The sequence below is a fragment of the Castanea sativa genome, chromosome 11 (genome assembly GCF_040712315.1).
Source record: "Castanea sativa cultivar Marrone di Chiusa Pesio chromosome 11, ASM4071231v1".
In the NCBI taxonomy this organism is placed as follows: domain Eukaryota; kingdom Viridiplantae; phylum Streptophyta; class Magnoliopsida; order Fagales; family Fagaceae; genus Castanea; species Castanea sativa.
In genome coordinates, this window is record NC_134023.1 from 22,208,791 (window position 1) to 22,280,879 (window position 72,089).

At 36.3% G+C, this 72,089-nt stretch overlaps 4 protein-coding genes across 4 annotated transcripts; 2 read left to right on the forward strand and 2 right to left on the reverse strand.

Annotated features, from left to right (window-relative positions):
• The first annotated feature begins 7,148 nt into the window (after nt 1–7,148).
• Nucleotides 7,149–10,250, forward strand: LOC142616230 (putative glycosyltransferase At3g07620). Its single transcript, XM_075789113.1, has 5 exons — nt 7,149–7,158; nt 7,254–7,333; nt 7,523–7,698; nt 8,706–9,054; nt 9,588–10,250. Exons 1-5 carry the CDS (start codon nt 7,149–7,151, stop codon nt 10,248–10,250), a joined length of 1,278 nt encoding a protein of 425 aa, XP_075645228.1.
• Nucleotides 10,251–19,278: 9,028 nt separating this feature from the next.
• On the reverse strand, nt 19,279–20,136 carry LOC142616232 (uncharacterized). The gene has a single exon (XM_075789114.1). The coding sequence runs from the start codon at nt 20,134–20,136 to the stop codon at nt 19,279–19,281; it is 858 nt and encodes a 285-aa protein (XP_075645229.1).
• A 6-nt stretch (nt 20,137–20,142) lies between these two features.
• On the reverse strand, nt 20,143–21,140 carry LOC142616233 (uncharacterized). Its single transcript, XM_075789115.1, has 2 exons — nt 20,688–21,140; nt 20,143–20,412 (listed from the first exon to the last, which is right to left on the reverse strand). Exons 1-2 carry the CDS (start codon nt 21,138–21,140, stop codon nt 20,143–20,145), a joined length of 723 nt encoding a protein of 240 aa, XP_075645230.1.
• A 39,136-nt stretch (nt 21,141–60,276) lies between these two features.
• On the forward strand, nt 60,277–61,133 carry LOC142617899 (heavy metal-associated isoprenylated plant protein 47-like). The gene is made up of 3 exons (XM_075790873.1): nt 60,277–60,394; nt 60,496–60,604; nt 60,716–61,133. The coding sequence occupies exons 1-3, from the start codon at nt 60,389–60,391 to the stop codon at nt 60,988–60,990; spliced, it is 390 nt and encodes a 129-aa protein (XP_075646988.1). The 5' UTR covers nt 60,277–60,388; the 3' UTR covers nt 60,991–61,133.
• The last annotated feature ends 10,956 nt before the right edge of the window (nt 61,134–72,089 follow it).

A 72,089-nucleotide genomic window follows, 5' to 3' on the forward strand; every position in this document is an offset into this window, starting at 1 on the left:
CCCTTTTTGATTAGCGCAGCCCCATCCACATAAACTCTCCAAACCGAGGGCGATACGTACGTGATCACACCAACTCGATTTTTCACCCATGTGTGCTTCTTTTGAAGTTTCTTCTAACAATAGTTCGGATGAAACTCGCCACCAATCGCGAGGACTCCGTCCCTTTACCGATGTGCGAGGCTGTATTTAACATCAAAGGCTCCCAAAATGGTTCCCCATTTTGCCACCCCCGAATAATCGGAAGACTACGCAACACAGCCTTAAGAGGCAACTGGGTCAAAACAACCACAGTATGAGATTGGAAATAATGAGGAAGTTTGCGCGTGGCGTGGACTACAGCCAGAAGTGCTTTTTCCAAGGGCAGATAGCGCACCTCGGCCTCATTTAAGGACTTACTAACGTAGTAGATCGGTCTCTGTACTCCGCTTTCGTTCCTTATAAGGACTAAGCTCACCGCATGAATAGCCACGGCCAGATAAGCGAATAAAACCTCGTCCACCTCAGGGCGAGATAAAATAGGTGGCCGAGAAAGATATTGCTTAAGCTGTTAGAAAGCTAACTCGCAGGCCTCGGTCCATTGAAACCCTTTCCACTTGTGCAACAACTGAAAGAAAGGACGACACCGTCACGATCGAGAAATAAATCTATTCAACGCAAATAATCATTCCAGTCAAATCGAATCTCTTTTGGGTTCCTAGGCGGCTGCAAATTCGAATAGCCTTAACTTGCACTGGGTTTACCTCTATGCCCCTATGAGTAATCATAAATCCCAAGAACTTCCCAGGATCCACGCCAAAAGAACACTTGGAGGCGTTAAGGCGCAATTTATACTTCCTTAGCATCCGGAAGGTGTCGGCCGGATCTGTCATGTGTGAAGGTACCGTCTTACTCTTCACCACCATATCATCCACGTACACTTCGATGGTTTTCCCCGCTTTGCTTTCAAACATTCGGGTCATCATTCTTTGATAAGTAGCCCCGCATTTTTTAATCCAAATGGCATGACCTTATAATGATAGTTCCCGGTTGGAGTAATGAAAGCGATCTTCTCCGATCCTCTAACGCCAAGGGAATTTGGTGGTAACCCCTTGGAAGGCGTCCAAGAAACTCATCCGAGGATGTCCAACAAGAGCATCTACCGGATCAATCCGTGGCATTGGGAACGAATCTTTAGGACAGGCCTTGTTCGATCAGTAAAGTCCACACATACTCTCCACTTGCCGTTCTTCTTCTTAACAACAACAGTATGAGCCAACCATTCAGGGTAGAAAACCTCTTTGATAGCCCCCGCCCTTTTGAGTTTAAGAACCTCTTCCTTCACGGCCTCAGAATGTTCTCGGGAAGATCGCCGAGGTGGCTACCTCCTCGGAACAATGGTAGGATTGACGTTTAAGCGATGACAAATAAAGTTCGGATCTACGCCTGGAGCCTCATAGGGGTCCCACGCAAAGACATCCAAATTATCCTTCAGAAACTTCAACAACTCCATCTTCTCTTGGTGTGGCAAAAGTATGCCAACTTGGAAGAACCTCTCTGGATCGTCTGTTATTATAAACTTCTCTAACTCCTCACAAACAGCCTCGTCTCTTGTCATCGTTCCAGATGCCTCCGGAGTTGTTAATTGCTATAACTCCTGGTTGGGCAAGGTTGACGACTCAATTTCCGACTGACGAAGCACCGCAGCCGATATGCATTGCCTAGCCACTACCTGGCTGCCGAGGATTTCCTCAACATGCTCCCCCGAGGGGAATTTCACCTTAACATGTAAGGTAGAGGAGACCGCTCCCAAAGCGTGCAGCTATGGCCTGGCGAGGATGGCTGTATATGGAGAGTACGCGTCAACCACAATGAAATCTACCTCAACCGTTTCTGTGCCGGATTGAACGGGTAAACGGATCTGTCCCTTCGGCACAACGGCCCTTCCTTCGAAGCTTATAAGTGGGGAGTCGTAAGGGGTTAAATCTTCCAACTCCAATCTTAGCCCTTTAAATAGATCAGGGTACATGATATCTGCACCGCTGCCCTGATCTATCATCACCCTCCTCACATCATAGTTCCCTATCCTGAGGGTAACCACAAGAGCATCGTCATGGGGTTGGATAGTCCCTACTTTATCCTCCTCAGAGAAACCCAAGACAGGTAAAGTACACTTTAATCTCTTCGGCCTGCTACCTACATCCTCGGCCTGCGGATGGGAAACCGCCATCACCCTAGTGGGACCTCGAGCCGGTCCTACAGTGCAGCAAAGATAACATTAATTGTTCCCAATGATGGCCGAGATGAACTGTTCCTCGGTTGTTTGAACCACCGACCGACCCGCCCAAAATGGGTGACACAAGTGCTTTTTAACTTTCCCTCACCGACGAGTTGCTCTAGATGGTTCCACGGGTCCGACAGTTCTCGGTGGTGTGACCCACATCCTAATGATGCGACGGAAAAGGTTTTGATTTCTTCTCGCAGGGTCCCCTGCCATCTTGCCGGGCCATCTGAAGAAGGGCTCCTTACGAACCTTTTCTAATAACTGATGCACTGGTTCTCGGAACACAGTATTTACAGCCTGAGGTGCTGCCGAGCCGGATTGTCCGAAGTAATCCCTCCTCGGCTTGTTGTTGTGATATCTGTCCGACCTGAAATCCCTTCTCTCCTGTGGGATAACCTTCTCCTTTCCTTTTCCCTGCTGCTGGTCTTCCTCTACCCTTTTATATTCATCAATACGATCCATAAGACGGTGTACGCTGCGGACAGGCTTTTTCGTCAAGGACTTTCTTAGGTCGTGATCATTAGGGAGACCTACCTTAAAGGTATTAAGCGCCACCTCATCAAAGTCGCCGTCTATTTCATTAAACATCTCCCAGTATCGGTCAGAGTATGCTTTCAGTGTCTCCCCTTCCTTCATGGCCATGGATAGCAACGAGTCCAATGGCCGAGGGACTCTGCTACACGTAATGAACCGCGAAGCAAATGCCCTAGTTAGCTCCCCAAATGAGCCTACAGATCCTGATTTGAGACCGTTAAACCATCTCATAACCACAGGTCCCAAGCTAGAGGGGAAGACTTTACACATCAAAGTCTCGTTGTGAGAGTGCACTGCCATCCTCTGGTTGAAGTGACTCATGTGCTCCACCGGATCAGTCCGGCCATTGTATATGGTAAAGGTGGGCTGGGTGAACCTCCTGGGAAGCCTCCCCCTCTCAATCCTCCGTGAAAACGGAGATCTAGAGAGCTGGTGCAACGCCCTACTCATGGTATCGTTGCCTAAGCCCCTAGAACGAAGCTTCTTACGTCCTCGCGGGTTCCGGCGTCCTCCTCACGGAGGATGCTGCGCCTGGTGGGGGAACATGACCTTGAACCGTAGCCGTGTCCCCTATCCTTCTCTGAAGAAGAACTTGGACGAGGACGGGGAAACCTTACGTTTCGCGCGGCGTAACTTCCTCTTCAAACGATTGATTTCCCTCTGCATGGATTTAGAACCCTCATCATGGGTAGTGCTACCCCCTCCATGAGTATGGCTAGCCCCTGGGTATTTTGTATGGACGCTTCCCTCACGATCCCTACGATGTTCAAGACGTTGGAAATGATCTTCCGGTTGTGATCCTTGTGACTCTGCATGGTGAGAGCCTAAGCCTGCCATAATATCCCTACCTCTTCTAGACTAGATTTCTCACAGACGGCGCCAATTGTAAGTGCACAAGTGCACCTGGCCCCAAGAACAGTTACGGGCCCAGGCCCAATGAGCCTTAAACAATATGAATTTGTAGAGTGTGGGCTTGAAACCCAGGTTAGAAGTATGTGGGGATTAAATGACAAGCTAAGGATTGCGAATACTTGGAAACAATAAGGAATATTGTAAATTGGCCTCCTCGAACGTAAGCCGAGAGCTGTTCTTATATTATATCCCTTTCTTAGTCTTTTCTTTCTTTTTAGATTACAAAAAGCCCTTTCTTTATCTATTCCAGGTTCCTCCTTAAATACTCCTCTTTTGAACACTTTGTACACGTGTTGCCCCACCTCCCCCTTAGCCTAAATATTTCCCTTCTCAGTGCCTTTGAATAGTAACCAGAAGTTTCTCTTCTACTGTTCAGGTGTCACTTCCCCATAAATGCGGCCAGAGTGGTAGGTGCAGGGTCTTTAATGTGGAGGTAACAGCCTTTATCTTTGACATTTCTTCAACATCGGTACTTCTGGGGCGTTCTAGGGTTCCCCCCTTTTAACCATTGGCCTTAACCATGTCATCCCCTAATCTTTACTATGAAATCCCGAGTTCTTCAGTGTTCATCCGAGGATAAGGTCACCCTCGGCTGGATCCTCGGCGTATGGGCCGACCCACAGTACTAACAATTTCTAAACCCAGGATCAGGTCGGCCTTCCTTAACACGGCCCAAAAGGCCCACATTCCCATCAGGATCTTTTTGCCCCCCACAGAAAGCATAACCCAAAATAATTAACATAATTTGATATTGATAGGCACATAAATTATAAAAGTTAAAAAAAAAATTCTACATAAAAAAAAAATCATAATAACAATATAACATCAACTAAAATAATAGTATCATACAATTTGAAAGTTTTTGTTTCAATCCAATAAAGCTCTACCCAAATTTAAAAATACACTATATAAAAAAAAAATGAGATGTTTTTTTTCTTTAATTTTGGCTGAAAGGATTAGGACCCTAGTTTGGGAATTCTAGCATTTTGCCATTTAAAAAAAAAAAAAAAAGCAATATATCCTTGTTTTGAAACTATTTAGGTCCATGCCTCTGTTTTAAAACTCGATTTTAAGAAAATCAAGTTTCAATGTAAAACTCGATTTGTAGAAAATCGAGTATGAGACGATCAAACTTAAAAATATATATATATATATATATATATATATATATTGGAACTTGAGTTCATGGAGCTTGAGTTCCATTCAAAAAACTCGATTTCCTTGAAAGGAACTCGGGTTCCCCTCACTCAAGTTCCTTGAATGGAACTCGAGTTCATTGAACTAGAGGTTTTTTATTTTTTTTTATTTTTTTTTATTTTAAGTTTCATTTGGCATATATAACTCGATTTTAAACCAATCGAGTTTTACATTGAAACTCGATTTTCTTAAAATCGAGTTTCAAAATAAGGGCATGAACCTAAATAGTTTTAAAACATGGACATATTGCTAAATTTTTAAAAAAATAAGGGCAAAATGCTAGAATCTCCACCAATAATTTTGTAATTTAATGGTATTGTTTGGTGTTTTCGGACTTGGTTTAACAAACACGAGAGCGTTATATTTGGGATGAACCAAAATTTAGACATAGACTTCTGTGAGTTACATTTAACTAAACATAGATACTCTTCTACGTATTGATTACAAATCACCGACAAGCTTGGGCAACTTCTAGATTTGTATTTATATTCTCATTTACAGAGAAAATTAAATATACGTAAACCACAAGTTATAACACGAATATAGAATGAAGAATGACTACGTACAATTGAAAGTCCTTTCACCAAAACCTACCTGAAAAATATTTACAAATATGGTGTTTTCTGGTCAAAATGGGGTTTTGCCCCTTTCAGTAAAAAATAAGACAAAATGTTCCTGTTTGAAAACTATTTAGCTATATGCTCTTGTTTTAAACTAGATCTTCTAAAAATCTAGTTTCAATGAAAAACTCGATTTTTAGAAAATCGATTTATAGGCAAAAAACCTAAAAAAATATTTACATGGAACTCGAGTTCTATGTAATATTTTGCAACTCAATTTTCATTAAATTGAGTTTTTCATTGAATATTATTGAATATTACATACCGATAGACATTCGTGATGAGATATCTTACCTAGATTTTTTTGAAAACCAATATCTAAAGCGACCCATTTAAATACTTTAAGCTTGAGAGCTCTTTTCTTTTTAAGACGTTTCATAAAAAAAATCCCTAATGACTCACGTGACGCTTAATTCTAATACCGTAATACGTATGGCAAATTCTTCATCGGCTATTCTAATTTTGTTTATTTAATTAGCTACTTCAACCATTTTTTTTTTATTATAAAAAAATAAGCTATTTCAACCAAGTTGCTTGACTCCAGACTTCATGAATCTTAACAACAATATTATTAGTAACTTTATAAGCTATTTTTTTTTTAATAGTAACTTTTTCTTGCAAGGTGTCCTCTTTTTTATTAGTATTATTTTTAAATTATTAATTTAGGAAAAACAATTTCCAGTTCAACAGCTATGCTTGGGTTGTTTCAAAACCCCATCTATTGAGAGGTGGATAATCTTGTAATGTCATTCCTTTATTATCAGGTGATGGTGCATTTTTTTTTTAATAACAAAAACCATAGGAGAACAATGTTACACTTTCTTTTTTTTGAAATCTTGCTTGAATTGATATTGCAAGGAGAACAATGGAATTATAAATTTTAAAAAAATAATGAAAAAAAAAGAGTAGTACAGTAGCTACGAATTATATTCCTCAAAAAATGGGTCTTCATTCTTTAGGTAACTCCATTCTTTTCGCATTTGTCAAGCAGCTTGTTTGAATTGTTATTATTTTAATGAGAATTTTTTTTTAGAGATAATTACAATATGCTGCTAACCTCACGACTCAAACCATTTTCCTCCTAGACCTCCAAGCACTTTGTGCATGTGAATATTTCAATTCAGCTATAGGACCTTTAGCTTAATTTAATTGGAAATTCTAATTGTTTAGGTAATTATTATTTTTAGTTATTGGCATCTCGAACCTATATTCAAATTATAATTCAAAGTTAACCCTTTTAGTTTTTTTTTTTTTTGATTTTTTTTGGTACTTTATTTATTCATTGCAAAGAAGTGATCAATTAAGTGAATTTTTCGAATTCCTTTTGCACTTTTATATCTACCTTATTCTCAATTTGAAATTTCTGCAACATTTAATGCAGTTTTACTGCTTATTTAATGTTAATTGAACCTCCTTAAGAATTCAGCAAAGCAAATACAAAACTATCTTCCATTATAAAGAGTACACTTGTTAGCAGACCCATATAAGGTGTTGCCAAATGCCAATGAAGACGGTTTTCTCATATAACCGTAGACTCTTTGCAACAGCCACAATATGTGTGTGTGTAAGTAAGCAAGAGAGAGAGAGAGAGAGAGAGAGAGAGAGAGAGATGAGGAGAAATACAAATGTTATTGGGTTTGCAGTGGCTTCCTTTGCTGTAGTTTCTGTGGTGGTAATAACAAAGTTTTCTTCCAAAGGACTGTATTGGTCTTATTTCTCATCATATGCAGGGACATGGACTACTTTTCTTGGGGTTACTTCTGATCCTTCTTCCTCGCAGACAAATTCAGCATTCCCATCATTCATTGCTGTAATCTTCATTTTGCCTATAATTATTCGTCGGTTTCTATATTTTCATTATTCATTATTCTACTGTAAGAGAAATGATGTATATATCCAATCCATTAGATAATTATTACTTCTACACGTATATGTGCGTGCTTAAATGTAAACTGTGTTCATGTTAGAGGATGTGCCTTATGTTACAAGTACTGTGTAGGACAACAGAGCTAAGAATAGGAGAGATGAAAAGCTGGAGAGGCTAGAAGCACGTCTTGATAAGGCTCGGGCTTTGATTTGGGAGGCTGGAAGGACAGATAACAGTACATTAGCTCTTGAAGATGCAGATTATGTTCCACATGGTGACATTTACAGGAACGCAATCGCCTTTCATCGGTACTGAATTCTATACATTTTAATATCCTTGATTTCTATATTGCAATTGTGGTGTTTTTCTTTTTTGGTAGAAAGTTTGAATGTTTGATTAGAAAATGGATTTGGCTTTAGGGCACACAATAATTATTCATTTTTTTTAAAAAAATTTTTTAGGAATTGAAAAAGTATTAATAGCTTTTTCAATTCTCGAGAAAATTTTATCATAAATAGATGGTTTAAGGCACACATTAACCGGACTCTTAGAAAATACCAAGTTGTTTGAAAAAGCCATCAAGAGATAATCAGATTGATATATCCTATTTAAAGTAATGATGACAAAGAGATGATGAGGCATTCTAGGGATTATAGCCATACTTTGATTTAGAAGAACTTCAAAATTTTAGATCTTGAGATTGCCGGAAAGAGTTGAATGTGTCAGATCTATTCTCTCTCTCCCACACTCCTAAATTTAGCATTAGGAGCTGACCATTCCCATACATCTTTTTTTTGTAGTTGTCTTTCTTTAGAAAATGATGAACCAATCTCTTTTTTTTTTTTTTCCCTAAAAAAATTAAATTAAATAGTGGAAAAGGAAATGTGAAGTTTGAACCACAAAAAATGCAAGTACCACTAGACTATCACTCAAATCCCACCTGTTTCTTTAAATGGGTATATTATCATAAACATTGGAATTGGTTTGGGCAAGTTAAAAGAATGGGAAACTAGTGGCCAAACCTAACAACTATCATGGGTTAGGCACAAAGAACTCCTCATTAATTGTAATTACTCGGTGTATACGAGAAGGAGGATTCACATATGGAGGATTAGTCTAGTATTCAAGATGTATTGGACACTCGTATTAACACTTCCAAAAAAAAAAAAAAAAATTTGGCCAGAAAACCTCATGGTTGAAATGTGCGATTCTTTTTTGGTTACAATGAAACTCAAAAAATAAATTATATTTTTTTTAAAAAGGTACAAAAACATTTTGTGTCAACTATTACAACCAACTTGTTTCAACTGCGCAGGAGTTACCTCCTAATGGAACGCCTGTTTAAGATCTTCATTTACAAAGAGGGAGAACCGCCCATATTTCACAATGGTCATTGCAAGAACATATACTCTTTGGAAGGAATCTTCCTTAGCTTAATGGAAACAGATACCAAATTCCAAACTTGGGATCCCGATGAAGCTCATGTCTTCTTTCTTCCATTTAGCGTTGTTATGATCATTGCATTACTCTTTGATCCAATTATTCGTGACAAAGCTGTACTAGAGCGTACTATTGTTGGTTATGTCAATCTCATAGCTCACAGGTATCCATACTGGAACAGAAGCCTTGGAGCCGATCATTTCATGCTTTCTTGCCATGATTGGGTAATTAATTTTCAACCATTTCACTCAGTATTGTGTTGATTTCCTTAGTCAATAGATATTGCTAGAATTATAGTTCGTGTTGATTTCCTTAGTCAAGATATATTGTTAAAATTATAGTTAAATGTCTTGAGTTCATAATTTCTTATTACTCTTGCTTAAATTTTTAAGATAATCAATAATTTATCATTATATCAAAATAAGTGGTCTAAGTTTGAACCTTGCTAAGACACTTGTAGTTCAATTGGTTGATATCTCTTAATGTTTTCAAAGTAGATATCCAGGGTTCGATTCTCTTCTCTCCTGTTGTAACTATCAAATTAAAAAAATAAAAATAAAAAGTTCAAATCCTTAAAAAATTTCATATGTTGACTCCATTTATTAAAGAGTAACCTAGGCTTATATAAGTGTTGGAATAATATTTAAACGATTAAATTCACAATTTACTAATTGCATAAGCTTTAGGATCTATTGAAATTTATCATATTTAACATCAATTTGCTTTTTTGTTGTATGAAAAATGGTGTTTGATATAGGGTCCGCGAGCAACATGGTATGTTCCGCAGCTTTATTTCACTTCCATCCGAGTACTATGTAACGCGAATACCTCAGAACACTTTAATCCAAAGAAAGATGCATCATTTCCTGAAATCAACCTGGTTACTGGGAAGATTACTGGTCTCACTGGTGGCTTGCCCCAGTCTAATCGTACAATCCTAGCATTCTTTGCTGGTGCCATGCATGGCCGAATTAGACCAGCACTTTTCCAGCATTGGAAAGAGAAAGACAAAGACGTACTAGTTTATGAGAGACTCCCTGAAGGACTTTCATACGATGAAATGATGAAGAAGAGCAAGTATTGCATTTGTCCAAGTGGGCATGAAGTTGCAAGCCCAAGAATTGCTGAGGCAATCTATTCAGAGTGTGTTCCAGTGTTAATATCGCAGCATTATGTTCTTCCATTTAGCGATGTTCTTAATTGGGACTCTTTCACAATTCAAGTTTCAGTGAGTGAAATACCAAACCTCAAGAAAATCTTGTTAGGGATACCTGATGATCAGTATGTTAGAATGCAGGAGAGAGTGAAGCAGGTCCAACGACATTTTGTAGTCAATGATCCTCCCAAGAAATATGATGTTTTCCATATGATAATACATTCAATTTGGCTCAGGAGATTGAATTTTAACATTAATAGATGATTCAAGTTCATAATATAATCATATCCAATTTCAATTTCTTCGGCCTTTTAATACACTTTTCCTCTTCCTTTGCATCATAGATGTAGTGCAAATTAGTTTTGTTGCAAGAACATTGCTATGTGCTAAAACGAATACAAACTACACAAGCTTTATATACATCTAGCATGTAACTCCATGTAAGCGCATGGATACATTTAAAATTAAACAAAATTTTTATACTCCATGTAAACGCATGGATACATTTAAAATTAAACAAAATTTTTATTATAAAAATATAAATAATTAGTCAAATTAATTTTTTTTTAAAGTATGTAACACATACATTCATGCATACATATAGATACATTTAAAATTAAACACATCTTTTTGTCATAAAATATAGATAATTAGTCAAATTAGTTTTTTAAAGTAAATGTAATTATTTATATATTAAAATTCTTACCTAAATTCTATTCTACTTATGATCATTTTTTTTTCTAATTTTTAATAAGATAGAATGTGTGATGATTTTTGTTATGTGGTGAGATTTTTATTTTATTTATTTATTGAGAAACATGTGGTAATTTTTATTGAGTATATGTGATTTTTTTTTTTAAAATTTTATAGTTCATTAATATTAGCTTCTAAGTATTTTGCATTTATTAACTCACTTGACATAAAGATTAAAAAACTTAAGTAGACACATGGTATAAGCTTAAGTGGATAATTATGGTGTAGTTCCCACATAAATTTAGACTCATAAAGCAAAATTGGACTATAATTTCAAATTCTAATTCAATTTTCTCTAAGTTTTACCTATAATATATATATATATATATATGACTTATATATTTGAATTTTTTTTTAGTTATATGATTATGTTTTTTATGGTTTATTATAATGGATTCCTCGTTTTCTATACTAAATTAACAAATTTGGCACAAAATTTTTAAAAATTAGATTAAATAGGACACATAGCGCAAAATTAAACTCTAATTAAAATTCAATTTTTTACACTAAATTAACTCACTTGGCACAAAATTCTAAAATTTAAATTATATGAGACACATGGTGCAATATTAGACTCTAATTGAATTCCAAATTGAAATTTAATTGGATTTTCTCTCTACTTTACCTATTATTATATTTACAGACTAGTTGCAAACGAAATCTTAATTAAATTTTTTATGCATATAAAAGGATTTTTTAAATGTAAAAATTGAAAATATTTAATTGTAACAATTTTGTTAATTTTTAAAACTAATATAAGATAATGAATATGACAATGTATTAGTTTCTTTTTGAGAAGAACAATGTATTAGTTTCTAAATATGCTCAATAAAATAATTTGATAAGATACTTGTGTATCGCATTTACGTTTTAAAAATTGATAATATTATTTATTGTATTGTATTAGACAACCTTACAACCAAAAAAATAATATCAATTTCCTTTTTCTTTTTTGGAGAAAAAAAAATCTGTAAGGACTCAAATTGTTTCTCAGCCCATAGAAAAGGAGTGATGGCCCAATAAACCCAAAACAATATATTTGTTAGAGAATGGATCTTACAGGTGAGGACTTAATGGATCAAGTATATGCCACAGTAGGTTAGATTGGTGTTAGAAAGATTGAGAAGTAAATTTGAAGAGAAGAATATTCCTCGGTCAACTCTGAGGAAGGTTTGTTCTTATAGATGTTCCCACTTTCTTTAAATATACAGATGTTCTAAAAATATACAGTTCTTCCTTTTTTCTCTCTTTTTTCTCCGCCCCCCTTTCTGTCAAGGAATCCTCCCCCTTAAATACTCTTTCCCCTTACTTCCATCCTTGCCTTCCATTTGTTGATCAAATAGGTGATCTATTGGATGCTTGTCCCATCATAACCTTTCTGAAACTTCTGTGTGTGGCTGCAAGGCTGAATATCACTATTTAGGCATCAGTTCCACATAAATGCGGCCAGTTTAGGTATAGAGCATTCAATGTGGTGGTAGTAGCCTTCTTCTCAGATATTTCTTTGTTCACTATTGACTTCTCTCTTTGAAGCTTATGCTTCCAAGCATGGTTGCCTCTTGCATGATATTCGTTGGGTGATCGGGCTCCAGACCCTCACAATGTTTTTCGAGGAAGTCTGGCTCCTCAAGAGACATCACTTGTTCATTGTTATCGGCCCTTGTCCTCAACCCATTAACCCACTTACCCTTCTTATTGCTTGACTGTCTTGGGGCTCTTTGGCGTCCTCGAGTATGGCCACAACCCAGTACCCTTACTCGGTTCTCTTATCCCCACAATAGCCTTTCAAAACTCTAGCCTTTCTCTCTTTTGAGGAAAATGGGGTCTTGATTTTAAGTTGTTGAGTTTCCCACACTCACAGAACCATCCCATGTGGAAACGTCTTTTCACCTGTAATAAGCACATTCTTGACGCTTCGGCATTTGTGACACCCCATTAATTACTTCACATGGCACCCTATCCCACAAGTTCTACGGTGTGATATGAATCCTACGATAGAAGTTTTTCATACGGACTCGAGCGGGAACTTTCACGTTCACTCCCTCTCCCTATATAAAACATGCGCAAAACCCAAATCGTCCATTTTCTGAATCTTCAAACTCTCAAGAAGTGGCCTGAGGTGCTCCTTCCCCACACTTTTGTAAGTACCCTTTAACTTGCATACTGACTCTTAGGACCCCTTCCTCCTCGGCCCCCTGTTTTTTGCCTCATACTTTTAATAGTCCTTTCTTACTTATTAAATGGTAGATACTCCCGAAGGTATAGAAAACTTTAAGGCCCGAAACAATATATCACCTAGGGTCTCTATACAACACTACCTTCAAGGAGAATGACACGCTCTTAGGTCAGAAGGGGAAGTGGTGATCCTTATGATCACCTTCATAGAGTGAGGGATGAGATTCCTATGGGGAGGATGACTAGGGATTTCTTGATTTCCCATAGGCTCTACCCAACCCAATGTTCCCCAAATGTATTTAGGATACTAGGTAGTGTAGACGCCCTCAGTGAAAACATAGGAGTAAATCTCACCCATAACGATGTTAATTGGGTACATAATTGCCAGCACCTTAAAAGTATGGGATATTACCTTAAAACTAGGGTCCTCGAAGTCAGGCTCATCTCGTGTCTCCTCGAATCTAACAAGGGCATGGACCAAGATTTTTTGATTGTCTTAGGTGAATGACACGATGGTCTTCATTGCCCAACAAGGAAGGGGAAACCAGGTGGGGTACTTTAGGCTTAGGCTCCCTGTATTAACACTGAACACTTTAGCTTCATAGTCTCTTACTCCTCTTCTTTTAATTCAAAAATTTATTTCTTTCTATTTAACGAGCTTCTTTTCTAATGACTCTTTTGTTTCTGGGATTTTTGCAGACAAGAACTTCACAGCCCCCAATTTCAATTTTGTCAATGAGCCCGATCTGACTAGGATACTCAAGTTCGAGATCTTTCTCCACATGGACGGACAGCTACGGGCCGCCCACGTCATCCTTGGGTACAAGCCGATATCCACAAGTTTCCAATCCGCCAAGTACATCATAAAGAAGAAAGATCCTCGATTGCACCAAATCAATATTGCGGTACCCAGCTCCCTTGGCGGTCCTCCCCCTGTGGGTAAACAGTCAGTTGAACTACGTACTCAACAAGTTTCCAAGGAAGAAGCAACCTCTTTTTATCCAACTCTCGAGGAAGAAGTGACCAAAGTAATCAAGGTTGTAGATTCCGAAGAGGACTTCGAGGCTTTCGACTAGTTGTCCCCCATCGAGTCTCCTTACACTTCCCTCTCCTGCCTACCTCCTGCTCTAGTAAGCAGTAACCAAGAGCCCTCCAATGTACCTGAAGCTATGGTGCTCCAAAGAAAACAGAACACAGCCTCTTAGAGCTTTTGGAATCACATGCTGGAGGGTCCACTCTTGAGGTGGCTGTTCAACCTCGTCCTCCTACACCCTTCCCTACTCATTCCTCTCCCTCATAGCAACTAAAGAAGAAAAGGAAAGGAGAGAAAAAAGGGAAAGAGGCATATGAGGAGGGTGAAATTCCCTCCAAAGACCTTGAGCCCCAAAAAGGAGACAAAATTGCTAAAAAGGCACAAAAAGGAATACATTTGAAGGCTTGGGCATAGATGTGGTCGTTGGTCGCCACCCAAGGATTCCAATCTGGAATCCTGCACTCGAGCTAGATGGAGCCCCACTCCCCTTGGACTCCTCCATCAGAGATTTTCAAAAGGGAAAGGCAGGTTACGTGGCCGATGCTCTGGAGTAGCCCTTACTCCTACCTCACGACATGGCCGACTTGAGGACCTTTAAGAAACAAGAGGTCTTCTTAACCCTGAAAAGGGATTTGGCCATGGTATGCCCTCCCATTTGTCCATGTATCTACTATTATTTATTTATTATTTCTGTTTTACATGTACTTTTTCATATTCTTATTTTATTTCTCATATCATTTCTACCTTCTAGGCCATCCAGATGGCTAATATTGCTGAGGAATGGGTAGATCGGGCACATTCCTAGTGTAAAGACGAGGAAGCTCGCCGCATATCCGCAGTGAAGACTTTAGCGGTGGCCGAAAAGAGGATTAAAGAGCTTAATACCAAGTTGACAAAAGCAGACAGAGAGACGAAAACTGCAGAAGCTGTTCTGGCTGGCGCCGAGAAAAAAGCTAATGACTAGCGTCAATAGCTGCATAAAGCCGATGAGCAGCTTGCAATTGCTATAGAGCAAAAAGAGGCTTAGAAAAAAAAGTTGGAGAAGGTTGAGGAAGCTGCAGCTCAGGCCGAACAAAATGGTTATGACGTTAGGGTAAAAAAGACTGAAGACACCTTCAAAGCCCAAGTCACAGGAGTTTGTTGTAGTTACTGCCTCCATGTATGGATCGAGGCATTTAACCTGGCCGGGGTGGGCGCTTTTTCAAATTTGAGAAAGACGAAAAATGTCTTCTACCCCCCGACCCTGCGTGTAGTGGTTTAGTCTACCGCCTAAGTGGTCACTGCTCCATGCTGGTACCCTTCCGGCCACTTCAAAGACCTCTAAGGATCCTAGTAGGGTAAGCACAAAGAGCAAGGAGAAAGAGGTGACTAAAGAGAAAGTATCTGAACAAACTAAGCCTCCCCCAACACCTAAAGAAGCTCCCAAGGAGAAAGAGATAGCTCAAGGCAAAGTACTTGAGAAAACCTAACCTCCATCAACAACCAAGGAGGTTCCCAAGGAGAAAGAGGCAACATAGAACAAAGCACCTGAACCCTCTCCACAATCAGTAGCCAAAGCCGACCCCCCCTCCATCCTCCAATTAGTTAGGACATTGCCATTTTGGCTTGCACTGGTTTTGTCGTTTTTTTTTTACTATGTATTTCCTTTGCCTTGGCAAGGCACTAGTTAATGAAAAATGTCAGTTCTTTATGTTTCTACTGCTCGTACATAATTTGCAGTATTAACTATCTACTACTAAATATGGTTAAGTTTTTTAGCCATGAACCAAAATTTTGAACTATACCAACTAAACCTAAGCACAACATTGCTCCCCATACTCATATACATCAATGTAATTAGTAATCTAACAACTTCATGCACAGATAACGTTAGCGTACCTTATATGTACAATCCAAGAAGCCATGTATAAATAGGATTATACTCATCATTTCAAACACATAAGATAGGATTGGCTTACCCAAAGCATGTGGTGCGGGGAACTAGGCATGGCCAGGGTTTTGTTTAAGACTTAGATAAACAAGAACCATTAATTTACCCAAGGTATGTGGTCCAAGGAACCAAGCATGACAGAGATTCTATTTAACACTTAAACAAATAAGAAGTATTAATTTACCTAAGGTATGTGGTCCGAAGAACCAGGCATGACTGAGGTTCTATTTAATACTTAGATAAATAAAAAGCATTAATTTACTCAAGGTATGTGGTCCGAACACTTAGATAAATAAGAAGCATTAATTTACCCAAGGTATGTGGTTTAAGGAACTAGACATGATCGAGGTTCTGTTTAACACTTGGATAAATAAAAAACATTAATTTACCCAAGGTATGTGGTCTGAGGAACTAGGCATGACTGAAGTTCTGTTTAACACTTAGATAAATAAAAAGTATTAATTTACCCAAGGTATGTGGTCCGAGGAATGAGGCATGACCAAATTTTTGTTTAACACTTAGACCAATAGAATTAAAGCACATAATAGTAGAAATAGAATATGGCAGAATTTCCTTTCATTAATAGTAGTACATTCGAAGATTATTTACATTCCATGGACGTAGTACAACATTTTCATCTAAATCCTCCAAAAAATAAGCTCCTACCCCAGCTACTGAAGTGATGTGGTACGGCCCTACCCAATTAGGGCCTAATTTTCCCCAAGATGGGTTCTTTGTAGTCCCCACCACCTTTCTTAACACCAAATCACCTAGTGCCAATGGTCTAGTCTTCACACTTGTATCATACCCCTACTTAAGCTTCTGCTGATAATGTGCTAATTGGACCATGGCCGCTTCTCTTCGTTCATCAACTAAGTCCAAACTCCTTTCTAACAACTGATCATTACTGTCGGAGGTAAACAAGTTTGTCCTTAATGTCGAAAACCTAGTCTCCAGAGGGATCACAGCCTCAGATCCATACGTCATAGAAAAAGGTGTTTCCCCAATTGACCGACAAGGAGTTGTTCAATATGTCCAAAGAACATGTGGGAACTCTTCGACCCATCTACCCTTTGCTTTGTCCAATCTCTTCTTGAGCCCACTGACTATAACTTTTTTGACTGCTCCGCCTGTTCATTCCCTTGCAGATAGGCCGGGGTTGAATATTTGTTCCTAATGCCCAGTTCACTGCAATATCTTCTGAAGGCCTTACTATCAAACTGAAGCCCATTGTCTAAGATGAGGAATCCCAAATTAAGTGATAGCATTCTTCCAAACAAACTGCTTTGCATCAACATCCCTAATGTTAGACAATGGCTCAGCTTCGACCCACTTTGTGAAGTAGTCAGTTCTCACAAGAAGCCACCTTCGGTTTCCCACAGCCATGGGAAATGGTCCTACAATATCCATGCCCCACTGTGCAAATGGCCATTGACTAGACAAAGGGTTGAGCACGCCTCTAGTTGGTGAATGTTTGGAGAAAATCTCTGGCATTGATCACACTTTTTAACATATTCTTGCGCTTCTTTTTATATGCTAGGCCACTAGTAACCCTAAGTGAGAGCCCTGTGTGCCAATGATCTACCCCCTGTATGACTTCCACGTATCCCTTCATGCAATTCCTCTAGAAGTGGCCCCACTGCCTCGGGATGGACGTAAAGCAAGTACGGCCCTGATAAATATTGTTTATATAACTTTCCTCTGTATCTTTTCGGGCTCCCCACTCTCGAGAGGTAATACTCCCTCCTTCAAAAATAGAACTATGGGATCCATCTAGCTGGGTCCAACCCTGGTCTAGAATACCCCGACCTTCGTCACTCCCTCCGAGGAAGGTCTTGTTCGGAAGAGGTTGCCAACGTTGCCAAAGAGTCTGCATAAGCATGCTTACTCCTTAAGACCTGTTATATGGAAAAAAGACTCAAAACGATATTGTAGTTGAGCTTTATCCATATATCCCTGTATTCTCGAATCCCTAGCCTCTAATTCTCCTTTAACTTGACCAACAACCAGCCTCAAGTTTGAGACGACCTCAACGACCTTGCCGCCCAGTTTCTTAACCATAGCTACCCAACCAGTAAGGCTTCATATTCAGCCTCATTGTTAGTGGTTGAGAAGCCCAACCTCAACGACTTTTCAGTAGGGATTTTATCTAGAAACACTTTCACTACTCCCACTCCAGATCCCTTTTGATTAGCTGCTCCATCAACATATAGCTTCCAAGGTGAATATCCATGGGGAGAAACTGTTAAAATTTGATCTCTTCCAAACCCTTGCTTCTCGGCCCCAACTACTATTGGAGACTCAGTGAACCTTGCCACCAAATCTGCAAGAACTTGCCCTTTAATTGCGATAGGAGGCATATACTTGATATCAAATGCTCCCAAAATTGTCCCCCATTTGGTAATTCTCCCTGTATAATCAGATTTCTGATGCAATGATTGCAAAGGGAGTTGAGTGAGAATTACAACTGTATGTGCTTAGAAATAATGGGAGAGTTTCCGCGTAGTATGCACAACAGCCAAAATGGCTTTTTCCAAAGGTAAGTAACGAACTTTTGCCTCGTGCAATGACTTACTCACATAACAAACTGGCCTTTGTATCCCATTTTCCACCTTTACTAAAACCAAGCTGACTACATGAGAGGCCACAACAATGTAGGCAAAAAAGACTTCTTCCTTCTCAAGTCTAGACATAATGGGTGGCTGAGAAAGATACTCCTTCAACTGTTGGAAGGCAAGGGCACACTCTTCATTCCATTTGAACCCTTTCCACTTGTGCAATAGTTGGAAAAATGGTCTACATCTGTTAGTTGATTGAGAGATAAATCTATTCAAGGCTGCGGTCATTCCAATCAACTTTTGTACCTCCTTGGGATTCCAAGGAGGTTGTAAATCATTGATCGCTTTAATCTGATCAGGATTAACTTTGATTTCATGATGGATGACCATGTAGCCCAAAAACATACCAGAACCAACACCAAAAGAACACTTGGAAGCATTAAGACATAACTTATGTGTCCTCAGCACCTCAAATACACATCTGAGGTCATTTAAGTGCTCAGCCACCATTTTGCTCTTCACAACCATATCGTCAATGTAGACTTTGACATTTTTACCAAGCTGAGATTCAAACATTCTAGTCATCATTCGTTGGTAGGTAGACCCAGCATTCTTCAATCCAAAAGGCATTACTCAGTAGTGGTAATTCCTAGTGGGCGTCACGAAAGTTGTCTTCTCTTGGTCAACCAAGACTAAAGGTATTTGATGATACCCCTAGAAGGCATCCAAAAAACTCATTTGAGGATGACCAACCGTAGCATCCACCAATTGGTTTATCTGAGGAATTAGGAAAGGATCCTTAGGGCAAGCCTTATTCAAATCAGTGAAATCTACGCAAACTTTCTACTTCCCTGATTTCTTCTTCACCACAACAGTATTGGCCAAACACTCTGGATAAAAAACTTCCTCGATTGCCCCTACGCACTTAAGCTTCATCACTTCCTCCTTGACAGCCTCGACATGCTCTTTAGAGGAGCGTCGAGGTGGTTGCTTCTTCGGGATGATGGTCGGGTTGACATTTAAATGATGACAAATGAAATTCAGATCCACCCTAGGTGCTTTATAGGCACTCCAATCAAAAACATCTATATTCCTTCTAAGGAAAGCTAGAAATTCCTCCTTCTCCTGAAAAGGCAATTGGACTCCAATTTGGAAGTACCTTTCCAAGTCAGTATCAATTGGACTCCAATTGCTACAAGGGCTTTTCAGGAAATCCCAAGGATCCATCCTCGGACTAGTGTTTAATAGCAGTAACCAAGCATTGCCTTGCCATGGCTTGACATGATCCTTAAAGGAGAACTTTACCTTTAAATGTAGAGTTGAAGACATGGCTTTAATGGCATGAAGCCACGGTCTTGCCAAGATAGCAGTATAAAGGGAATAAGCCTTCACCAAAATGAAGTTTACTTCTACTACTCTTGATCCAGCTTGAATAGGCAGTTTAATCATGCCCTTTGGGATAATAGTCTTCCCATTGAACCCCACCAGAGGGGAATCATAGCTAACTAGATGCTCAAGCTTCAACTTAAGTCCCTTGTATAGGTCAGGATACACAATCTCTGCACCACAACCTTGGTCTACCAGGACCCTCCTCACATCATAACCTCCTATCTGAAGTGTAACCACTAAAGCATCATCATGTGCCTGATAAGTTCCTATTTTATTTTCATCAGAGAAGCTCAAAGTAGGTCGGATCTGCATCTTCCCTCACTCTAGTTCAGGGCAAGGATCCTCGGCATGAGAACTTGATACAAACATGACTTTGGACAAGTATGTGCCAATCCTACTTTGGGCTGCTAGGATTACATTGATTGTCCCCAGAGATGGTCTTAAGGGATTCTCCCGTTGATGTACTAACCTAGCTTGAGCTCCCTGCACCAATGGCTGGTACATAAACTGCTTCAGCTTCCCGACCTTGACCAACTGCTCGAGATAATCTTGCAGAGTTCTGCAATCTTCTGTAGTATGCCCAAGGTCCTGATGATACGGGCAGTAAAGACCTTGGTTTCACTTAGTAGGGTCTCTTCCCATCTTATTTGGCCACTTAAAGTATGATTCATTCTTTATTTTATCAAGGATTTGGTGTATAGGTTCCCTAAAAACTGTGTTAACTGTTTGAGCAGTAGAATGTCCCACAGGCCCTGGAAAGTCCCTCTTGGGTCTGTTGCTATTATACCTCTCCAACTTGAAATCCCTTCGATTAGGGGGGTCGCCTTAGCTTTCCCCTTCCTCTGCTATTGATCTTCCTTTACCCACTTGTATTCGTCAATTCGGTCCACTAATTGACACATGCTCCATGTAGGCTTCCTAGTTAAGGATTTCCTCAAATCATACTCAGTAGGGAGTCCAACCTTAAATGTCCTTATAGCCACATCTTCAAAATCTCCATCTATCTCATTAAACATTTTCCAATACATGTCAAAGTAAGTCTTCAAAGTTTCACCCTCCTTCATTGCCAATGACAGCAGGGAATCTAAGGAATGAGGAACCCTACTACATGTGAAAAATTGAGCCCCAAAGGCCTTGGTAAGTTCTTGAAAGGAGCTGACAAAGCCTTCCTCTAACCTATCAAACCATCTTATTGCTACAGGTCCCAAACTAGACGGAAATACTTTGCACATCAGGGTCTCATTCCTCAAATGAACAGCCATCCTTTGATTAAAGTGGTTGGCATGCTCCACCAAGTCTGTCCTACCATTATACATGGTAAAGGTTCGTTGTGCGAATTGATGAGGTAGTTTTGTCCTTTCAATCCTCCGTGTAAACGGTGACTTCAAGATTTGCGCAAGGCTTTAATCATGGCATTATTTCCCAAGCCCCAATGGGCCGGACTTCTACTCCTTTGCTTATGTACACGTTTCTCCCTATAGGAGAAAGATTTACTAGGAGGGGTTCTTGATTTTGGTCTATAACTATCATCATCGTCAGAATCAGATCCTAAGCTTAAAGGGGACTCCCTCCTTTGCTTGCGACATAACTTCCTACGTAAATGATCAATCTCCAATTGCAAGTTTCTAGTCTCTTCCCCATGTGAGACATGACTCCCAATTCTAGAGTGATTGTTGTTGGTGTGAGTCGTCTGCACACTTACTTCACGATCTCTCCTTCGTTCTAGGTTAAGAAAGTGGTCCTGGTGTTGAGATCCCACAAACTCTTCTCGATTTGGCCCTAAACCCACCATGACTGAGCGGGATCATAGATGCTTACCTGTTCCCACAGATGACACCAATTGTAAGGACTCAAATTGTTCCTCAGCCCACAGAGAGGGAGTGATGGCCCAATAAGCTCAAAACAATAGATTTGTTAGAGAATGAATCTTACAGGTGAAGACTTAATGGATCAAGTATATGCCACAGTAGGTTAGATTGGTGTTAGAAAGATTGAGAAGTAAATTTGAAGAGAAGAATAATCCTCGGTCAACTCTGAGGAAGGTTTGTTCTTATAGATGTTCCCATTTTCTTTAAATACACAGATGTTCTAAAAATATAGAATTCTTCCTTTTTTTCTCTTTTTTCTCCACCTCCCCTTTCTGTCAAGGAACCCTCCCCCTTATATACTATTTCCCCTTACTTCCATCCTAGCCTTCCATTTGTTGATCAAATTGGTGATCTCTTGGATGCTTGTCCCAAATTATATATTTCCAAATTATAATAGATGCAAATTATTAATCTTTACCAAAAAAAAAAAAAACAAAAACCTCTGAGCATGCGCAATGCGTATGCTTAGAAGCTAGTATCATATAAGGATACGGTTTACATGTACAAGGGTCTGCTATTACTGGGGGAAAAAAATGTGTCTGGATCTATAGCCAAGGTATCTGAATGTGGTCACTACCACGCTGGAATTCTTTTTCAAACAATTCCTATTTGAATAAGAAGTCCATTTGGTTGCACAAGCTTTGAAGAGGCCGCCGAGTGATGATACTATCATTACACTAAAACTCCTTGAAGTATGGGCTATCAAGTCACTCTCCTAGGACTCCACCATGGTTACACGATTCCATGGAAGAAGCATGGTCCCGGACATTCCGAAATAATGTTATACGAGGAACTTCCTATCATATTAGAAATTATATGGGTTCTAAATCAAGTAAGTTTCCTTGCAAATTTTCAAGATTTAAAAAGAATAATAATAAAAGTTTTTTAAAATAATAAGATCAAATCACATATGAAGTTGACGAGACTTGACCCTTTTCTTCACTCAAAAAAATTGTGGACATGCCCAAGACTAGAGGGGGCATTTGAAGTAGACAAAAATTTGGTAGGCCAATAACAAAATGCCATGTCAAAATTTAGTGAAAAATTCCAAATTATGTGACATTAAATTAATTAAATTAAATGATGACATGTGTCATCGAAGATGATATGACTTTGGTAGATTAAAAATTTGCCACAATTTTCTATTCATAATTGATGGATAATTATCTTTATCAAAATAAATAAATAAAAAAGAGATAATTATTTTCATGTAACAAATTATAGTAGGAATATTTGTTGATTATTATCTTTGTAAGGTTGACTATATTTAACCATGTGTTGGCTTTATTCCATGCCAAATTTTCTTATAATTCAGCGATTAGATACCTTGTATTTAGGTGGGAATTAATGTAAGGGTTTTGTGTGAGAAAGTGTGAAGAATTGATCAAGAGTGTGCATCAAAGAGGCAACTCGCGACTGGCCTCCCGCTAGAAATGCCACACGTGTGAAACATTTAGGAAGCCGAAAGGTCATGACAGCTGGAGCACTACAAGACAAAAAGTACAATCCGGCCAATCAGTTATTTTGCAACTTGTCCCAGTTGTGAATCAAGTCGCCAGAACACCCTGTTCTGCTGAAAAACGACTTTTCACATTCCATCTCATACCCTACTATAAATACCCTTATACCCACAAAATGTAAAGGCGGCTATTGAGAGAAAAATCCTAAAAGCGGTTTCTACCACACACCACTTCATTAGAGAGAGAGCTACTCATCCTTAGAGAGAAATCTTTGTAGTTTCTTCTCCTTCCCTCTCCCATTGTTATACCCATTGATAACCCACACCTATTCAGAGTGTACAGAGTGTTTTGGAGCTTGGAAAACTTTAGGAATTTGCCAAAAGAAGCCAATGAGGCTTGGCGGATGCAATCGGGCGTATTGTGGGATTTGAAAAGTTAGAGAAGACATGACTCCATGAAGTCCGTTGGTAGTAGGAGCTTCGAGGGCTCAAGTACATTGGGTAGACAAGGCTTGGAGGGTCTTTTGTTATTCGTGTACTCTAGCTTTATTCTCTAGTGGATCATTTTACCGCTTGGAGGGCGATGGAGAGGTTCTTTGCCGAGTTCTTTGGTTTGCTCTTCGATAACACGTGCCGGTGTTATTTTTTATTTGCATCTCTCTTCCCTTACTCTTTAACCATTAATTGCTACTTTGTTTGTGATTAAATTATGTGTTAAAGTAGTTTGCCAAATTGGGTATTGCCTAAATTTCATATTCTGCACATCTATTATTTGAATATAAGCTTGTGTTGGTATTTTTGAAATTGGGGGTCTAAACATTCACTATTATTTTACACACTATTTGAGCTTTCATTTGGCATCACAGCAAGTACACTTGTTTTGGTTTCATTACCTAAGTGTGATCCTTGACCCCTTGTGTTTTGCCATGGATAGTGATTTGTATGCATCTTTGGTTGTTGATGATTGTAGCATGCCATGTGTTTGTGAAAATGCCTCTATGAGTGTTTATCCTCATGATTGTGATGACATGTTACTTAAATCATTGGGTGTTGTTGATATTCCAAACACCGAACTCTTGAACAAAGAAGCTAAGAAGTTTCATAAGAATTTGAGCAAGTTCATTGGTGAGTTTGAATGTTTGAATATGGATTTGGATGCTAAACTTGTTTTGTCTAACAAACTTGTTGATGAGCTAAAATGTGAAAATGTATCTCTTAAGATGCATGTCAAGTGTTTGAGTGCTGAACCTATTGCTAAAAATGATGAAAATATTTATTGCAATCATGTTGTGGTACCCGATTGTGTGCCTATTGTATGTTCTACCTTAAAGGAAAAATCGGTGTATCTTCCTCCACACAAAAGAAATCAAAAGGTGGAGAGAAAGGCTATTAAGTCAAAGCCTCTGTTTAGGTCTCAACCTAAGGTTTTGGATGGATCTAAGATTGTTCCAACTTGTCACCATTGTGGTGTGATTGGTCATATAAGACCTCAATGTCATAAGTTGAAGAGAGAACAAAACCAAGTTGCTAGATCCCTTCCCAAAAAGCCCAGTGGACCTCATTGCTCTAAGTTTCATGCTCTTAAAAGAATTAAAAGAAAAGAGAAACTTGATCTTCTTGGAAGTTATGCTAAAAAGGGTAAACCGGAATTGAGTGAAAATAGCATGTTGTTAAAGAAAATGCTTAATGCTCTTAACTTATTGTCTATTTGCATCTCCGGTCCTCCATTCTTCCAACCCTCGTCTCTCTTCTCATGAGGCACTCATTCCAAAAAATTGTTCCGTTTGGATGAGGAAGGGTCCCTATGATTGAGCTTTTGTTTTTTTGGTCCTCGATCTAATTCTTTCGATCTTTGTAGGACCCATTATGCATTAGATGTTATATATTCATGCATTTGTGCATCTTGAATTTATTTGTATGCATTGCTTTTGTTTTTTTTATCTTACTTTTATGTTTTAGTTTTATGTGAGTAAAAATTCAAAGCCTCATAAAAAGTGAAAAATTCAAAAAGTTTGATCATATATGTTTAAGCACATATCACATATATGTTTAGCGTTGTACCTCCATACTAATGGCTTAGCTTGTTATGAGTTTAGCTTGTTATGTATGCACATCTATCTTTGTGGGAAAAATCTTGACATCTATGTATGATTGTCATAAATCGATCTTCAAGTTTGTCATGAATGATTAGTCAATAGTCATGTTGGTTTTGATACATGCGTAGACTTGTGCCTATATCTTTTCCCACTCTTTTATGTTTTTTCTCTACAGCTCAACAAATGTCAAATTTCGAAAAGCGATAATGAGCTGCAAAAGTCGTCGCACATACTAGTATTTGACTAGGAAAAAGGGAAAGTGACTTGTATTAAAATGTATGGCGCCCAAAAAGCCAAAAGCTTGTTCATCATTATGAAATATCAAAAATTTCAAGCATCGATCTCAAAATGAGATGTAATGAATTGTAAGAAGCCAAATGAAAAGCTTCTCAATGTAATCAGGTTTATGTGGAAGGTCATATATGCTCATTTCTATAATTGAGATAAACCACTTGATTTAGTACTAGTTATGTATGACTTGATTGAATTGATCATTGAAGCTTCACTCTAGACTAAGGACTATTCCACATTTGATACACACACACAACACATGCCTAATGTTTAATGAATCTCTTATTCATTTGTTCGATTGTACTTGATTAAATGTGTTGTATGTGTGCTCAACTACATGTTTGATCGAACCAAAAAGTTTTTGATCATTTTATATGTATTTGAAAGTGATTTTTATCACTCTTTGTGTTCATGTTTAGTGCTTCCTTTGTTTTTCATTTTGTTAAGCATGTTTTGTGTTGAAATACAGGTGTCAAAATTTTTGGCTACTCGTTTGGCAACTCATTCGCGAGTAGCGAGTTTTGGCTACTCGTTTGGTGACTCACTCATGAGTTGCGAGTTTTCAAGGCTTCAGTTGCGAGTTTACACAGAATGGTTCGCAACTCACTCACGACTCGCTAGTCGCCAAAACGCCTAGAATCAGCTTTTTAAAGGACTTTTTTCCACGGGAAACCTGTTTTAAACTTCTCCCATCCTATCTAAAACCCCTTTTTCAATATTTTTACATCAAAACCCAACCAATTTGAATGGTTTTTCATTCGATTAACATCTCTATAGTAATTCTGAACTCTTTTCATTGTTTTTTATCCTTAGATTATGTTTTGGAGAGTTTTTGTGCTCTTGGTTGGGATTTTCATAATAGGGGTTGGGAAAACTTAATTTTTGTCAAATTGTTTGTATGAGAGTTGTTTCTTTTAATGATTTTCTTTGGATGTTGGCCATTTTTTGCAAAAAGAACATGTATTAAGGGTGGATTTCATGATGTTCATACATTGATTCACATTGTTGTTCATAGTGTGCACGCTAGGTGTTTGATAAAATGTCTTTTAGGCATTTTCTCACTTGTTTGGACTCCGATGAGTACCAAACCTTAGGGTTTCTTATGTTTCCTCATTAGGAACATGTTTGATTCATTGGTTGTGTATTCCACATACCTTGCCCCACATGTGCATTTTTCATGCTTGGGTCATGCATTGCACATAGCCACCTCGTGCACACACCTTTGCTACCCTTGCCATGCATTGGTCTATACCTTGTTGCCTCATCCTAGCATGTCATGTTTACCTTATGCTTTGTAGCATTTTTTTTTCTTTTGTTTGAGCTTCATTTTTCATTCATCTTGCACCTCTCATGCATCATTATCCTTGTTCACACCTTCATCTTTTGCCCTTATTTCTCCTTGACCTTTTGTCTATTCATGTTAAAAGGGGGAGAATATACTCTAGAGTAGTATACCGAAGAGTTTTTTCATTTCTATATGACTCTTGTGCACATTCTTAGGGGGAGAAATTCTATTTATCGTGCACATTTAAAGGGGAAGAGATATTCTATAGGGGAGATGCATATACCAAGGGGGAGAAGGCATTATGTTAATAAGAAAACTTTGTTTTGTTTTGTTTTTTCTTTATTTTTGTTTTCTTGTTGGCTTTATAGTACTTTTAGTTAATGTTTTTGCATTTTTCTTTAGTACTGTTGTGTCCTTGTTGGATCTTGTATCCTTGATGCAATTTCCTTAGTGTTCTTGCATCAGTTGTGTGTTGACATGCATACATCCTTATGCTATTGTGCTTTATTGATTGCATGTTCGGATGATCATTTGTTTTGCTACGTGATCATTGTAGTCATTTCCATGTGATTGTTTTGGTGTATGATCAAGTTGCTCATATGTTTCACATCATGTTTACTTAATCGCAATTTACTTGTTACATCATACTTGTCCTTTTATTACTTGCTATACCTTAAGGGTCTAATGTGTTTTGTGCAAGTGTTTTTCAAGTAACAGGTATATATGTTCCAAGTTCATCACAGCTTCTAGGGTTAGTTGTGAGTGAGTTTTGTCATTGTTCCCAAACTCACGTTTAAGTCCAGAGTTTATTTTAGGGTTTTGTAACGAAATAGCCAAAGGGGGAGATTGTAAGGTTGAATTTATTCAACCATGTGTTGAATTTATTCCGTGCCAAATTTGCTTGTAATTTAGCAATTAGATACCCTGTATTTAGGTGGGAATTAATGTAAGGGTTGTGTGTGAGAGAGTGTGAAGAATTGATCAAGAGTGTGCATCAAAGAGGCAACTCGCGACTGGAGTGCGCAACTGATTCGTGATTGGCCACCCGCTAGAAATGCTACTCGTGTGACAGCTGAAGGGCCATGACAGCTGGAGCACTATAGGACAAAAAGTACAATCTGGCCAGTCAGTTATTTCACTACTAAAACTCCCGACTAGTCCCAGTCGCGAGTCAAGTCGCCAGAATACCCTGTTTTGTAGAAAAATGACTTTTCACATTCCATCTCATACCCTACTATAAATACCCTTATACCCATGAAGTGTAAAGGTGGCTATTGAGAGAAAACCCCTAAGAGAGGTTTCTACAACACAACCACCTCATTAGAGAGAGAGAGAGCTACTCATTCTTAGAGAAAAATCTTCGTAGTCTCTTCTCCTTCCCTCTCCCATTGCTATACCCATTGAGAGAAAATTTGTACCCAAACACAACCCACACCTATTCAAAGTGTAGAGGGTATTTTGGAGTTTGGGAAGCTTTGGAGATTTGCCAAAAGAAGCCGATGAGGCTTGGAGGATGCAATCGGGCATATTGTGAGATTCGGAACGCTAGAGAAGACATAACTATGTGAATTCTATTGGTAGCAGGAGCTTGGAGGGCTCAAGTACATTGGGTAGACTAGACTTGGAGGTTCTTTTGTTATTCGTGTACTCCAACTTTATTCTCTAGTGCATCATTTTATCGCTTGGAGGACGGCGGAGAGGTTTTTCGCCAAGATCTTCAGTTTTCTCTTCGATAACACATGCTGGTGTTATCCTTGTGTTTGCTTCTCTCTTCCCTTACTCTTTAACCATTAATTGCTACTGTGTTTGTGATTAAATTATGTGTTAAAATAGTTTGCCAAATTGGGTATTGCCTATATTTCATATTTTGCACATCTATTGTTTGAATATAAGCTTGTGTTGGTATTTTTGAAATTGGAGGTCTAAACATTCACTAGTGTTTTACACACTATTTGAGCTTTCAATCTTTATCAAAATTAAATATTTATCATAATAGATAAATAGAGATAATTATCTATAAGCAAAATTTGAGCCAATTAAAGTCTACTACTTATATTGAAGAAGATCAATCTAAAGTAGGACTTATCCTCTGAAACCACTATAAATAAAAGACACCCCCTCTCATTTTTGGAGGAACTTTTTAAGACGCCAAAGCATTGGAGAAATTTTGGCTCAAGAACGCTCAAAGAACATTCAAAGAAATTCACTTGAATCATTCTTCCAAGGTTTGAAGTTTTATTGGAATCAAGCTCAAGAGCCTTCATAAACTTCAAAAAGTTTTAAATCAATGAAGTTCAATGGATCAAGCCTCTAAAGCCCCAAAGAATTTCAATTCAAAATCTTTTAAATTCAAAGAATCTTTGAAGAACATTTGAAGAACTTGAAGAATAATAAATCTCTAACAAGCTCAAAATTAGAGATTCGTTGTAAAGATTGTTTGATGCATTTTTTGATCGAAGTGAAGAAAATTTCGTGTTCGAATCTAGATCACAAAGAAGATAGAATCAGAGGATTATTCTTTTGTATAATGATCAAAAAAAGAAAACTGTACTCATTATTCAATTAATACAAATTTGCATTTTGTGAAGTACTTTCAATTGTTTAGTTTTCAAACTTGAGAAATTTTGTGTTTACACTTGGTTAACTAGGTTGAATTTGGACAAAATGAGAGTTTAACCACAAATTTGTGAAATTCATTACTTTGATGTCTGATTGGGGTAAATATTCTCAGTCAAACCTTATATACCAAGGAAGTCAATACCGTATCGAAGGCTATACCGGTTTGACCAACGGTATGATATATTTCGGGTACCGGTCAATACCGGTATATCGTTTCGGATTTACCACTATTTTATATAATAATAATAATAATAATAATAATAATAATAATAATAATAATAATAATAATAATAATAATAACACACAAAATCTTTTTGTTAACAGATGTCACGCATAAGATTCTAAAACTAAAGTGGTGTAGTTGAAATTTGAAATTCAAAAGTTATTACTTTTACAGCACAGTAACTTCACATGAGTTTTCACTGGCACACAAAACAGTAGCCACAAAAACTTAAAATGCCCAAAATAAAAAGAAATGAAAGGGTAGGGAAGGTAGATAATTAAATCTCAAAGTTGAAGAAGAAGAAGAAGAAGAAGAAGAAGAAGAAGAAGAAGAAGAGGGAGATGAACAAAACAAGCGGGGCAGATGATCGGTGACGTGGGAGAGACAACTGGAAATGTAGTGACAACGGTAGAGATCGTGAGTTATTTTCCATTAACTTATTTTTTATATTTTTCTTTCTTTCTTTTCTTTTTTCGATATTTTGTACCGGCCGATTTTTATTTTCCAGCCGATATGTCCGATATTCCCCGGTATATTCAATATAGTCTGGTATTTTGAGCAGTATGAAACAAAGGTGTTTCAATACCGGTTGACCGGCCGATACGATAAATTTCGGCCATCCCAGCCTGTTCGGTACGAAATTGACTCTCCTGTTATTTACAAAATTTGTAGAAATTTTGGTCCAAATGGCATTTTTAGGCTACCAAGTTTTGTTTACCTAAAGTAGCCTTGCCCCCAGAAAGAGTCGGTTCAAGAATTAGCTCATCTTTGGCTCTAGAATAAAATTGATTGAATCGTATAGTATTCTATATATTACATAGAATTTGGATTTCAATTTTTTAGTAAATAATTAGGAATTCTTGTGATATTTAATAAAAATTGAATTTGTACATGATATTGCACTACACCTTCAAGAGTGATTATTTACTTACCACCGCGCACCCTTGGTGTGGTGGTCACTCCACAAGTATAAGGGCTTGTGGGGTGTAGGAGGCAAGGGCCGAGGTTCAAGTCTCCAGGAGGGAGCTCCACACACATATACACTTTAGATTAGGCTAGAGTAGAAATTCTATCTTGTATAAAAAAAAGTGATTATTTACTTAAATAAGTATTTATTGTTGATTTATTATGTAGTTAATGAGAGGGGATCAATAAATTGTTACAAGTTTATTTAGGACATGTTTAGTACACTATTACAATGGTACATTGAAATAGGAATCTAAATTACAAGAAATATAAGAATGTGAAATGGAATAAGTATTGCCATTCACTTTTTTATTTTTTGACAACACATAATTTGAACCTGAATCTATAATCCGCATATTTTAATACAACATGATAAGATTATATTTACACTCTTTTTGGCTTCAGTGTAGCATCCTATTATGTATAAATTGAATAATTTTATAATTGATATTATTTTCCTTTTTTCAAAATTAATTTCTCCATAAATATTAAAAAGAAAACTTATAACATCTTTTTTTTTACAAGATTACAAAACATCTTCTAGGTATATTAAAGTCTGCATTCACCTGCTTGAATATCATGATGTTATATAAAACAAGATTCGAATTAAAAAATAGATGTTCCTTAAAAAATTAATCCCCAACCATATTTAAAAAACAATCATAAAGTTACAACTTACAAATGATTGTTATGCTTTCGGTAAATGATGATGCCGAAAATTGTCAGTTAGCTGCACAGTCCTTATGTGCCAAAGCAACACCTGCACAACACCAAAAAGGAAGACCTCAAGAGAGTATCGGAGTGGTACCAGCCAAATACCCTCCGAAGGTCAAGTTAGAAAAACTGTCACAACTCTAGAGTGCCAGAGTTGCGGTCAATTATGTGTAACTTGGTTTTTGAGGGTTGTTGGGGACATATTTTTATGTAATTGGCATATCATTTGACAAAACACACTTTACTTGTATTTGGGTAAATCTAAGTAGGTTCAAGATGATCATTACAAGTGGTTAGATTGAAGACATGAAGATTACTCAAGAACTGCTCAAGAAAAGTGCAATCTGCAGGTCTCGACACCTCCTCGACAGAAGCTCGATCTATCGAGATTACGGGATTCAAATTATAGCCAGCAATGTTTTTACTCTAAAAGGCTATTTGTTTATGGGTTTGTATAATTTTTATTGGACTAGGAAGCCCAAGGTTTGTGTAAATCTATTTGGAATAGGAGAGCCCATTAAGCTCCTATTTAAAGGAGGTGGAAAAAGAAAAACCTAACCCTAGAGAGCTTCATAAGATTTTCTTTTTGAAACTCTAGCCTCCTTCTACAGAAGAAAGAGTTCTTGCTGCGTTTCTTGTACGCCTTTGGGTTCTGTAACCAATCAAAGTCTCTTGCACCAACATTGAAGATCTTACAGGTGTTTCTATGTGAAGTTGTTGCAAATCAATGACAACAATCAAAGGGTTGATGTGGAGTTAGTCACATACTTGGATTCGTACAAAGGAGTAAGCAGCGTATTGAGATCTACACATCAGATTGGTTAGTCACATATTAGGAGCCATGCATCAAAATGAGAGATTGTCACTACAGAACAAGTCCAATTGGGTATTGGGGTAAAATTTCAATTGTAGGTTGGTATAAGGTACTGGAATTCCTTTACTTGTAACCGCTTGTTGTGATAATAGTGGATTCTCGGGAGTGGTGACCTTGAAATCACCCGGTAGGGTTTTTGCCTTTGAGGTTTTCCCCGTTCGTAAACAAATCACTGTGTCAATTTATTTTCCGCTGTACTTTAGTTTATTGGTGATTTGTTTGTGCTACCACGCATTTGTATGTTAATTTGATTAATTAATAAATTTGTCCAATTTATCAACTTAATCCATCACAAGGGGTCAATACATTTTTGGCCTATCAAGGGTTTTGGGTTTTTATAGTAGCGGGGGGACCGACCTTGGTTCCTTGGCAAAGGGGAACATTTCCTTGTAGAGAAGATCCTCATAAATGCGTATATCTAACGAGATTCTTTTCATATAGAAATTCTATTGACTAGGGTTAATCGTGGAGCATATAAGTCATTTCCGTTTAAGGTTCCTTGAGGACCAAGTAAACCATGTTGTTAGGACATATGTATTTCACTTGTTTAGAACATATGTCATTCATTATTTATGTAATTGGCTAATCCTTTGTCAAAACGCACTTTACTTGTAATTGGGTAGATTTAGGATGAGGTTAATGCTTCAAAAAATAAGGTTTCAAGATCAAGTTTAAAAGCCATGGAAGTCTGTCCAAGAAACAAGTTGAGAAGTGCTTTTTATTAAAGCTCGACAGTTGTATCTATCGAGCTTTAAGAAGCTGTTCTAGCCCCAAGGCTCGACAGCACCTCGACACCTGTAGGTGTTGAGATTTAAGAAAAACTGATTCTTAGTTCTGTTTTAATTATAATCCGTAGATGTGTCTTTGGGCCTTCTTTCTCCTAACTCTAGACATATAAAAGGATTATTTTAAGGGCCGTCAAAGTGTGGCAAGTTGCACAAGCATTGAGAATTCCTTGTTCATGCAAATTGTAACTTGAGACGAAGTTGTTGCCTTAGTTCATCTTTCTTGTGAAGAAGTTGCTGTGTCTTTGCACCATAGGGTTTTGTAACCAAGCATCTTCTTGATCTTCATCGTGTGGATGAATTGAAGAACTTTACAGCCAACAAATCTTCTCTAGTTGGTGATTGAAGTCGTGTACTGGGATCCGCGCAATTGGTTAGTCACGTACTTGGGAGCCGTGCATCAAAAGGAGAAACTGTCACTACAGAACAAGTCCAATTGGGTATTGGGGTAAGGGTTCAACTGTAGGTTGGTAAGGTACTTGAGATTCCTTTACTTGTAACCGCTTATTGTGATAATAGTGGAGTTTCGGGAGTGGTGACCTTAAATTCACTTGGTGGGGTTTTTGCCGTATTGGTTTTCCCGATTCATAAACAAATCACCGTGTTATTTATTTTTCGCTGCATACTTAGTTTAATTGGTGATTTGTTTGTGCTACCACGCGTTTGCATGTTAATTTGATTAATTAATTGAACTTGGCTAATTAATCAACTTAATCCATCACAAGGGGTCAATACGTTTTTTGGCCTATCACATGTGTAGGTGCCACGTGGCTCTAGCCACCATCCACCTTAGTGTCCATCTACTTTTCTGTCTGTCCACCAAGGTTAGTCCGTTCACTCACCATACGTCGTCGTGTTACCTACTCTCTTCATCTGTCACCCTAGCACGACCGTCCAAAGTCGTTTCTATAAAATCTAACAGTCTATCTTAATTTCATCCTATTCAGCTGCCCCCTTACTCTATGGGTTCGTCGCCATGTTTCCTAGATTGACCCATAGAGTGACGATTTAACTCAACTTTTTAAGAGATTTGTCTTGATTAGACAGTTTAGACATGTGCATTAAATGATGTAGGGGCACATGGCACGCTCCTAATGGTTGATTACTCGTACCAATGCGTACCTTCGTCTTCCATGTTATTCCCTCTATATATACCTGTGGTCTGCCCTTCTCATTTTCACTTTTTGTAAATTTTTAGAATCAGAGCTTTTAATTTCAACTTTTCCATTTTCGTTGCTTCTTGGGGACCATCCACCAGTTTCATTTGTCAACTACACGGTGTCCGTCTCTCCTTTTAAACGTCAACAAGTAAGCATCTGTTACCTCTTATTTTTAATTTCGTTCATTATCTTTAAATGTTGTTAGCCAGTTGCCTTCATAGACCTAAAGAGAGTCTTAGGGTTTACTCGTCACGTGGAGGTGACAGATTTCTAGTCCGTCGAGTGATCAATCGTGGGTCCGCGAGGGAGCAGGCTACGATGAAGTGTACCCATCTGATCATGACGAACCTAGCACTTATTATAATGAAAGGGATCCGTTTACCAATTCTCCTACGGAGGAGGATAAAGATGTGGACGTGGTCAGATCAGGGGGAGGTTCAGGTGGTGACTCAAATAGTTCCAACGTCATCTACGTTGATCCTCCCGTCCAATCTATGATAGGCCCAGACGGCCTTAGGGAGTTCATCATTCGTCCTTTGTGGACGGTGAACGACTTTAATTTATCCGTCTAGGAAAGATATTCTAAAACCCTTTGGGATAGGTACCAGATCCCTGCCAACATTCCCATCTGTCTACCTCGGAAGTTCGAGAAGTGTTACTATGACGGGGTCAGAGACGTTGGTGTATACGAGCAAATGTTCAAAGCTAGACTTTGATTCCCACTAAGTGCTTTACATCGCCGCCTTCTCCAATACCTCGGAGTTGCCGTCACCCAGATCTCTCCAAACGCTTAGAGGGTCTTCCTAGGTGCTGAATTTATCTATGGAGTTCTAAGTGACAGGGCGCGAAGGATGACGGTGGAGGAATTCTTTCACTGTAACCGACCATCCGAGATTGTTCAGTCTAGAGGTATGTATAGCTTCCTACCAAGGAAGCTTGTACTTAGGTTGGTATGCGACACTCCAGACTCCAACAGGAACTGAAAGAGTTGTTACTTCTTCATGCAGGGTGACAACTGGATGTGCCACTCTAGCGATCAGGAGTTTATGCCCGTAGACAAAACTTGGGGCATAATGCCTCTGTATGGTAAGAATCCGTCCTCTTTGAATTTCATCTTTTACATTCCGTCCCTGTCTAACCGTCCCTTTCATGCAGCCCGAGAACGCCCACAGGTGACCTTGGAGCAGTGGAGCTTTTTGGGAAACAAATTTGCAATCAAGTTAAAGAAAAAGACATCGGCCAAGCTCGTCACCTTGGACACAATCCACTAGTACTCTGACTGTCCCGAACCTATCGAAACTGCCCGTCGCTACAATGATTAAGCCCGCAAGTGTAAGACTATCTCCCTTAATCTTATTTTTCTTCCAAATTGCAATTCACCTAACTCATTTTTTTCGTCCATGTAGAAATGGAAGATGGCAGACGAAGGGCGTACATAAAGGCATAGGCTACAGCCAAGAAGAAGCAGGAGGGTGGCTTGCCCCCTAATCCCGTCGCTCAAATTCCTCCTTCTAATAAAAGGGCGTCGTAGAAGTCTGATCGTCCCCCAAAAAAGCCTACGATGGTAGAGACCACTGTTGGGGAGAAACCTAAAGCCAAGGAGATGGCTAGGCTTCCTGACCTGGGAAAAGGCAAGGGCTTGATGAAGGGTTAGGTTCCCGACGCCCTAAAGCCACCCGTCCTCCTTCGTGAAGACTCCTAGTACGCCCTTGAATAGTTGTCATCCATCATCAAGGGAGAAGACTATGAGGATTTAAGCAATCATGCGACGGAGGTGATAAGGGAGACGGGGCTCTTTAGTGCCATGCATGTAAGTTTTCTTTTACTTTCGTTTCATTTTGCTTGTCAAATCACCTCTATCTCCCTTTTTACCCATTCGCTGGTTTTGCAGGGCTTGGTGATGATGAAGGGTTTAATGGAGCACTGCCTTTCCCACGAAACAGCCTTGGAACGGGTCAGGGCTAAGGCAAAGAAGGTGACGGCAGAGCTCGAGGAATTGCAGGCCTGGAAGGCAGTCTAGATGAGAGAGCTTGAGACGTTTGAGCATATTTGGGGCGAGCTTGAGAAGCAAACGAAGGTGCTGAGGAACGTCCTAGGGGACAAAGAGAAGGAAATCATGGACTCCAAAGACCAGCTCCGTCGGGCCAAGGAGGATGCAATACAAGAGTATCGTGGCTTTGATGCCCTCATGGCGGAGCCTAATAGCTCATTTGTCGACGGATTTGAAGACTGCTTTCGTCAAGTGAAGGCATTCTATCCGGACTTGGACCTTTCTCATTTCTTTATTGATCCTTAGGCCCAAACACCAGCCTAGTTTGTTTACTTCAAGAGCACTAATGAGCTATTCCACGACGACACCGTCGTCGATCCCCAAGGCGAAGAAGAGACATCTCCTACAGCCCTAAAAACCCCCGTCAATGATGACGTCCATCCACTCGATAGGGACCAGAAGACCAAGGATGTAGAAAATTAAATTATTTTAGACTTGAATTTTCTTTGTACAAATTTCTTAGTAGAAAAATCTTTATTTTACTGTTGCTTACCAACATGTTGACATTTTGCCTTTTGTTGTGCTTTTTATTATATATTGGTGTTTTTGATTCATGCATTTGTGTGTGTGTGTGTGTATATATATATATATTAAATGTTTGATACATATCCGTTTTCTTTTTGCTTAATGGTTGGATCCGTCCTTTTCATGGACTTAGTGAATAAAGTTTACCTTTTTTATTTTTTAGGAGGATTCATCCACTGTAGTGGACTTAGTGGATGATCCGTCCACTTTATGGGCTGGATGAAAATTGTTCATCCCTTTTGGATGAACCCATCCACTCTTGTGGACGTAGGAAAGATTTATCCTTTTAGGATGATCCGTCCACTTTATGGACTTGGTGAAAAATGAGTTCGTCCACTTTTGTGGACTTAGAGAATAAAAGTCATCCTTTTAAGATAATCCGTCCACTTTATGGACTTGAAAAATAGCTCATCCTTGGTGGATGAGTCTGTCCACTTTTGTGGACTTAGAGAATAAAAGTCATCCTTTTAGGATGATCCGTCCACTTTATGGACTTGGGAAAAATAGCTCATCCCTTGTGGATGAATCTGTCCACTTTTGTGGACTTAGAGAATAAAATTCATTCTTTTAGGATGATCCGTCCACTTTATGGACTTGACATGCACACTTCATTTCTGAATAACTCTCTTTATTGTGATAGATATGAAAGTAAAAAATGTTCTTAAAAATAAGAAAATTGCCCCTTGGGATTAAAGAGTACTATAATAGTAAAAAATAGAAAAGGAATAAACTAGAAAATAAATTAGATAATGAAGAGTGTTGCTGCTTGCACTCTTTCTCTATTGGTAGTACTTCTTCAGGTGCTCCGCATTCCATGGGTGGTGTAGCTTTTTTCTGTCCAGTGTCTCAAGGTGATAGGTACCCTTCCTATGCCATGATGCGATTCTATATGGTCCTTCCCGATTGGGTCCCAACTTCCCTTAAAAGGGATCTTTGGTGGCACCCGTTACTTTTCTCAAAACAAGGTCTCTTACCTGAAAGTCCCTGCGTTTCACCCAGGAGTTGTAGTGCCTAGCCATGAAGTCCTAGTACCATGCTAACCTTTGTTCATTTGTCGCTCTGACCTCATCCACCATATCAAGTTGCATGCGCATTGCCTCATCACTTTTCCTTTTGTCATGGTTCGTGACTCTGTAGCTTGTGAGTCCTACCTCAGCAAAGATGACTGCCTCACTTCCATACATGAGCCGAAACGGTGTCTCTCCTGTAGGTGTCCTTACTGTTGTCCTGTACGCCCATAGTACGCTCAACAACTCTTTTGACCACAAACCCTTTGCCCCTTCAAGCCGAGTCTTGATGATTTTCAGCAAGGATTGGTTCGTGACCTCAACTTGTCCGTTGGCTTGAGGGTGTGTGGGCGAAGAATAGTGGTTCTTGATACCAAGCTGTGAGCAAAAGTCTCTGAATGTGTCGTTATCAAATTGTTTCTCATTGTCCGAGACCAGGACTTTTGGTATACCGTACTTGCAAATGATGTTCCTCCATACGTAGTTGCGTACGTTTTTCTCCATGATGGTAGCCAGAGCTTTGGCCTTTACCCATTTGGTGAAGTAATCTATACCAACTAGTAGGAATTTCAGGTGCCGGACTACTGTAGGAAATGGTCCCATGATATCCAGTCCCCATTGGGCAAACAGCCACGGGGTCGTCATCGAGGTGACCTCCTCCTTTGGTTGCCTTATTTGGTTGCCAAACCTCTGACACTTTTCAAAGTCTTGACGTATGCCTAGGCATCCTTCTGCATGGTAGGCCAGTAGTATCCGGCCCTAATTAGCTTGTGAACTAAGGATCACGACCCTGAATGGTTCTCGTATACTCCTTCATGGAATTCTCTCATGACATAGTCCACTTCCTCAGGGATAAGGCACCTCAAGTATGGGCGAGAGAAACCCTTTTTGTATAAAACACCTCTAATTAGTACGAATCGTGGAACGTAGACCCTCAATTTCCTTATGGCTTCCTTATCATCAGGCAACACACCGCCCTTCAAGTAGGAGGTAATTTATGTCGTCCAGTTAATCTCAGTATCTATCTCCTGCACACTGACCGTGTTTATCATAAGTGAGTCTTGAACAAAGAAAAGTACCTGATTGGGAAAAGACATGTGCTCGGTTGACACTGCCTTAGCAAGACGGTTAGCTCACTCGTTTTCTTCCCTTGTGATTTGAACAAACTTGGTATTGAGGTTGTGCATCTGATTCTTTACTTGTTCGAGGTACTCCTTCATCCGCTCTCCTCTACATTCGTATCTGCCGTTAATCTGACTCGTGACCACTTGGGAGTCCTAATGCACAATCACATATGTGGCTCCTGTTGCTTGTGCGAGATCCATTCTTGCTATCAGCGCCTCGTATTCGACTTTCTTGTTTATTGTGGGGAAGTCAAGTCGGATCATGCACTAGACCTTGTCTCCCTCCAGGCTACAGAGTACTACACCAGCTCCTCCTGCATGCTTATTCCACGATTTGTCCGTGTGGACCATCCATTGAGGATTCTCTCCTGCCCCCTGCTGGTCCGTAGGGCAGAACTCTGTAATGAAATCAGCAAGAACCCGCCCTTTAATGGCCGCGTGCGAGCAATACTATACGTCAAACTCACTCAACTCAATTGCCCATAGCGCCATCTATCCAACTGTCTCTAGACTGCTCATTGCTCTCCGCAGGGGTTTATCAGTCAAGAAACCAATAGTGTGAGCCTAGAAATATGGTTTTAGCTTTCATGCTGCAGTTATCAACGCAAAAATGAGCTTCTCCATAGGGGGTACCTTTCTTCTGCACCTTGGAGCGCTTGGCTCGTGAAGTATACAGGCTTTTGTACCCCGTCCTCCTCCCTTACTAAGGTTGTGCTGACAGCGACCAAGAGACGACTAAGTAGAGAAACAAACCTTCTCTGGCCTTAGATGGACTAAGCAATGGTGGGGAAGAAAAGTAAGCCTTCAGGTCCTCGAATGCGCGCTAACACTCGATTGTCCATTCAAAGGCCTTTTTTAGTGTGCAAAAGAAGGGTAGACACCTATCTGTGGCCCTCAAGACGAACCTATTCAATGCAGCGACCTTACCGTTTAGACTTTATACCTCCTTGATGGTCTTTGGTGGAACCAATTCCGTGATGGCACGTATCTTGTCTAGGTTGACCTTAATACCCCTTTGGGATACCATGAATCCCAGGAACTTTCCTGCCGTCACTCCGAAAGCACACTTGTTCGGATTTAACTTCATGTTATAGTGCCGAAGGGTCTCGAAAGTCTCCTTGAGGTCAACCAAGTGCTCGTCCTCCCGTACGCTTTTAATTAGGATGTCGTCCACGTATACTTGGACGTTCCTCCCAATCTGGTGTGCAAACATCTTGTCCATCAACCTTTGGTATGTGGCACCTACGTTCTTAAGTCCAAATGGCATGACTTGATAGCAGAAGAGACCCTGGCTAGTGACGAAAGAGGCCTTCTCTTGGTCAGCTTCATCTAACTTGATCTGGTTGTAACCAGAAAACGCGTCCATGAAACTCAGGAATTGATGTCTTGCCGTTAAGTCCACCAGCGGGTAGCTGTCTTTGGGGCACACCTTGTTCAAATTTGTAAAATCTATGCACATCCTTCACTTCCCATTGGCCTTTTTTACCATCACTATGTTGGCGAGCCAGTCGGGATAATATACTTCTCGTATAAACCTTGCTTCCTTCAACTTACAAACTTCTTCGGCTATGGCCATGTCTCGTTTTGGAGCAAACACCCGCTTTTTCTGACGGATAGGGGAGAAGGTGGATGATACATTCAGTTTGTGGACCATGATCGAAGGGCTGATTCCTGGCATGTCTTCGGGGCTCTAGGTGAAGGCGTCTTGGTTTTTCCTTAGAAATGATATTAGTGCTTGACGAGCTACTGGGCTCGCAAGAGTGCCTATCCTTTTCATTTGGTCGGGCATAGAATCATCAAGGGGTATTTCCTCCAACCTCTCAACCGGCTCTGCCCCGCCCTAAGTTCTTCTATGCACATCGTTGGCAAATGGTCGCCCATCTCTAGCATGGCTATATAGCATTTGCGTGCCCCTTCTTGGTCTCTTTGTACCTCTCCTATGCCATATTCGGTGGGGAACTTGACCATCAGGTGGTAAGTGGAGGTTATGGCCTTCCACGAATTAAGTGTAGGGCATCCGAGGATAGCGTTGTAGGCGGATGAACAGTCTACTACCACAAATGTAACATCCCTAGTTATCTGCTGAGGGTAATCGTCGACGGTGACAAGCAAGGTTACCACACCGAACGGGTACACTCTTGTCCTTCCGAACCCAACCAGTGGTGTGTTCGTTGGTGTCAACCATTCTTTCTCAATCCTCATTTGCTGGAAGGCTGGGTAGTAGAGTATATCGGCGGAGCTGACGTTGTCTATCAAGACCCTATAGGTGTTGTAGTCGTTAATCCGTAGACTCACAACTAGTGCATCATCATGTGGATGATGGAGACGTCAAACATCTTCCTTTGAGAACCCAATTATAGGGTTGTCAATGCGCGGCATCTTAGGGACCAAACCTGTTAGCTAAACGTTCTGAACCATACAGATATAGGTTTTGTGCACCTTCTTAGTTGAACAGGAAGTTGCTGTGCCCCCTATAATCATCCTAATATCCCCGATGGGTGGTTTTGGGCGCTCATTTTCCTTTTGAGGGCCCTGCTCTTATGGCTGGTCCGTCTTCTCTTTGCTTATGAACCTCTGCAATTTCCTTTACCTAATCAGGGCTTCTATCTGCTGCTTCAAATCATAGCATTTAGATGTGTCATGGCCATGGTCTTGGTGGAAGCGACAGTACTTATCCTTGGACCTCTTGTTGCCTAGAACTGTCAAGGATCCTTCGACTTTGATTTGCATGAGCACTTGATCGATAGGGACGTTTAGCAGGGTGAAATTTGCAAATCTGCCCATGGGGGGCTTGGAGTGGCTATCCTCTCGTCCTTCTCCGGTTCTCATGGCCTTCCGTCCTCTTTCCTGCCTTGCCTTTTCTTGTCTTTCCCTCTTTCTAAGCTTCTCCTCTCGTGTGAGTAGCGCGTCCTCTGCGTTCATGTATTTGGTAGCCCTATAAAGTACATCAGACATTGTCTTCAGGTCGTTCTTGAATATGGAAAACAAATACTTGCCTTTCCATAACCCATTGGTGAATGCGGTCACGAGTATCTTGTCGTCCACTTCATCAATCGAGAGGGCCTTCTTAGGGGTGGCAAAATCCGACACGACCCGCGAACCCGACATGGTTAACCCGTTTATAAACAGGTCATGGGTTGAGGCTAAACGGGTTCGGGTCAAATTCGGGTTGACACGACTAACCCGTTTATTAAACGGGTCGTGTTCATGTTCAACCTATTGAACCCGTTTAACCCGTTTGACCCGATTAGCTTATAAAGGTAATTTTACAATTTTACCCTTAAAACCCTAAGTATATAAGCTTAGCTATGAACTATGATTTATTCTCCTCCTCAAAACCAGACCTCACGCCTCTCTGCTGAACCTTATGTCTCTTCGTTTTCATCAAAATTCATTACTGTCTCCTGCGACTCTCCTTCTTCTCCTCAAAACTCCAGCCTCTCCTACAGATACAGATTTTACAATCTATACTATAAAATCAAAACCCTAGCCGCCTCATGTTTCCCAACACTCTACTCTCTCTTCCCGTCAAATCCCTAGCCGACCCCTCTAATATCTCTTCCCCTCAAAATCGTGGTTGCCCTCTCTGCTCTCTATTCTCCTTCACGACTTCACAGCTTCACCAGTTCTTTTGCTTCAGCTTTCAACCACCAAATCGGCAAATCCCTAGGAAGGTATATATCTTATATATTTTTTCTTTGTTTTGTTTTCTTACTTATGAAATTTTCAATTGTAGATTTTGTTGTTTATTGTGTTAATCTAAAAAATTAACTCCATTCCCAAAATCTGATTAGGGAAAAGGAGAAAAATTTCGCAAATCGAATCCGATCGGTTCAGCGATCTGAGATCAAATCGATTTTGAAGCATACATCTTTGGATTAAAGTAAGTCAATTTTGATTGAAAATCATTTCGTTTTTGTGTTTGTTGTGGCACTTTGATTTCGTTTTCATTGGAGATGTATTGTGTTTGTTAGGGTTTTGATTTTGGGCTTTTTTGGGCTTCGATTTGCATATGCTTTAATTGATTACAAGCTTTTTAGGGATTTTGAATATTGGGTTATGAAACAGTAATGAAATTTATCAGTGTTTGTGGTTAGTGATTGGGTATTGCTAAATTTGATTAGTTATTATTGGGTTTTTGGGGTTGATTGGGTTTGTGTTTGAATGACTAAATGCTTGGAATTATATTTAGATGAATTGGGTGAATAAATTGTATGAAAGTTTTGTTGTTTAGGGTATTCAAACAAATTTGAAGCATAAAAAGATTAAATTTTAATATAATTGAATGGTGTATTTTTGAATGAAAGTAAAAGCTTTTCTTTTTCCTAGATTTAGGGATTTTAATACGATTGATTGTTTAGTACCAATAGTAGACTTGTTTGTATTCTTTTTGTTGATTTTAAAATAACTAGGTCTTGCTCTATGATTTCTTTTCGAGTTTCTTTGTATCTATCATCTTAAAATAAAATAATTGTAGATCCTCTCGTTTATTTTGTTAATCACTATCATGTTGATTGTTTTGTTATTTTTTTGAGATAAAAGATAGAAATTTTATTAGATACTATATGATAAACAGTACATGTAACATAAAAATAGGGGAAAACCAGATTTATTTTGCAGAAAAATAAATACAGCAGCAAACAAACACAGCAGAAAAATAATACTGTGCATTGTGCAAAAAAACACTGCAGAAAAACACCAATGTACAGAAAAACTACACCGCAGAAAAATACCACTGTGCAGAAAACACCACTGTGCAGAAAAATATGTCACTCTTGTTCACTGTTTAGTATACTAGTAATCACTATATTGTTGATTTTTAGTGCATAATAGGAGATCTTTTTTACTGATATAAAAAAAAAAAAAGTAGATATGTTTATTTTTGTTGATTTAAAATAATTTGTCTTGCTCTATGATTTAATTTCAAGTGTTTTCTGTTTCTATCATCTTAAAATAAAATAATTGAAGATCCATTTGTTTTTTGTGTTAATCACTGTAATGTTATAGTAGATTTGTTTGTTTGTTTTGTTGATTTTAAATTTATTTGTTGTTCTTTATGATTTCTTTTCAAGTTTATTTGTTTCTGTCATCTTAGAATTACTAAATTTTTGATCAAGAATTTTTCTTTAAATTGGTCTAGATGGAAAGTGATGAGCTGATTCCTATTGACATTGAGTATGAAAGAGAAGACCTTGACTTGGAAGATGAACTTGATGAAGTGGCTGAACTTCCTCCACCAAAGAAGGCTAAGACTAAGTCTAAGAATAAGACAAACAATGAAGACAAGAAAAGGAGGAGGACTTCAGAGTTGGAAGAGCTCACTGAAGATATAATGACCATGAATATCAATAAGGATGAGCACATAGAAGACACCTCTTCAATGGGACCCTCAATCTCTTCTAATCCAGTTTCTTAATCAGTGATGTCTTTTACATTTTGATGTGGCACTTGGATGGTTGGACTTGGATTTTTTTGCCATCATGGAAATATTGATCTGCCATGTAATTATTTTGGTTTGTCTTTTAGTTTTTGAGATGGCACTTGGATGCCATGTAATAATCTTGGCTTTTTATTATGGAACATTGACATATTATTGAATTTGAATTTGATTGTATAGGGGTTGGAACCTTTTGGACTAGTAATTTTAATTTGAAGGAATTAGAGAATTATTTGCTATTGTTATTATTTGAATTTTTATTACTTGATTTATGGTTGAATTATAAATTTAGATACATGGGAGTTGATAGCAGGTTATTTGGGTTAAGTTTAATTAAACAGGTTGTTTGGGTCATAATCAAACAGGTTATTTGTGTCGATCTTAACTTGACTTACTAATTAAACGGGTTAAACGTGTCATGTCGGGTTACCCGTTTAATAAACAGGTCGTGTTAGGGTTGAGGAATTCTGACCCGTTTACTAAACAGGTCGTGTTCGGGTTGACCCATATAACATAATACTCACATCCCAACCCGACACGAACTCGACACGCGAACACAAATTGCCACCCCTAGGCCTTCTTGTTGAAGCGAGTGATGTAAGACTTTAGCGTCTCGTCTTCTCATTGTTTGATGTTCATTAGGCACGCGGTTGACTTTTTGTACCTGTGCCTCGCGATAAAGTGCGAGGCAAATTAGGCGCTCAACCCTTTTAATTTACTGATGGAGTTTGGCATCAGCCTGCTAAACCACACTCTTGCGGGACAACTTAGCATGGTGGGAAAATCCCTGCACATTATCTCGTCTGCTACACCTTGCAAGTGCATGAGGGTCTTGAATGTCTCCAAGTGGTCCAAAGGATCCCTTGACCCGTCGTAGGATTCTACTTGCGGGGTGCGGAACTTTGGCGCGAGAGGGAACGAAGTAATAGGTGCAGTGAAGGGTGAATCCGTTAGGTGTACCAGTTCATCGAGATCACTTGATACCCATCCCCTGAGTGCGTTCATCATCAAGTCCATATGTTCCTTCATCATCTGCATATTTGCAACTAGATTTGGGGAGGCGATGTCTGTTGTTGTCGGACTACTCATGGCATTACTGCCTTCTAGCCCTTCCCTATTCTACCTACTGCTAGCGTGTGGAAGGCTATCGTTCTCCTGCTCCTTTTCTTGATTCTAGTGCTCCGCGTCCCTTTGGCGCAACTGCTCGTCTAAGTCATGGTTCTGCTTGGTGAGGCGCTTAACTGCCGCGTCGAGGGTCTGGACCTACCTCTCAAGTGTCGCTGTACGGGGCTCGTCTCCTTGGTTGTTGGTGGTGGTTGCCATTGAGCAATTAAGCACCATGCAACTTTTTGTCTAGGAACCAGTAGTATGGCTTTTTTAGCGTACCGTTTTTTTTCAAAAACGGTGCCAATTGATGATGCCAAAAATCGTCAGTTAGCTGCACAGTTCTTACGTGCCAAAGCAACACCTGCACAATACAAAAAAAAAAAAAAAAAAAAGAAGACTTCAAGAGAGTACTGGTGTGGTACTAGCCAAATACCCTCTGAAGGTCAAGGATGGGTTTGGATTCAGCGTTTTGGGCGTTTCAGGCGTTTTGCGTTTTCAGTTTTTATTTATTTATTTATTATTATTTTTTTTAGCCATGAATGTTGACTTATGGTTCGAACAGTGCACCCGTGCACTATTCATGAGACCCACAAATATCACTTTTTAGCAATTTTTTCATTAAAAATGGGTCTCACGGTACTATTCACACATTTAAAAATTATTTTGTTACAGTGTTTTTCAGTTTTCAACTGTATCCAAACGGACCACAAGTCAGAAAAACTGTCACAACTCTAGAGTGCCAGAGCTAGGGTCAATTATGCGTACCTTGGTTTTTGAGGGTTTTGGGTTTTTATAGTAGCGGGGGAACCGACCTTGGTTCCTTGGCAGAGGGGAACATTTCCTTGTAGAGAAGATCCTCATAAATGCGCATATCTGGCGAGATTCTTTTCATATAGAAATTCTGTTGATTAGGGTTAATCGTGGAGCACAAGTCATTTCCGTTTAAGGTTCCTTGAGGACCAAGTAAACCATGTGTAGGTGCCACGTGGCTCTGGCCACTATCCCCTTAGTGTCCATCTACTTTCCTGTCCGTCCACCAAGGTTAGTCCGTCCACTCACCATAAGTCGTCGTGTTACCTACTCTTTTCGTCCGTCACCCTAGCACGACCGTCCAAAGTCGTTTTTGTAAAATCTAACCGTCCATCTTAATTTCATCCTCTTCAACAAACTTGGTAAAACTAAACCATACTTTTTTCAAAATTAATTTTAAAAGTAAAATAAATTATAAGGATTTGTTTAGATATCAAAAATGAGAGAGAGAGAGAGAGAGAGAGAGAGAGAGAGAGGCATTTAAGAATTTTTTTTTAAAGGGTATGCTAAGGATCGGTTATTAGAAACCTTATGGTAAAAAATAGTTATTACCAAAAGGTAATAACTATTGTTTATGAACATCTATTCTATTTATGGTGTTTATTATTCCTAAGTACCAATAGTGTGTGGCTTAAGGCTTCTCTCCGACAAAAAAAAAAAAAGGTTACATTTTGTAGAACTTCTAAATTCTACCTTATAAGTTTGTGAAGATTTACAAGGTGTACTATGGGAAATTAAGTTTATTGTATCTTAGGGATATGAAACTAATTATAACCTCTCTGTACCAGTAATCTTTTTGAGAGGGCGTGAATCGTGTCAAGAACGAGACCAAATTAGTGACTCAATCTCTATCATTCACCTGGCTGCAACTCTCTACCAAGAAGTTAATAATTCATTTCATTGATACATTATTTGAGATATAATTAATTTGTTATACCATAGAGGACGTGTGTCTGTATAGCATATAGTAGTTGACTACTTTTCTTTTTATTTTTAATTTGTTACTGCGTATCAGGTTTTGCAGGTTTTGATGTTTTTAGCTTCTTTGGTTTAATGGAAGTGTCTCCCTTTTTGAAAGTTAGGACCACCTACGCCCTCCCTCAAACAAGCAGAACGATCGACATCAATCTCGTCTCCAGATAAGATTTTTGGTAATTGATAACGATACAAAAAAGTGGAAAAAAAGAAGAAGAAAACAACATTTTTGTTTTAAGATTGATAAGCACTAGTACCAGCCAGTCATGAAACTTTTAGTAGAACATTAGTTGGAGCAGATCTAGGATTTTCCTTTATAAATTTTATAAATGATGGAAAATGAATACATTATGGTTGTGCCATGCATAGTTTTTTATTTACTGATTTTTTTTTCCATTTTTATTGATAATTACAATGGGAATAGGAATTTGAAGCTGAGTATCTCCGATTCTCTGTTATATATAATAGAAAATGCCAACCAAGCTACAAAGTTGTTGGTTATATCAAACATAGTAATTATTAAACCCAAATCTACCCAACAAATTGGACCAATGAACTAGTGCCCTGATTCATAGAACGGTTTGAGTTTTTAATTGAACCGATTAAGTATATGATTAGAGTAAACATAGTCAAACCCAACGGATTCTTTGTAACCCGTTCCTTTATGATGGGTTCTTTTAAAAACCATGTGTATTTTTATGTACTCCAAATCAATATTTATCTATTTCTTAAAATTACCTTTTTATAAATAGTTAGTCATTTTGGCCATTAGATAGAAGAAGAAAAAATACTATGCATATTAAGGAAATAAATCAAGGAATATAATATATTCTAAATTTATTTATAATTTTTTTCATAACTATATCTTTTAATTAATATAAATAATTATGAAGAAAATTATAAAATCTAAAAATAGTTTAAACTATTTTAATTTCAAAGACTCTGTACGTAACATTCTTTCTGTATTTGAATTATTTATGCTTTTTGTCGACCTTCTTGATATATGTCTAATTATTCTTTCAAATTAAGTTGTATCTTTTAATTATATATTTTCTTAATAAGTGAAAAGAAATATTCTTTTATGAATTTTTAACTAGATATTTAAAAATTGAAACTATATTTATATACTGTAATTTAAGGATTCGATCATCACAAACTTTTGTAGAAAAAATTGTTGAGCTCTTAATGTTAACTAATACAAAAAATGGTAAATAATACTGTATATTTTGTTACATGCTTATACCTTTTATTTATAATAACTACGACATCCATCTCTCTCTCTCTCTCTCTCCTTATTGTATGTATGAATTTTAGTTATTTATTTTAAATCATATTAATAATCTATTATGATTTTTAAATTTTACAAAAATGCGGTTATACACCAATATGCTTCTGCCACAAATTTTTAACTACTTTTTCCCTTTCATCTTTCTATCTATTTTATTTTTAAAAAAATTTAGTTATATAATTGAAATATGTACTTTTTCTTACATATAATTAATTCTTTACCTGGTGTGATGATATGATACTAACTAGTTAATGTCTCTCATCCATAAAATCTTGTTATTTATTGGCATGACATTCTCTTCTTTAGTAGGAGAACCAGAATTTGAATCTTCCTTTCTCCATTGTTGTAATTATTTAATTATTAAATTAATATATAAAAAAGCATTCTTTCATTTTTTTTTTTTTTCTTAGAGCAAAAGCATTCTTTCATTCGATTGTGATAAAATTTGTAATAAATGTTATATAATAAAATGTGTAGTATCTCTCTTTTCATTTTTTTCTAACCCACTCCTCACTTTCTCTCTTTCATGCCCTTGGCGGCTCCCCTCCCTCTCAACCCACCAGGTACTCTCTTTCATCACCATAGCTCATACATTTTTCAAACTCCATATCGATAAATCTAGAATTACAAATTAAGTTACAAGTTTTGTCAAAACTATTTTACATAGATAACTATGAATAATTAAGAAAAAGTGATATATTTATATAAAAGTGAGAAACAATTAATTATAGTTTATTACATAAAATAGTTGTGGAAAGTGTGATAAAGTTTGTGATCTTAGCACCACCCATTTCAGATAGATATGCTATCCAATAACTTTTTTCCAGGAAAACACCAGTATCTGCCAACCTGAGCTGGTACGTAATAAAACAGTTCTGTGGAAATCAGCAATAGAGACGTGAGGCGTTTTTGAAAACGCATTTACCTGGGTGCTGCGAGAAAACGTGTCTTTCTATTACTTTATTTTTTTTCTTGCAGCCAAATTGGACCCTAATGGCATTTTGTTCTGTGTTTTCAATTAAACGAACTTGATTAGGCTGAAAACATCGTACCTAAGCACGCCTGATTAAGAAGACGAAGAATTATTTTATGTGTCCAGTGCATCATGAATGGGATGTCTCATATATCTCATTCCATTCCATGCATATACATATAGATTACATGCATGAGATATGCACCGATACCTTCTCAACCAATTGCTAGGAGACTGGGAGTCCATCATGACTTTTCCTGCACTTTTCTTTCTCTCTAGAATTTTTCCAATATATTGACACCGATGGAATCACTTTTAGGAATTTCACCATTGGACCCACCCTAACATCTAGTGCTACTGTTGAATCCTTTAACCCACTTATATTGTTGTAATGAAAAAGATTGATTGATATTTCTTTGGTTGCAAATAACTTGAAAAGATATTTTTACCCGAGGGTAAAAGTTACAGAGCTCTCTTTTTGTTTTAAAATTAAAAATTAAATTATTAGTAGAAAAGGTTTTTAAAAAATGAAATATACATACATAGCTATAGACACAACAAAAGTTAACAATATTTTCATGACAACTTTTTGAAGTGAGTTTTTATTGTGTCCGTTACCAAAAGATTGACCCCAAAAAGATCATTGCATTTATATGAATGAGAACTTGCATTATTGCTCGAGATTTATCAAGAAGCATGTTGAAATCTACAAATCTCTGAAGAGACAAGATTAAAACTGTTAGAGATATATTAGCCCATTAGCATAAGCCCAAACCTAATTCTACTTTGTGTGCAAGCCAAGTTTCCTACTTGTACTAGAAGTCTATTAGTTTAGGGTTTAGTCTACTATATATACACATGTTATGATTCATTGTAACACAGGATTTGTATTATACTCTAATATATTATTGATGTAGCCCTTTAGGGTTTCCTCCGTGGATGTAGGCCGTTAGGCTGAACCACGTAATTCTCTTGTGTTATTGTATTCTATACTTTACGCTTTCGCTTCCGCATCCATAATAGCATATTCAACATGGTGTATCAATGCTAATATTTAACATGGTATCAGAGCTGCCTTCCTATAGCCATGGTTTTCTGTCCTTACGGTGTATTAAGAGCAATCTTTGTCTTCCTCGGTGTTTCTTCACTGCGTTCATCTTCTTTGGTTTTCCACTGCTGCCGTCAAAATTCTCCGGTATAGTCATGTCACCGTTAGAAGTTGCATCAACACTGCAAGACCATTGCCTTTCTCAAGCCACCGTCACAGAGCCAAACTTTATTCAAGGGATCTTTTCAACCTAATCAAATCTCAAGATTTCATCAAGTTTCCATCTTGAGTTTGAGAGGGGGTGTTAGAGATATATTAGCCCATTAGCATAAGCCCAAACCTAATTCTACTTTGTATGCAAGCCAAGTTTCCTACTTGTACTAGAAGTCTATTAGTTTAGGGTTTAGTCTACTATATATACACATGTTATGATTCATTGTAACACAGGATTTGTACTACACTTTAATATATTATTGATGTAACCCTTTAGGGTTTCCTCCGTGGATGTAGGCCGTTAGGCTGAACCACGTAATCCTCTTGTGTTATTGTATTCTATACTTTATGCTTTCGCTTCCGCATCCATAATAGCATATTCAACATGGTGTATCAATGCTAATATTTAACAAAAACAATTTCCAATCAATAAAAAGGGTCTTTATGTGGGAACATAAAACGTGGTTTTTAACTTGGAGCAATGGATTAGACGATGCATGGCTATGGATATGCTTTGAACTCCGAATGTCCCACTAAAAAGAAGTTCCCATTTCCGTGCTGACTGGGGAATTTGGAAAAGTCAAGCACGATGGACCTAATTTGTTTGGCTATACTTGGAACTTGTCTATATTAGCTTACTCTGGTCTCCGGTAATCATCAAGAATTTCTTTCCTTTGTGAGGCGTCAATTCACCAACATTCTAATTAGCACTGTGCACATGACGGGTTGAGCACGTTGATACCAATATTCTCAACTAACCTGAGATATTGGTATTTGATGGGTTGGGAATATTCCAAAGGGTTTTAGTTTAGGAAATATTTTTAGAAATTTGACAGATATCCTAAAAATATTAGTTTATGAAATATTTTTATAAGCCTTTTAAAGGAAAAGAAAAAATTAATTGATTTTTTTATAGTTTTGTTTTTATATTTTATATGAAAGTAGTATTAAAATTTTCCTAAAATTATCTATTAACAAATGTCTTAAGGTTACTCACTAACGAGATTCGTGCCTTAATTATTTCCATTTGTTGGCGAAGTTGTCGGAATTGTTTTTCAAGCGGTTCAAAAAATATCATTTGATTTCTAAATACTACTACGGCAAGTTCTACAAGCAAAAATCAGTTGATGAAGTATTGTAGTAGTGGTGCAGGAGGCTCAAAGGGCTACTTATTTTGATTTGGTGTTATTTAATTTTACAAGTCAGTTATATTTTTAGCCAATTGTATTTTCCAACTCCATTCAATTCTAGGTGCTGTCTTATAGTGGTTTTTCTTAATTTGGTGCTCATTCTGAGCAACTCTAAGCACTGACTCCTAGATTTATCTTTTATTTTTCATGTTCTCTAATTTTTTTTTCTTAACACTTCCGATTTCCCACCACCAATAAGTGTCTTAGTCAAACCACCACAATTAAAACCATGGTAGTAACATTCCTCCACCATTGAAACCCAAAGTAATCACTCACATCTAGGACACAGACCCCTTCAACCTCCATCTCTTCCTTTTCAATGCCTTATCACATGGTCAATCACAACTAGGGGTTGCAAAATCTACCCAAATCCATTTGCCTACCAAAACTCACCCATTAAAATAAGACCCAAAATTACCCAAAATCTCTAAAATGAGCCTAAATACCTAGAAGTTTCTTAAATGACCAAAATATCCCAAAAACCTCTTAAATAACTAAAATACATCTAAAATCTCTAAAATGACTAGAAATACCCCAAAATCTATAAAATAAAATAAAAAGAGCCCAAATATATCTAAAATGACCAAAATACCTTCAAAAATCTCAAAACAACCAAAATACCCTTAAACCTCTAAAATGACCAAAAATATCCCGAAACCTCTAAAATAACCACAATACCTTGGAAACCTCTAAAATGAAAAAAAATAACCTAAAACCTCTAAAATTACCAAAATTACCCCAAATATTAATTTGCATACAAGTACAAAGACCACGACAATTATAATTACAAGAGGATCCCCATTTTTTTTGTGTGGTCATTTTAGAGATTTTTGGGGGGGGGGGGGGGGATTTTTTTGGTTTTGATTTTTTAGAGTACATTTGGTTATATTAAATATTTCAAGGTATTTTGGTCATTTTAAAGGTTTCGTGGGTTTTGTTTTTGTCATTTTAAGGTTTCAAGGCTATTTTGGTCCTTTAAGAGGTTTCATGGTTATTTTTGGCTATTTTAAGGTCTCAGGGGGTACTTTGGTCATTTTAGAGATTTTAGAATATTTTGATCATTTTAGAGGTTTCATAGTTTTTTTTTTTTTTTTTGGTTGTTGTTTTAAGGTTTTGATGGGTACTTTGGTAATTTTTTAGATTTCATGTTTTTTTTAGAGGTTTCAGCGCTATTTTGGTTATTTAGAGGTTTTAGGGGTATTTCAATCACCTTTTTTTTTTATTATTATTTTTTTTTTTACGTTCTAGGCGTACTTTGGTCATATTTTTGTTCGAGGGGTATCTTGGTCATTTTGGATGTTTCGGGGGTATTTATGTCAAATTAGGGGTTTTCAAGATATTTTAGTAATATTTGAAGTTTTAGTGAGTATGTGGGTTATTTTTAAGTTGTAGGGGCTATTTTGGTCATTTGTAGGTTTTTTGAGGTATTTTAGTCATTTTTTAAGTTTTAGGGGTATATATTGGGTAATTGGGTGTGTTGGATTTTACCTATAATAATTGGGTTGAATTTGGTTTGGGTTTTAACTAAATTGGTTAAAAGGGTAATAAATGGGTAAATGGCTTTTTGTACCCTACCTATTTATGCCCAATCCAAACCCACTCATTTGATACCTTTAATCACAACTCAAACTTGTCACTCTTGCAAGTTGCAGCTTAAGTGCCGTCAATGTTGCCACCTTGTCGACGACACCTCCCTTGTTGTTTGAGTTGAGTCTTGCCATGAGGTTGTCCATGATTATTATGACTTCCAGATTTATTTCTTGTGAGTCGATTGGAAGTCAAACGTTCAAAATTACAGTCTTACACAATTACACCTGTTATATGAAATTACCCTTTTACTCTTCATATGATGTTAAATGTAAGTTTCAAAATAGGGTGTCAACAAGTGTGTTCTTATGTATTATTTGATTATGTTTTCAAGACCATTGTTTGTTATTTTTACGTCCTAGTATTTATGTAAAGTAGGTATATTAGTTTGTTATTTAAAGTAAGGGTTATTTTTGGAATTTAATAAATAAGGTTTCCTACATCAATTAGAATTAGGGTTTAGAACTTTTATATAAGAAAATTTATGCACTCCTACCAAGGGAAGATTTTTTTAAAATAAATAAATAAACTTTCTATTGAAATTGCCTCGATGGTATGGTCCCTACTCCAGCTAACAGTACTGACTTTTAGTGGGGTTTCTTTTTATTATTTAAAAAAAGGGTTGGCTCAAGTAAGTTTAGGTGCTAACTATTAGCTTCTATTTTTTTTATTTTCTTGTTGAATTATTGGGCATATCCTGCATAAATGAGTAAAAACATGACTATAATTGAGGTTTACCTAATGAATCAATGGATATTTAAGTGATAGTTACTCAATACATACATATATAAATAATTTAAAATAGATAATAATTATTATGTAAATGACTAATCCAAACGATAACACTACAAAAAACGTGTTTTTAAGCTGCGTTTTACAAAAACGCAGCTACAAGGTTAGCTTTGAACTGCGTTTTTGTAAAACATAGCTCCACCACTAGACGTAAAACGCAGCTACATGGTTAGCTTTGAACTGCGTTTTTGTAAAACGCAGCTCCACCACTAGACGTATAGCTGCGTTTATGAAACGCGGCTCTAGAGCAGCTTTGAAGCTGCGTTTCAGTTTGTTTATGCTGCGTTTTGTTGGGTAGGTTCGTTTATGCTGCGTTTTGCTAGGTCTCAGCTTATGGGGGGTAAAAAACGCAGCTATAGGGGGTAAAAAACGCAGCTATAGGGGTACCTGTAGCCATGTTTATAAAAACGCGGCTATAGACCCCGCAAGGGGCGATTTTCGCACAGGATAAGCCGCGTTTGGAAATGCAACTATGGAAAACGTAGCTATAGCCTATAGTTGTGTTTTTAGGGTTTATAGCTGCGTTTTTCAAACGCGGCTATGGCCTTCATTTTTTGTAGTGTAAGCCAATGACAATTGGGCACTATCTCTTTCCTTAATGGGGATGTGAGGGTTTGTTCCTTTTGCGATCCCCTCAATGTTGTGGTACAGCTTGTGGTAATGTGTTCACATGAAAAGTAAATAGAACAACACAATATGTGTAAGTAATTGTGATTTTTAGAGATTGTATGGTAAAAGCACTAAACACTAACCGTAGTACATTTTAAACACCATTTGTCAAAACTTTAAAACAATGTTTCTCTACTAATAAAAGCAAGGAAATAATGAGAACAAAAATCAAAAGGACAAAGACAAGGGATTATGTGGAAAATCTCATAAGAAAGTGTTAAAATATATTAGTCAATTAGTATAAATTTAAACCTAATTCTATTTTGTGTGCAAGTCAAGTCCCCTACTTCTTCTAAAAAAACCACGTTGAGTCCCGCAAAGATTTTGTATTTTTCCTTTTGAAGCCAATACATGACTACACTTTTACTCTCTGATTGGCGTCTATTTCTATTGTTTTCTTTCTGCTCTCCTTGCCCTAGCTCATTGCTCTATTCTTACCTAGTATGACAAGTGTACGGTTTCTTTTATTGTACAAGAAAACATCTAATGTCATGGACTGTCTTTGCCGTAGAACATAGAGAGAAATACACGTGTCTGTTATGCTGTCCAAGCAATGTGCTAACCAATGAGGAGGTCCGGTGTAGCATCAAAATAGGAAAGGATAGGTACCCCTCACTTTACCTTCACAATCTTGCAGTTGTGCATACTACACGTGGTTGGTGTGCTCAGGGTCCAACTCCTCTTAACCGGGTTCACCATCTTGTTAATCTATTGGCTCATGTGTAAGGTCAAGATGCAATATTGGGAAGCAAACCCTTTGAGCCCAGCTTTTGGGCTTGGTGACCGTACAATATATATGATAATATTTATTGTGGTTAAACCAATTCTAAACTTATATAGTTATACTCATGATCGAAAAATCCATTAACAATATGGATTCAACCACTCTCAACTAATCTTCACAATTAAATAAACTCACTTTCACAAACATCACTTACGAACTCAACCTCCAAAATCCTCTCACAAACAAACAAATTAAACCACAGACCTTATACACACAAACTCACAATAAAAAAGGTCCAATATATCTCTCACATTCACATAATAAACAAACTCACACACGCGGGTATCTTCTAATTCTAAAATCACTACTAAACTATTCTTTGAAAAAACACACAAGCTCTTCTAAGAATTTGAGTCAAATGTAGAATAATTTATTCTATGTGGGTATCTATCTTTCGAACCTAAAAGTATTACTAAATTTCGTTTCACATTAAGAAAATCCAAAACCAGATCAGACTAGGAAGTCGAGTCCATAAATACAACTGTAAGAGCATCCACAATGAATGTGGCAAATGGCAAATGAAGCCCTTCTTTGCAATTTTTTTTACAATTCAGCCAAAAGGTCCAGCTCCATTGAATGTTGTAGTTTGCAACAATTGTAAAAAAATATACAATTGAGCTACAGTACCATCTTAAATGTAAGATGGTACTGTAGCTAATGGGATAAAAAAAAATATTTTTTAATTCTCTCTCTCTCCACTTTTACCCCGGGAGTTTCTCTCTCCTTATCTTTATTTCTCTTCTTTTCTTTCTCTTCCTTCTCTCTTTCTCATCTGCTCTCTCACTGTTCAGACTCAAGAACCCCGTGGGATTGCTCAACGGTGGAAGCGCATGGCTCCGATGGGTTGGCGGATGGCTCCGATGGTTTGAATCGGAGCTCCGATGGTTTGAATCTGAGCTCCGATCGGCGTGGTATAACTTTTTGTTTCTGGTATGAATCGGAGGTGTGGGTTTCTGTTTATGGGTTTCTGGTATGATTTTTGGAGGTGTGAGTTTTTGTTTATGGTTTTCTGGTATGAATCGGAGCTCCAGATCGGCGTGTGGGTTTTTGTTGTGGGTTCTGGTATGATTTTTGGAGGTGTGGGTTTTTGTTTATGGGTTTCTGGTATGAATCGGAGCTCCAGATCGGCGTGTGGGTTTTTGTTGTGGGTTCTGGTATAAATCGGAGCTCGAGATCGGCGTGGGTTTCTTTGGAGGTGGTGGGTTTTTTTTTTTTTTTTTTTTTTCTCAGTTTCGTCGATCTGGATGATGGAGGAGTTGTGTGGAGGAGGACTTTGGAAGGTCGGTGTTGTGGTGGGCTGCCGTTGATCGGGGTGATTTTTTAGCTTCGCCGACCTGGTGGCTGTGCCGTTGATCGGCGTGTGGGTTTTTTTTTTTCAAGTTTCGCCGATTGGTAGTTGTATGGAGGAGTCTGAAAGAGAAGGGGTGAAAAGTTCAGTGGGGATAGGTTTGAGAAAAAAAAAAAGGAAAAAAATATTTTATTGTAAAGATATATTATTTTAATGTGTAGAATAGAAAAATAAAAGTTTTGATGTTGGGGTATTGAAAAATGGTATGGTATAATTGGTAAAGTAGTTTTTTAGATGGTAAAATAGGATAGAATTAGAAAAAATGAATGTGGATGCTCTAAGTTAGGCCTTTTTTTACCGGCTAAGTAGACTATATAAGTCAAGTCAACTCAACGAGTCAGTGGACTATTCAGCTAATGCGAATTGTCTATGTAGTTTCTTGAAAACGACCACATTCAGATATGAATTTAATACTCCAAGTAGGAAAGCAGTCACAAACTCACACATCAGCCACGTATATTTATATAATTACAATACGATTTTTTGTTTTTTTGTTTTGTTTTGAGAATCAATTACAATACGAATTGATGGAACGAAATTAAACCAATATTAAAAACTTTTATATTTATTTTCTTCTCTTTTCTAGGTTGAGATATGGACAGTGGCAAAGCTAGGATTTTAGTCTAGAGGGGGCAAAATCAAAAGACGATATTAAAAGTGAAATTTATCTAAAAAAAATTAATCAACAATAATAACAAAATAAATAAGCAATTGTAAGCAAATATGAATATATTTCATATTATTAAAATAAATAAACAAAAACAACCAGTTTATAGCTACTAAAAAATTTACAAACTGATGGAGTAAAAATATGATTAGTGTTACTTAAAAAATATAATGAATAAATGTTTGAAATTATTTTTTGTGACTGGTGACATGCCAATTTGTAAGACATAAGTAGTAAAATTTGTAATATTTCTAGCATAATTTAAAGATAAAATGTTGTGAAAAATATCATAAATAATAAAAATGGTGTAAATAATGATATAAAATAAAAAATATAAAAAATAGTGAAATAGGGTGGTTTGGTCACTTTCAAGTTTCAACAAGTAGAAGTCTTTTTTTTTCCCCTCCATGTGACTATTAATAAAAAAAAAAAAAAAATTAGGAGTCAGGGGGGGCAGGTGCCCCCCCTCGCCCCCCTTTGGCTCCGCCAGTGGATATGGACTACTTAAATTAGTATTTAGTATTCTCAAAAATAAAAAATAGTATTCAGTAGGATGTTTTTCATTTTCTATCACACCCATTGTATATTTTAAATTTTGTTAGTACCGGTTCAACCAATGACAAGTTTAGAACAAAAGTAACTATAATAATCCTACAGTCTCAAAAAATTTTACAAAATACTTTGTATAAAAATATAAATTGCAAATATTATTAATGGTAAATAATAAAGTAATATTAGTTATATGCCTAGATGAAAACCGGTAAAACTTTTGCGATGGTGCATGGATGATGATGACCTATGCTATATCTATATATATAGTCAAAACTTAGAAAAAATCCAATTAGATTTTAATTGGATTTTAAATTTTGTGCCACATGTCATTTAATTTTTAATTTTGTCCTAAATAAATTATTATGTATAAAAATTGAAGAGTCTAAAATCAATTAGATTTTAATTGGAGTCTAATTTTCAACCACATTTTCATTTAAGTTTGAAATTTTTGTGGCAAATGAATTATTGGGTGTAAAAATTGAAAAGTCTAAAACCAATTAAATTATATATATATATATATATATATATAGATAGATAGATAATGAAAAATCATTACAAATTTTAGAAATATATGGTTTTAAAAAAGGTGTAAGTTAATATTATGTATAATTTGAACATTTTCTTTAAAAAATTTTATAATTTGAATTGTATAATTTTGATTTTTTTTTAATTGTACATGTGCATATACACAAGACTACACGCTAGTATATATAAAATAGCTAAGAGATTAGAAAATTATCTTATAGATGGTCTTATAAACACCAGTAGTTATATTTTCAAATAATAATAATAATAATAATAATGATAATCATGTTTATTTCAAAAATGGAAGTCAAATTGTTTTGGAAAGTGAAATCTCTCTCTCTCTCTCTCTCTCTCTCTCTCTCTCTCTTGTGTCTTAATTAATTAATGCCTACTCTCACACATACATAGACATACAAAAACTCTTAATATGAGAAGTAAAAATCATTTGTCTCATTTTTTGTATTTCATTATATATTCCACCAATTACATAATATTATGAGTTTTTTTTTATAATTTTTAAATTTAGTTATTAGGAAGGAAAGAAAAAAAAAACTTATGAAAAGTTGTGATGAAATATTAGGTTTAAGTTTGGTTCTATTCACCACCACTTACTCTTAATATAATGGTTATTCTACAAGTGTAAGTACTTATGAGGTATGGAGGGTAAGGAACGAGGTTCAAGTTTCTAGGAAGGAGTTTTACACATACACACACACAAGTTTCTAGGAAGGAGTTTTACACACACACACACACACACACACACACACACACATATATATATATATATATATACTTAGATTAGATTATAGTAAAATTTATATCTTGTATAAAAAAAAAAAATTTGATTTCATTCAAGACCTTTCATTTAATGTACTACATTAACTATGTGCACATAATTTGGAGTACGGAAATTTTAAGTGAAAAGTGGTCATAATTTGAAAGTACATGAATTGAATATCAACCTTTTTTTAGCAATACTATTATTATTATAAATTTTATTATACTATAAATAATGTGTTTGGCTTTGGTAAGAGAGTAATTAAAGTGTTTACATATGTTTAACAATTAGTTTGATTCTCAACAAAAAGAAAAAAGTTTTGAAGATGTGTCAATTTTTAAATAAAAAATAAAAATGGGTAGTTTTGAAGTTCATAACTATTATTAATTACTTTGGTACTATTTTTTTTGCTAATATTTAATTTGATACTAATTACATTTATTCCGAGGTCATTTTATAAGAATTTTGTACTAAAATTGATAATAAAGTAATATTTTTCTACAGACGTATGTGATAACACGCTACCTTAATACATTTAAAGATTTTGACGTAGCCTTTAGGACGTTACTAAGGTGCGAACCTCGAGACTTCCAAAAGCCCCTAACAACTCTCCGAAGAGACCTATAAATAGCAGTATCATCTCTTGCACCGAAAACCTCAAAACAACAAGAGTTCTCTCTCTCCCCCCCCCCCATCTTCAAATACCATTCTATCCCACAAGGTGTGAGGCTTTTGGTCCATCCCCATATATTATCATTTCTTAAAAACCAAAACCATGACGGTATGCAAGATGTCTATGCTATTAAAAATATATATATACTTTCCTATAATTCAAAGTTGCTTCATTAATTTGTGATTCTTATATTGTTTTTTTTTCTTCAGAAAAAGGTGGTCCTCCAGGTTACCATGGATGGGCAGAGGTGTTGTTTCCGCATTATGAAAGGCGACCATGCTCGCAAAAAAGCCATGAGGATTGCAGTTGGCATTTCAGGTAGCAAAACCCACGCTGTATTGTATTACAAAATTTGTAACACTACAAACACCACTTGAACCTATTTATTATAGCTGTTAATTAATTTGTTGATGCATGTTACATTTACAGGAGTGGATTCAGCAACTATAAAAGGGCAAGACAAGGACCAAATAGAGGTGAAAGGCGAGGGGATCGATACCGTTAAGCTTGTAACGTTACTAAGGAAGAAAGTAGGGCATGCAAGCATAGTAAGCGTTGAAGAAGAGAAGAAAGAGGAGAAGAAAGAAGAGAAAAAAGATGAGCTGAAGATAGAGTACATGGTTGGGCCTCCTTATTATGGTTTGCCTCCATACACATACTCTGAGATGGCCAGATATGACACACCTTCTTGCTCCATAATGTAATTTTGTACCAATCATCAGCAAAAGTAAGAACAAAGAGGGAGACACTTGAAGGGTTAAACTATACATCTTCTGGTCTTCATGAATCATGATGAATTCCTTTAATGGATAATTTTCCATTCAGATAAGATAGAAGTTTTTCTTGATACCCAAAAAATAACGCAAGTGCTTCTTGAGGTGATGGAGATGCATATTATACTTTAAAATTAGGACTTGGTTTCATTATATATTGTTGATGTTATTTTTCTCTCCTCATAGAGAACTTCAAATAATTATAATTTTAGCGGTGGACTCATAAATAAATTAATAATAAAATGCCAAGATAATATTTGTGAAATTTATTGTAACGTTGCTCGTCTAGATATTTTGGGCTGGTTTTAGTTACTAGTGTGGACCCACATTGACGCCATTTCAAGTAACCTTAGCTCCGCACAAACACAAAATTGGACTGATTCAAATAATTCTATGGAAAATGGTTTACTTTCATGACTTCCATTGAAAAGGCCAAAAGACTTCTTCATTCGAAAGTGTTAAAGTCCATCCTACAAAGTAACAATTAAAATAATTGACATTAAATACGAGCAGTCTAAGGGATACTTTAACTCTTAGCAAAAACATAGAGAAATGGTGAAGGCAGTAAAGGGTTGAGTTTTGTCAATTTTTAGATATTTAAACTTGACTAGACAATAAATATAAAATGTTCAAACTTTTATTAAACTTGAACTAAGCCTATAAACTAAATTAAGCTTAAACTTGTCAAATAGTCCAAAAACTTGAGCTCAACTCCGCCTAACTTAATTCATTAGTCAAACCAAACTCAAACTCAATATCAGAGCTTGAGATATTATACAAGTAAATTACCATGCTTATATTAAGTATACTATCAAATCTATTTGATTTAGGTATGTGGTACTCAATTCCCAATTAATTAAAATTTTAGTAAAATATTAGTTTATTTTTCAAGTTCATATCAATCTTATTATTACCAAGCTCAAATCGACCTAAGTTTAGCTTGTTTTTTACTTAGCCCTATTGTTCACAAGCCTGAACTTTTTTAAAAAAAAAATAAAAAATTTGGTTGGGCTCTGCTCTTTTTTAAATAAGCCTAGAATTAAGGCTAGTTCAAATTTGGCTTGTTTATAAACAAGTAAATATGAACGAATTTTTTTTTTTATAAACAACTTTATTCATTTATAGTCATACTTGAAATAACACCTCCAAAACTGTAGTGGGTGGTGAAGCTAGAAAACATTTTCAGAGAGGCCAAAGTTGTATTCTTCATTGAAAAGAAAATATATGCTTGACAACTTATTGAATAGTCTATCTTGACAATTCTTCCATCTTGAGCATCACTTCACATTAAAATATAAAAAATATCATCGACGCAATTAATTTCGTTCACGAAATATTAATAAATCACTTTCACATTTCATGAAATATATTTGTATTTTAATTTTGAAACTAAATATTAAATATGGAGTTCATAAAAGGTTTGTCAATACCATTTTGTTTGTTTTTTTTTTTTTTTAATTTGAACTTTATTTTTTTGGTTTCAGTCGCACAATATGATGTTTATGAAAATAACATTATAGTTAAATAATTTTAAGTTATAAATTATAATCAACTTAAAACTAACAGATTAATACAAATATATAAAATTATAAAATTTTTGAAGCGGACCAAATAATAATTCACCTTTGGCAATTTGGAGAGGCAGTTGAAATGAGGGGCCCCTAGTCTCCCTCTGCGACTGACTCACTGTCTGGTAAGATTCCCAGAAATTTCATATAAGGAAACAAAATCTTAGCAAAAACACGTTTTTCCAGGGTGACTGTTCCACTAATTGCTAGAGACGAAGATTCAACATAATAAGTCTTGGTATATTTGTATCTTATTAAATGATAAATCTCTGACGGTTCGATTTGGATGATTAATTAATTAAGTTGGTCTTTTGCATTCCCTGTAAAATACCAAACCTATCATTAGTGTTAGTATGTTTTTCCAGCAGAGCATATGTAAAGTTTAAGTAATTATGTTGTCCTCTTCCATTTTATTTAATTAGGGTAAAATTTAGTTAGATTTCTCAATAAAATTTAAACACATAGTTATATTTATAGATTTAAAATCCAAATTATTCAATACACTAAAAAGAAAAGAGGTTTAAAATTTTTGAAGTTGGACCAAGATTCAACTAATTTAAGTTGAACTGTGATGATATCATAATTAATTAAAATACAAATAAATGTATTAAATTTAAAGATATAGAAAAAATTACCAAAATAAATATCCAAAGCAATTTTAGAAAATTTCAAATGAATTTTTATAATTTTTATAAATTCAGTAAAAAATAATAAAGTATAAAGAAGCATAAAAAAATGCATTTAGAAAACTTTCAAATAAAAGCATTTTAATCTTAAATAAAATCATTTTTAATATAAATTTTTATAAATTGCACATTTACATCTAATAATGTAAAAGCATAATTTTTAACATAAATAAATTTAGCAAATAATAATTTATTGAGAAAGAAGTGATGCAATAAAGTGAAAAACCATGTAAAAGTAAAATTAATACAATATGAATTCAACAAAAGGCACAAGAAGTCCCATGTGGTGTAATAATTATTTAATTAGAGTTTCTCAATTTGTTATAACAAATTATACCAGTTAGGTATGAAACTAGCAACCTTCTCTTAGAGCCCTCCATATTAAGGGTATACTTTATGATAGGCCAAAAACATATTGACCCCTTGTGATGGACTAATTGATTAATTAGCCGAGTTTAATTAATTAATCAATCTAACATACAAATGCGTGGTAGCACAAACAAATCACCAATAAACTAAAATGCAGCAGAAAATAAATTGACACGGTGATTTATTTACGAATGGAGAAAACCTCTAAAGAAAAAACCCCACTAGGTGATTTTAAGGTCATCACTCTCGAATCCACTATTATCAAAATAAGCGATTACAAGTAAGGAATCCCAGTACCTTCTACCAACCTACAGTTGAACTCTTACCCCAATACCCAATTGGACTTGTTCTGTAGTGACAATCTCTCCCTTTGATGCACAGCTCTCAGTACGTGACTAACCAATTGAGCGGATCCTAGTACGCGACTTCAATCACCAACTTGAGAAATTGCTCATCCACACGATGAAAATCAAGAAGATGAAAATAGTTCAACCTATGGTGCACAAACCCTGAGCATCCACACGATGGTGCAAAGTTCTTCAGTTCATCCACACGATGAAAATCAAGAAGATGCTCATTTACAAAACCCTATAGTGCACAAACACAGCAACTTCTTCACAATAGAGATGAACTAGGGCAAACTTTGTCTTTGGTCACAAATTGCTTGAACAGACTTTGCTCAATGCTTGTGCAACTTATGCTCACTTTGACGGCCCTTAAAATAATTATTTTATATGTCTAGGGTTATGAGAAAAAAAGGCCCAAAGACATATCCACAAATTGGAATCAAAACAAATCTGAAATTCTCTTTTTCTTAAATCTTGACAGATACCTTATCTATCGAGTTGCTGTCGAGCCACGTGCTTCAACAACTCCACAAATCTCGATAGATGCTAGCTCTCGAGCTAGCTGTCAAGCTTTAATGATCAGCATTTTCTCAGCTTGAATCTTGGACAGACTTGCATAATTTCAATACTTGGACTTGAACTCTTGTTCATTGAAGTATTAAACACATCCTAGATCTACCCAAATACAAGCAAAGAGCATTTTGTCGAATGATTAGCTAATTATATAAAAGAATGACATTTGTTCCTAACACTTTACATCCATATTTGACTTTGAACCCTGACTCAGTTAAAGGCAGCTCTTGCTAAATCTAAACTTATATTTACTTGATCCCATCATCCTTCACTACAAGAAAAATGAGCTATTGTGGTGGGTGCGAAAACTATAGCTATATGTTGCCTATTGCGACGCATTTTTGGCCCGCTGTTGTACATGTGATTTATTGCGGCGTTTTTTGTGACCGCCGTTATAAGTAGGGTTTTTTTGGGCATCCTATAGCGGTGGGACATAAAACCGCCGCAATAGGCATGTTTTAGTGGCGATAACTACAATATAGTGGCACTCCAAAATCCCACCGCAATAAATATATCATTTTGCGCATTTTCTATAGCGGTTGTATAGAAAACCACTGCAATATGTAAGTTATAGTGGCGTTGAGATGACCGCTATAATATGTACTCCTTTTTGAGGTGTTTTTTCTTAGTTATAGTAGCGGGTTGAACCGCCGCAATAGACCTTTAAATTTCTTAGCCACAAAATTTCCTTCTGTTTTTTTTTTTTTTACTTCCCACTTAAAGATTAAATAGTAAATTACACCCGATTGGCATGAAAATTGACATGCATGTTAAAAACATATAGAAAATGTAATCCAATGGTTGGATTTTCAAAATATGAATTCAATAATAAGTTATTGGTTGGTGTAATATTTTTTAGAGTTACATCAGGTGTAACTTGAACTCAACCCTACATTTCTTAATTCAATGTGAATTTTGACAAATCTACCGTTAAATTACATCATTTTCATATATTTTTCATGATAACAAAATTTCAAGGTGATCAAAGATTAATAGCCATGTCATCAATCAATTGTTTAAATTCAAGTTTTTGTAATTTAAAACAACGCATAAAAGATGAGTTTTAAGATCATACAGTAAATTATACCCGATTGGCATGAAAATTGGCATACATGTTAAGACCATATAGACAATGTAATTCAACGGTTGGATTTTCAAAATATGAATTCAATAATAAGTTATTGGTTGGTGTAGCATTTTTTAGAGTTACATTAAATGTAACTTGAACCCAACCCTATATTTTTTAATTCAATGTGAAGTTTGACAAATATACCGTTAGATTAAATTATCTTCATATATTTTTCATGCTTACAAAATTTTAAAGTGATCAAAGATTAATAGTCATGTCATCAATCAATTGTTTAAATTCAAGATTTTGTAGTTTAATATAAGACATAAAAAATGAGTTTAAAGATCAAACAGTAAATTACACCCGATTGGCATGCATGTTAAGAATATATAGAAAATGTAATCCAATGGTTGGATTTTCAAAATATGAATTCAATAATAAGTTATTTGGTGGTGTAACATTTTTTAGAGTTATATTAAATGTAACTTGAATCCAACTCTATATTTCTTAATTCAATTTGAATTTTGACAAATCTATCGTTAGATTACATTATCTTTATATACTTGTCATGCTTACAAAATTTCAAGGTGATCAAAGATTAATAGTCATGTCATCAATCAATTGTTTAAATTCAAGTTTTTATAGTTTAAAATAATACATAAAAGATGAGTTTAAAGATAAATGGAAAATTACATCCGATTGGCATGAAAATTGGCATGCATGTTAAGAATATATAGAACATGTAATCCAACGATTGGATTTTCAAAATATAAATTCAATAATAAGTTATTGGTTGGTGTAACATTTTTTAGAGTTATATCAAGTGTAACTTGAATCCAACCTTATATTTCTTAATTCAATATGAATTTTGACAAACCTACTGTTAGACTACATTATCTTTATATATTTTTCATGCTTAAAAAATTTCGAGGTGATCAAAGATTAATAGCCATGCAATTAATCAATTTTATAAATTCAAGTTTTTGTAGTTTAAAATAACGCATAAAAGATGAGTTCAAAGATCAAATGGAAAATTATATCTTATTGGCATAAAAATTGGCATAAAAATTGGCATGCATGTTAAGAATATATAGAACATATAATCCAACGGTTGAATTTTCAAAATATGAATTCAATAATAAGTTATTGGTTGGTGTAACATCCAATAATAAGTTATTGATCGCACCTTTCTCTAAATCAAACCGTTTGATTGTGACCATAATTTACTATAATTAACCTTTCATGACTCTCTTCAAATCCAACGGTTAGATTTCAAATCTAAGTATGGTGCCCACACCTGGTCCAATGTATTCTTCTGTTGTTTTGGCCTAAGTGCCATTACGCCTTCTTTTTTTTTTCTTTTTTCTTTTTTTTATCCTTTTTCGTTTTTATGTCTGCGTATAATTTTTTTTTTTTGACAAATGCAATTTGTTTTAATCTGGGTTGCTATAAATTTTTAATTTTTTCGGGACCCATGTGATTATTATTGTTGTGAAGTGTTTTTGTGTTAGTGCCTTATGGGTTTCTTAATTGATTTGTTTCATACATTATGAAGGGCTTAGTTGTTAGAACGTGAAATCTTGCTTTGTTTTTTTTTTTTTGGCACACTCTTATTTGATTAGCTCGAAGCACCCATTTGATTAGTTATAAATGTACAATATAAATAAGCATAAGAATTTTTAAATGTACAATATAAATATTTCTTCTTATTCGAAGAGTCTGAACTTGTTTATTTAGACTTTTTTTTTTTTTATCAAAAGAAAAATATTTTTTGAATTCTTGTCTCAAATTTGATTTGGCCTACAATTCCATTCTAATTGCAGCCTAATACAAAAACACATATAGTGTTTTTTTTTTTATTTTTTTTTTTTATGCAGGACTTAAATTCGAGCTCTTTATTTCAATGAGAAAAGATTTATCACTAACTCAAACTCTTTTCTCTTTTCATCCTTTTCCGAGTGAATGGTTTCACAATGTTACTACAAAGTACTAACTATATCTAATAGAAAAAAAAAAAAAAAAAAAAAAAAAAAGAGAGAGACTATATTTGTAGTTGAGAACTAACAATTCTAGCGTGCAGTTACAATGGGAGATAGAATAGTTGGCCCAGGTGCTAGGGAATGGCCCATAACCACTCCATTTAGCTATGATTTGTTTACATCTATCCCTCTCTTTCTTTTCTTTTTTGGTAAAAGAAGGCATAGCCACATAGATTTAGTTGATAACGTAGAGCTAAAGATAATCAAATTTTTATTATTATGTTATATATTATAAAGTAGAATAAGTGGTTGGATAACACTTCAAAAGTATTATCTTATATATGTAAGATATATAATGATTTATAATACTTCAAAAGTATCATAGCCAAATCCTAATTTAGAGAAAAGGTACTCTTCATTTGTCCTCCTCGCCTTCCCTAAGGAGATGGAAGATGGGCAAGACCATGGTTCTATGATGTAAATCATGTTATTCATCATTCAATCTAGTGGTCCATTGCCATATATGAGCTACTTTTATTTTGGAACCACAAAAAAGAGAGAGTTGTCTATAATGTATTAATGTTATATACTATAATTCTAAACATTGCACCATAAGCAAATTACAAGTTCACTCAAAAAAAGTACCATCAATTCCCAACCTCAACCTCTTTTCTAAAGAAAATTACTATATATTCTTGAGTATAGTTACATGATATTCTTTTATTTTTTATAGTAGTAAATTCTGCCATAAATTTAATTAGTGGAATCTACTATTATGTAAGAGAAGAGAGTATCAAGTTGTCGTACATTTAGAGTACTAAATTACTCCTTTATGGAACCCAATTGCCCTCTCCAACCGTCCAACATCTATTATTGACACTACTATCTCTCTATTTTTAAAGAAAATTATTATGTTTGTATTGCAAATTTAGGTGTGCATTCAACCCGCCAATCCAATGAAATTGACCAAACCCAACTCAATGCCTCTGGTTGTTTTTCATGTGTTGGTGGGTTGGATTGGATTGGGTTGGGTTAAAATTTTATGTAAGTCTCAGGTTGGATCGGATTCAAGTTGATAATTTTATGTAAGTCTCAATTAGGCTAGAGGGTGTATCCTGGTTGCTTCAAGTCCAGAAATTTTTACATGTTCAAAGAAGGTAAATTGTATAAACTAATTCCAAGTCCTTAAACAAAAAAATTTATTGATGAATCTATGTTGCTAACACTAAAATATATTTAGAACTAAGGCTTAGTTGTTGTAAACCAAAAATAAGTTCCTTGGTTAGCCTAATATGATTTTTCTAGCTATAAATTTAAGCTAGTTTATGGATACATGTGAATTTTTGTGCACGAAGAATTTATGTCTCTTATTCTATGAATATCTACAAACAAATATCTGCATCCTTACAATGTTATGAACAAAATAAGATAGAGAGAAGTGAAATGTATGAATATCAAGAATAAAGTGATATATTGGATGGAAAGAAAGAAAGAAGATAGACTTTTGAATGAATGGGCAATGTATGTGATTTTCTTCTTTTAATATGGAGATATTCTCATTTTTTCACAAGGTCCAAAAGCCAGAAATTCTTGTACTTACCTTTCTTTCTTTTTTGGTTGAGTTATTCTTGTACCTCTCTCTGGTTAGTTTCTTCTCGTTAAAATTATATCTCAATGTTTGTGTGTTTTTTTTTTCTTAAAGAATTCATTACGTTCTAATAAAATTATTTGAGATTTGGCTGTGTTAAGATTGGATTAATTGTTTGAGATTTGACTATGTTAAGATTGGTTGTGTTATTTGAGATTTTTAAACACATTATGGGATTAAAGTTTTACGTATGGGATGATAGTGTGTAGCTTTTATGTTTATAAGGGAAAGAAATGAGTGTTGTGTTTCTACTTGAACACAAGATGCTAGATCATGCAACTTATATATATATGTATGTAAGCATTTGTGTACCAAAAAAATTAAATTAAAAATAAAGAAAATTATAGTTTATAAATTATTTGTTAATCTTATTTCAGGTCTAGTAATGTCATTGATTGGATCTTTGCTCACAATACTTGTAGAAAGGTTTTTTTTTTGCAAACTCATGTGTCTGCTCCTAGTGATAGTTATGTTGCATTTGGTTCAAGGATATATAATTTTTAAGCTTGTCTATTTTATTATATTAACACTTATTTCTATGGCAGACATTGATACTTCCTTGTGCTTCTATGTCATTGTAATGTTTGTTTGGAGACATTTGTGGCATTGTTTTAGTAGAACTAAAATTAGTATAAGTTGTTTGTAAAATTATTACACGTTTTTGTAATGGGACTGATTTTTTTTTTTTTAAATTTAACCTATAGTGGCGGGCAAAAAATGCCGCTAAAGGCTTAAAATTATGTTATAATTGAAGCCCTATAGTGGCGTTTATAGCCCGCCGCTAAAGTTTCAAACATATAGTGGCGAGCGTAATTACCTCTAAAAAGTGCATATGGTTGGTTGTACATGAAGCCCTATAACAGCGCTTGTTGCTTGTCGCTAAAGATTGTCACCTATAGTGGCGCGCATATCCCGCCGCTGAAAGGTCAATTGACCTGAAATGTAACCACATATTGCGGCAATTTTCTGCCTGACGCAATAGACCAACACCGCCACTAAATGATAGATCTATTACGGCGCTTTTTGTTACCACTGCAATAGAGCAATTGTGGCACCGCAAGGCTGGCGGGTAGAACCGCCGCAATAGCCTTTACTGCAATAGGCCAAATAGACCTTTAGCGGCGATTTTGGCCAGCCACACTATGCCAATTTTTTGTAATGCTTACATAATAAATTAGAATAGTTAAAATGATTTGTATTGGGTAATCGTTGTAAATCAAATATTGTAAGGTGTCTAGCCTCTTTCCTACCCATCATATAGACCTCGTAACTATTTTAATGGATTGCATGTATTCTTTTACTACTTGATTTAATATAGGAGATCTCGCACGATGTTAATCCCGAGTTAGTAATAAAATAAATTTAAATGTTAGGTAAGTTGTCACACCTACAAAATTCTATCATTATTAGTATCTTTTATGAGCTTGACAACTCCACTGAAGAAGACGATATTGGTATCATTTAGAATATTCTAAGTCCATGTACAGATTTTTCTTTTAACTTTATAATAATTAAAAATATGTGCTATAAATTTTTTGCATATCCACTCATTTCTATAGTATCTAGCAACATAAAATAAAATATATAAAAAAATATGAACTCACACAGCAGATTCTAGAAGAAGCCGCCAACCTTTCTCTTAACACACCAGAGAAACCAAAAAGTACAAATCAACATCATTAATAGCACCCACTTTTTTTTTTTGGGTTTCAGCACCCACTCTTTCTTTATATATACCAATGGTGTGTGATGGTTAACAACACCCACTTTTAAAAAGACGAAAAAGTAAAAGACCAATGAGATTTCAAAGCCCAAGTCTTATAATTGATCCGAAAATTATTGTTTATTTTCGAAGTATTATAAATATGTATTTTTTTTCACATAAATAGTAGGTTTCATTAATTAAATTTATGATATGACCCATCATTTGTGTAAGAATGTGAAGTACGCATTTATATTACTTTGAGAGTACCTAATAATTTTTTTCCAAATGACAATGTTTTTAACTATAGTATATGAAATTTACACCATGTTTTTGGCCAAATTCTACAAATTTTCCTTAACGTGGTTGGTTGACAAGGTTTTGCATCTTATGCAAAATCTGTAATGAAAAATAAATTGATCTTTAGTTTCAATGAGTTTTGAGCTTACTTGTCAACTCTAGACAAAATCAAGATTGTCATTAATTATATTTAAGTTAAAATGCAAATTGCACTTTTTAAATGTGACTGAAATTCATTTCAGCTCTTTAACTTTACTTTCATTTGATTGAGTATTCTAAGTTTAAAATTTATTCAATTCATGCTTTTAGTCCAATTTCGTTATAAAATTGCCATCAAAAAAAATATTTTTCTCACAAGAAAAAAAATCTATTAAATTAATAAAAATATTTTATAAATTGTTAAGCGATAATATTTTCAAAAACTACTTTACTAAGTCAGTGGACGATTCAGCTATTAGCTGGTAATGGAGACAAGGATATATGGTCTCCGTAGTTTCTTGAAAATGACCATGTCCGCACACTCCAAGTAGGAAACCTCACACATCACTATAGCCATGTATCTCCCTTGTTTGCATTGCTTTGCTTTTATGTTTATCCATAAATAATTACAATACGAATGGATAGAACGAAATTAAACCAATAATGAATTAGAAATGAACTTTTCAAATTTTTATTTTTTGCCTTTAGAAATAATTAAACCAATAATGAATGGGAAATGGACTTTTTTTTTTTTTTGCTTTTAGAAATAATTAAACCAATAATCAATGAGAAATGGTCTACTTTTTTCCC

Excerpts from the sequence above, each read along its gene's own strand:
- LOC142616230 (XM_075789113.1), top strand. Across the intron at positions 7,334-7,522 it reads CATTCCCATCATTCATTGCT|GACAACAGAGCTAAGAATAG; the intron begins GTAATCTTCATT and ends AGTACTGTGTAG. Across the intron at positions 9,055-9,587 it reads TGCTTTCTTGCCATGATTGG|GGTCCGCGAGCAACATGGTA; the intron begins GTAATTAATTTT and ends TGTTTGATATAG.
- LOC142616232 (XM_075789114.1), bottom strand. The coding sequence starts at position 20,136 with ATGCAGATCCGACCTACTTTGAGCTTCTCTGATGAAAATAAAATAGGA.
- LOC142616233 (XM_075789115.1), bottom strand. The coding sequence starts at position 21,140 with ATGTATAATGGTAGGACAGACTTGGTGGAGCATGCCAACCACTTTAAT. Across the intron at positions 20,413-20,687 it reads GAATTGACGAATACAAGTGG|GACCTTGGGCATACTACAGA; the intron begins GTAAAGGAAGAT and ends CCGTATCATCAG.
- LOC142617899 (XM_075790873.1), top strand. Across the intron at positions 60,605-60,715 it reads GATTGCAGTTGGCATTTCAG|GAGTGGATTCAGCAACTATA; the intron begins GTAGCAAAACCC and ends TTACATTTACAG.